Here is a 72089-nt window from a genome sequence, read left to right as displayed (position 1 = left end):
ATTTCTTTTGTTCTCATCATGAGTTTCCTTTACTACCCTTTCACCATTAGTGACCCTTTCTTGTAGCAACTTATTCATATTTATCTTCAATTCTTCAATGTCTGTCTTCAAATCTATCTTCAAATCATCCATCTTAGCTTCCACGTCATTCATCTTAGCTTCTACACCTTTCTTTAAACAATCCATCTTAGCTTCTATGCCTTTATTTAAACCATCCATCTTAGATTCTGTTCCTTTTTGCGCAAGGGACAGTTGTTGCACTTGCTCTTGTAATTTTGATATATCATGTTGCATTTCTTCCTCTTCTTCATGAGTCATGCTAGAGCTTTCAGGCTCCTTACTAGGTGTTTGAATTTTCTTTCCTCTGGGCATCAGTTACCGATAATAATGCTCTACTATGCCCTTTGAATTCCTTCAAAATAAATTTTCAAACCAAGCTTAAGCAAAAATTTAAGAAAATCTACACACCTTTTTTCACTTTGTAGGAGCTCGATATTGCCTCTGATGTATCTCTGTACTTTCCAATCAACTAGATCTAAATTTGTGGCCTACAGTAGCCCTCTGTGTCCTCTTTCCAATGCCACAAGTCTGACCCAAATTGGATTCTCCAAGGAAGATTTATGTGAAATCTCCCACAATGACTTGATTATAGACTAGTTCAGTAGAGCGAACTTGTATGACATGCCACAAGTCACTGTTTCGTCCTTTGGATCTAAAAATGCATAAATGAAACTACAGTCCATACTCTTTCTGTACCTCCTTACGAAATTTCAATTTGATTCCCAGAGAGAATGTTATGATGCTTTTCCCCAGGTCACCTGTTTGGAATGTAATTCAGGAGTCTGCAAAAAGACCAACTTCCTCAGATCATATCTCTGCAAATATAGCGCGAAAAACTATGAAATTTGGACCTGAGGTTCAACGCGATTTCTTCTCAAATGGGTTTTTTTTTTCAACTTCTGAAACGTCGAAGAAAAAAGTTATAGCGAAAATGCCACGATGACCTGTTTGGAGCAGCGAAACCCTAGAATCCAAAGCTCTGATACCAAATGTTATGAAACCAGCTCAAGAAAAAGATAGAAAATATAGATCAATGCCTTAGAATTCAGCCTCTTCAAGGGTGAAACCTCCGTTACATCACATAAATGAACAATTCTTGGATGATTCAAATGACAAAACCTCCTTTCTATATATAGGAGTCTAAGGAGTTGCAATATAACCGAGCCGACCTAACAATAATAATATAAAGCCACAAAAATAACAATAGTGGGATACTATGGGGCACAGTAATAACAATATGGGGATAATAGGGGCACAACTATATTAATAAGGGGTACAACTACAATAGTAATGTGGTAATCACTAGTATTATAGGGACCCAACACACACACTTGAGACTAATTTTATAATGTTTGAGACAGAATCAACTATATTGAAAATTTTCAAAGTTTTTCTTTTACCAATTAAATATTCAATAACTTAAACATATTATCTATGTATAGGATATAACAGTAGAAAAACCAAATATAGAGAAGATCACATAATAGTCGACATTGAGTAATGTCCGTAAAATATGTAGTTTCAAGGGTATGGATGGATATTATCACTAATTGTTTTACGGGTTTTCAAAGGTAGCAACCCCCATCACTAAAATCCAAAGAAATAATAAGAATTTCATTTGGAATGAAATATGAGAATAAGAATTCTATAGGTTAAAATTATTTTTAACAACTACACTAATCTTAAAGGTGCTAGATATGGAGCGAGAATTTTTGGTTTGCATTGATGCCTCCAAGGAAGGACTTGGTTGGATATTTATGTTAGAGCGAAGATTAATAGCGTATGTGATAAGATAAAATAGAACTCATGAGGAAAAATATGTAATGAATTATGGAGAAATGATATCTATTGTGTATGCCCTAAATATTTGGAGACACTAATTAATAGGAAGGAAGTTTAAACTAAATACTCATATTGTTTACTACAACACATATTCACACAAGACCAATTAAATGTTAGAAAAATAATGTGGTTAGGCTTAATAAGTGAATATGGTTTTGATATTAATCACATAAAATAAATAGTGAAAGGGAAGTAGATTCTTTAAGTAGGAGGCTATGAATATTTTCAATGGTCCCCTTAAAGACAAATTTGAGGAGGAGTTGATTAATTTAAAATCTAAGGGTACCTGGTACCAGGAGGTTAGTAGGAGTTTAGGGGAGGATGAAATAATGATCTCAAGGCATAAGGGATACACTAAATATATTGATGGACTACTACAATTTCATGGAAGGATACATGCTTCATCGAATGGAGATATATGCCAATTGATTTCGAGTGAAGCAAATTGGCCGGTATACATGGCACACCCAAGTGTTAAATATATAAATATCAACCTTAAATTTTTATTCTTTTAAAAGGGGATGAAGAAGGACATTGTAAAATTTGTGGCAATATGTTTAGAGTGTTAGTGAGTAAAATATGAGTACAAAGATCCCACATCATTATTGCAACCCATTGAGATACCATACTCTAAATTTGAAGTTATATCTATGGATTTCATTGTTGGACTACTGATGACAACATTGAGAAATGATGTTATATTTCTAATGATATACATGCTAGCCAAAATCACCTATTTTATAGCAATTAAGACTACATAGAAGGCACCTGAGAAAACACAAATTTTCATTGATGAGATTGTGATATTACATGGAGTAATAAGGAAGGTAATACTAGATAGAGGAGCATTTTTTATATGATGGTTTTCGACTAATTTCCAAGAAGCACCAAAGATACAAATTTTCAATCCAAGATACACATAATCAAGGCTTGAAATCAACACCAAGGAGCTACTATATTATGAAAATTCATGTGACAAATTTCAAAGGTAATGATATTGTAACATGGATAATTATGATGAATCAATACTTTAATATACACCAAGTGGCATATTTACAAAAGGTGAATATTGCATCCTAGATTTTGGAACAAGACCAACAAGTATGGCATTAATGTCTTTGTGAAAGGAAAAAGGATTGTGTTATATGTTGTTCCATTTTTATAGAGCATTTCGTAACACATTATGGGGATATTAAGAGAAATTCACTATTTATTCCATTTGTGAATCTTTCAAAAAAGCTCAAATTCCATATCACAACCAACAATTCCAAAATTTGAATCTCAAAGTAAGTAATATTTCGAAGGATAATTTGTTAGACCTATTCATGGGAATTTTAAGGGAAAACATCCAACATTCGGTGCGTCACTTTGAACTTGAATCTCTAGAACATATTTTCTTTCTTGTAAGAAAAGTTGAAAGTAAAAATATGGCCACTAGAAAACTTATGGCTAATAACTTTACTGAAGATCCTGCTCCATTTTCCAAACTAAAATGGTTGATGCCTTGGCAAATGGATGAAATAAGAGAAAGGGGACTATGTTTCAACTATGATAGAAAGTATAGTAAGAGGCATAAATGAAGTGAATATAAATTACTCTACATAGATTATGAAGCGGAAGAACATTAAGAATTGTAATAGTCACAAGATCTATAGCTAGAAGAAACTAATCCAACAATGTCTTGTCATGCATGGTTAGCATCAATACTCCACAAACCCTCTTGATAGAAGGACATATCGAAAAATAAAAAGAGAAAATGTTTAATGGTTATTGGTTTAGGTGGTACACATAACTTCATCAATTAGAAATTAAAAAAATTGATCAATTGTTTCATGTATGAGGCATCAAAGTTTCAAGTAATCATTACAGATGGAGCGAACATATTTTTTTAGGGTAGTTCCATAGTATTAAGTTCAATATGGGGGAGTATTTGTTATAAAGTCCCATTACTACAATACAAATGGATGGTGTTGATGTTGTAATAGGGTTCCATTGGATATAATCACTCGAAACAATGAACTTTAATTTTGAAGGTATCTTCATAAGATTTAAATCAAAAGGGAAGGAAACTAAGCTTAGAAGAATCCAAGAGAAGCCCTCTAAATTGATAAGCTCTACAGTAATGGAAAAAACACACAAAGATGAGAACTGATGTGTAATGGAATAATTATGTACACGAAATGTTAAAACTTCAATATCATCTATTCCAAGGGATCTCCATAGGGTTTTCAAAAAATATCCTAAGGTATTTTTATTAATTTCTAAGGGTATTCCACCTAATCAAGATCATGACCATGTTATTTACTTACAAATACGAGGTCTACCATAGATAAATGAAGAAGGTAGAATCAAAAGAAGTAGAAAAAATATTTAAAACAAGGACTGAGCATCCTAGTAACCCACCAATTATGGAGTATATCATCAAATAAAAGAAACTAATGGTGGAAGATATGACATGCGAATATGACTTATTCTTTCAAAATCATAGGTAGTTAGTCATGTGTTAAGGAAAATACCTGCTTGAAGTGAAGGGGAATGTTAAACCCTATATAAGCCCCATGTTAACCTTAAAACGCATTGTTAAGCCCAATATATTAAGTTATTACAATTCAATTTTTAGATTGTTATGTAGGAAAAAAACCCCCATGGTCCCATTTTATTATAATTGTAACACTTTCCTACTATATATAAGCTAAGGAGAGATAGTCTTAGAGTCATCAAATATTATCATGCACATTCTATTGATTTGAAAATAATATATTCCCCTCAAAGAGGATAATAATTATTTGTTTCTTATCATTTTTAAGGTGTAAGGTTCATAAGAAAAATCAAAGCATTCAGGGAAAGATAACACCTAGAATCTTTGGAGTAGGGGAAGAAGATGGGAGAAACATTGAAGGATAAGAAAAAAATATCCAAGACACATTAACACAAGGATCCTAGAAACCATTGCAAACATTACAACACTATTAGTCATATTGATGACATTATTTGGTAATTAAATATGTAGATAAACCCAAAGAACTAAAAGAAGGATATAAAGAAAAAGTCTCTTCTAGCCACATGTTTGACTAGTCAAGGTGAAATAGTCTCTAATGTATTTGAGAGCATTGTCTACAAATTAGAGTATACGGAGGTGAATTTCAATATATGTTATCTCAAGAAGAGAAGGAGATCACCATTTTCTTCTATATTAAACTAAAGGTCAGGAAGGCCAATATTGATGCTTTATTCAACCCCAGTTTATAGGATAATATCATAGTAGCATATCTGGTTAATAAAATTCGATTGAAGGTTTAAGATCATCCTAAACCGGGATGGGTAAACAAGGATGCATAGATCAAATGTAACAAAGCAATGTACCATTGAATTTGTCATAAGTGTTTATTATTTTGATGAAGTATATAGTAATGTAGTACCACTCGATGCATTTGGATTCATTTTTCGGAGCCCCTACATGTATATAAGGGATGAAATATTTATGAAAAGAACTAACTAGTACCACCTTATCAAGGATGGAAAATCCTTCATCATCAATGCACATAAAGGTATTTCATTGGTAAGTGCCAACCAAGCGAAGAAACTAATTACTTCTAGTGATAAATACATTTTTTCTTTTCTTAAGGGAAAATTAGTCTGATGATGTGTTAGTGAGAGTAAGGAATCCCTAGAGGGGTATACTAAATAGTGAAGACAAAAACTAGAATATTCGTACCAACATATAGGGGAGTGTTTGAGGAGCCTAAAGGGATACATCCGTATAAGGAAGTGCAATAAAATCCAATTATTTACAAACTCTCCATTATTCAACATGGAGTATGTAGATAATCCATTCTAGAAGAAAATTAAGTGAAGAAGCAATCACAATAGTCTCTATGGAAGGGTGTTATTGGACCAACTATCTCACCATCTGTGTCACCCATCATAATTAAGACAACGAATGATGGCAAATTGTGAGCATTCATCAATTACAAAGTAGTAACAAATATTACACTCAAGAACATGTACTCTCTACCCAAGATTTATTATCTATTAAATCAATTGTAGAAAAAAACACATTTCACAAAATTGGACCTCAAATTAGGGTACCACTAGGCTTTATTCAAATAATAACATGTCTATAAGAACATGTTCAAGTCAAGGAAAGGTTTGTATGAGTGGATGGTAATTACAATTTTTTATCTAGTGAACCTACTACATTGATGAGACAAATGAATGATTTATTGCACCCTAATTTACATTCATTTATTATAGTTTATCTAGATGCTATATTCATTTATAGCATTACCTAGCTTGACCATATCTCACATAATTTCAGTGATAGAGACTTTGAAGAAGTCCCAACCGTTAGAAAATATTATGAAATGTGAGCCTTCCCAATGATATTTTTTATACTTAAGATATGTGATCTATGGATGGGAGGCTAATATAGTTCATACGAATATGGAGGTGATCATGAAGTGGTCAGGGCCTACAAATGTCTCTAAATTTAGGATTTATATTTGGACAAAATAGTACTTGTGGAGATTCATAGATTCACTTCTAATGGTAGCTACATAACTCCATCCCATAAAAATGAGTGATAAGAATTTCTAACGGGGGAAGAGTCAAAAGAATTCCTTTAAGGAGTTAAAGATAAAATTATTTCAAGCAACTATTTCCATGTTACTAAATATATAGGAACCCTTAGAAGTGCAGACATATGTAAATGGGTATTTCCATAGGAGTGGTCTTAATGCAGGGAGGAAGGATATTATGCCACTATTTTGAAGTATTTCATGGATTAGTTATGAGCTACCCTCACTATAACAAAGATTATAGAAGTTATAAGAAACTATAACAAACTGGAAACACTATCAAATAAAAAATGAGACCATCATCCACATAAATCACCAACTAATATGATACCTATAGGTCGTGAGTAAGTTACAACAGATGTTAAATTCAAATAAATGGAGTTTTTATAATAGTTTCATCAAGTATTTATGTACAAAAAGGGAAGCATAAATAGGTTTGAAGACAAGCTTTCAAACCCACCCACATCAAAATCATAGTGTTGGGAACTTTTATGCACATGGGTATTTTTAGTCATGATGCATACAAAGAGGAACATGAAGAAGATGGGGACTTCTTCAACAAATGTAGAGCTAGTGTCATGTAGATGATGGTAACATCAAAGTTAACTATCACCTTTATAAAGGTTTACTCTAAAGGATATAAAAGCCTCATGCTACCTATAGGATACATTTTTTGTCTTATTAGAGAGGTTAAAAACTCCAACGTTGTGGGAAATTTTGGTGTTGGAAATATAATTTGTAAATTACAATGGTATGTGTATTAATCTAGAATGCAAGATGATGCATTAGAGGAAATTTCAGCCTAAAAGTGACTTCCTAAGGAAAAAGAATAAAATAATAATTTGAATATAATAAAATAAGAGTTATGAATTTTGAAGGGAAAAGAAGAAAACTACTTTCCTTTTATTATATTTTTGGCTTATATCCTTATAGTTTCACAAAAATTTCATATGTAGGAACTCCTTGGATGTGAAGTTAAATTCCACATCCAACGAGTACCCTTTATGAATACTTGTGAGAAGTCCCATACTCATAAAAATTGAATATACATTAGAAAAGCAAGATGAACATATTTGTTAGTGTATCTTTAATTTTTATCAATGTGATTCTTCTCATAAGTATGCATAATGGGTGTTTGTTGGATGTGGAATATAATTGTTCATCCAATCAGTGTCTACATTTGAAATTCGAGTAAACCTATAAGGATATAAGCGAAAAATACAAGTTAAAAAAATATATTTTTCCTTGCAAAATATTTACATGTATCTCTTTTTAAATTTAAAGGATTTTGATTGGTTTACATATTTTTTACATGAAAATTTCATGGGCACATTTAGGCTGGAATTTTCAGTAACATAGGAAAGTTCATTAAAGGATGTATACTTAGTTGTACTAGTAAGCCCAAAAATAGGAATAAAGTTATATACTATCACTTCCCTATGCTCATTGATCATGGGAAAACATTTCCATGGATTTTGTTAGATGAATACAATCTACTATTAAGGGATATGACTACCAATTTGTGGTATTTTAAAATTTGAACAAGATGCACATTTCCATGACCCATAAAAAGACCATAAAATGCAATTATTAAAATTGTTCTTTAAATTAGCCTTGGTGCATTTTGGGATGCCAAAGAGGATCATTTCAGAGAGGTACAATAGATTTCATAGTGCAGTTTGGACTACATTATGGGAGAATATGGACATGAAGTTGAAGAGTTCTATAACATTCCATCCAAAGGTATATTTGCAGACATGAGTGGTTAATGAGACTTTGGTGCATCTTTTCAGCAATTATAAATAGAAAAATCTGAAGACTAAGGATGAATATCTAGTCTATATACAACACTCCTATAAAAAACCAGTCCAAAATTCGATTGGTAAGTCTCCTTTTGAAACTTGTTTGGGATAATTTACTCCTTCACCCTTTGATTTTTTATATTAATAGCAAGGAGAAGTTAGGTAAGATATCATAGGAAATGTATTAAGAGTAGAACAAATGTGGAGAAAATCAAGTATATACATTCACAAGTACAAGAGGTGAGGAAGAAGTCATAGGAAAAATATAATGCCATGAATGATCAACATAGGAGAAGGAAGTCATGTCCAAAGTAGGAGACAAAGTAGGGTTTTAGTTGAATAAGGAGAGGTTACAATGTCATAGTAAGAAGATCAAGGATCTATGATATTCTCTTTTTGACATACTTGAAAAGGTGGAAGATAATTCATATAAACTCAATCTAATTCCCTACATGCACAATTACTCCTTGATGAATTTAGATAATCTCAAATTCTATGAGTCTTCCATGTTATATCAGAAAGAGGAGAAAGTCCTACTTCCCATCCAATACCTAGAACCAACTACCTAGGAAAGTTTCATATATGACATAATTTTGTAGAAGAGGTCCATAACTACAAGACATTGAAAACATTATCTATAGTAGATTAGACTGAAATGATATCTTTTAGGTAAAGCTAAACAATACTCTAGGGAGAAGTTAGAGGAAATATTTCTTCACTTCATTTAGTAAAGATTCGAGGGACCCAAAACCTCCCAAAATGATGAGTAATGATCCATATTAAATAATTATGTCAGTTTTCACCTATCGCAATCGTTTAATGGTGGAAACAATTTTCACTAATGAGATTGTATGGTAAATTTACCAACGGGTCATAGTTTCAATAATTTGGAGATGAAATATTTAAGGGCCATTTCTAGGCATCAAATGAAATTTTCGGTGGCAAAACTTTCTCTCTTCAATTTTAGGTCCATAATATATTATTCCAAAATTTGATTCCTTTCCAACAATGAAAAAAGCATGTGAATTAGAGATCATATGCAAAAGTTGTGCTACTCAGAAGTTGACCTACTATGTTTGATGATCGGGGTATGAGTGGATGCCACATCAATATCCATTATTCATGTATATGGGGATATCCACATATATACTATGATGAAGAGTCCATAATTTTCAAATCCATATCTCTATTTTCCGATTGAATGACTCAAATTTAAACACTAGTTGGATATTAAGTTATGTTAAATACGAGACGACTAGGAAAAGAAGGGGTTCCAATTTATTCTATTGTATTTTGTTCCAGAGTTGTGTAAAAAAATTAAAAGTATATGAATAAAGAGAAAAACACATGAGGTTGAAGTTTGGTAGTATCCATGAAAGTATTTTGTAGCTCCATAGAGAGTACCTCTTCCTTTGTAGTTGCATTTTTCCTATACCATAGAAAAGAGGGAAAAGAACACCATTTAGCAGGGTTTTCATCAAAAAGGGTTTTCCAAATAAAATCTCATGTCTATTATGGATAGAATGTACATTTATTTAATGTTTCACATTTCCATATATTTCGTATTAAGGATAAGACAATAAGTGAATAACAAAAATTATAAAGCAAAATTAACCTTCATACAAAATACTTCAATAGTTTATTATATGTACTACAAGGAACTACTCTAGTGGAACATCCATGTCAATTTATAGATCATTAATTTAATATGTTAATATTTCATACCATTCTCTATTTTGGTTACAATTCAATAGTTGTATCTAAAAGCTAGGGAGATCCTCGAAATAAAATTTTAATTCACTATAGGAGTAAGAATTCAAAGAGATCGCGAGGAAGTATATTGGAGGTGCTACAACCAAAATTATAGATGTTTGGAAAACAAACAATTGATTGTCTCATTAAAATCTATTAAGGGAATGTTGTTGTTTTAGTTGATGAAATATATACAAAGATAAACAAAAATATAAAGCATATTGAGTTTGACATAAGTCATATTTTCAAGATAATATAATTATCATTTTGTGAGATGCTAATTAGGTGAGATCGAAACATTCCAAATACAAGAAATATACTTTTTTTAAGGAAAAGAGGTGAATATATATTTAAAAGTAGGGTTACTTAGCTCAAGTTAAGGAATGAAAATACTAAATATTTTTATAATTTTTCTAACCATTACAAAAACACTAATACCATCGGAGGATGAAAAATACAGAGGAGGTTGTTATTTGGAATTTGAAGGAATTTCCATATTGGGTGTGAAACATTTTAGTAATATCTAAAGAGAGATACCATGTGTTAACACTATGAATATTATTAAATTGTATTCATACATCCCTTAATGGGGACAAAAGAGGGCAACAATCATCTGTATAATGTGACATCGAAGTACAAGTTATTTCCTATGCTTTCAACATTTAAAAAGGACAAAATTATTGGTTTTAATGGTTAGACAATTGAGTTATTTTCCAACCTCCTTGTGTTATTAGGTGATTACATATGGAGGGTACTAAAATAAATTAGGACTTCTAGAAATTTTCTAGGGATTGGTATCATTCAACTCAATACCCATTACACTAATTCCATAGTTTTATACTCCTATCACTTTGATTACTATTAACCTATCTTTCTGTATAACTAGATTTAGAAGATCATATGAAAGGTGTTAGATATCAAATTAAAAACCTTCCTCTTTGATAGGATTTACTTATAACAATTTTGACTTTTGCAAGGGAGAAAAATCCATGAAACTATTGGATTTGCACAAGAAAGTGTTCACTCTATTATATCAACAAATATGTTTATTATGCCACTAAAACTACATATTTATATGGTATATAATAGGACTTGTTGGTTATACTTGAGGATTTAAGTGATATAAATTGATTTCAAATTATATGTTTAATTGGATAATGGGCTATTTTTCCATTGTTTCATTTGTTGTACTTAATAATAAGAAATCCCCTTCAATTTTCACTCTAATGACAAGACTATGGAAACGATGCCTTTTGTTTGCCTATTTATTATTGTTAGTGGTAGAGGGGCTTAGTAGGTCCATTCAAGAAGAAAACAAAATAAAGGGATTATAGTTGGATGGGAATAACATCTTACTCATATTTTGTTTTTAGATTATGTATTACTTTTTACGAAGGGTTCTCTAGTGGAAGGACATAATATTATAGTAGATTCTTCATGTGTATTACAATGCTAAGAAAATGGAAATAAGTTTACAGAGTCGTATAGTTAGTTTCAATAATATAAATCAGGAAATTCAATGCTTTTAAGGAAATCATTTCCATTCATAAGTTTGGATATGTATCTTGGTCATACATACTTTGGATTCTATCTGAAACCAAATGGATATAACAAACATTCCTAGTATTGACTTATTGGAAAATTTAAGAGACAAATGCACCTGTAGTGTAATAGGTGGTTGTCTCAAGGTAGGGTATTGACTGCAAATAAGTTTACGTTTGATTACATTGTTTTGTAACAACACTACTTAATGTATATTCCTAAGGAGTTCTTGACAATATAAGGAAAAACTAGTTTCAATTTCATCTAAGAAAGAAACATAGAATAGGGTCAGTATCATGTTATTAAATGGTGGACCCTTTCTTTTACAAAGAGTGAAGGGGTTAGGGGATCAAAAATATTAAAATATTCATAATAACTTTGGTAGGTAAAAGTATTTGTAACATTAGAGAAAATAATTAGTATTTTCTAAATATTTATAAATCCCTCATTCCACTCTTGGAATATATTGGGAGTTATAGAAATATCATTAAAATTGTATTCAGTAACTATAAATACATGTTTTAATCCCTCCTCATTATTTGTTGATTTCTACATTGGCAATTCGATCATTCCAGGCTTATTTGTATAAGAATTGATGTACTATTATGCTATGGGAATGGTATTTTCTTACATAATACATGACTCAATTGTTAAATAATTAATACGTATTTACATTAAAAATGTTTTGATAAGGATTCTATATCTATGTAGAATCATAGATGGTTGTAATCTAGTACATTGCACCTTCAAGGACATTTTACAAATTTATGGAATTCATATTTGGAGGAGTTGAAGAAGGGTAATATTCACATCAATGAGCTAGTGGCATGTCTAGGTTAGTCAATGAATAAGTTTGGGGGAACTTAATCACTACATTGGGTTATATTGCATTGTCTTCTAGGGAAAGGCAAGACTCAAATTGGTGGTTTTATAACTTTGGAATATAAGATATCCCAAAAACATCTATCATAAACATGTGTCTAGCTTTAAGCAATATAGTAGTGACTTGGGAACTACTTTAGAAGTCACAAGTATAGGGCTCTAGTTACTACATTTTATATAAAAGTTGTGATGATACCATCCTACATATTGTCATATTATATCACTTTAATTGTTAGGTATGGATGAATATTGACAAAAAATATGATTTTGGAGTGTTTTGTCTAGTTACAACGGATAACATCATGTATATATCTAATTATAGAGGTAACAACAGAAATCCATACTAATAATTCAACTTTGGGTCATATGGATAGCGTATAGCACATTTTTATTTGAAAATAGAATCATCCCTTCATTTTAGGTTTCTACTCATTTCGCTACTATGTTCCAGCTTATGAGAAAATAACTACTACTTGACATCTAACACTCTTTTACATAAATAATCCATTACTCCATGGTTTCTTTGATGGGACCTATCAAGCAAATTATCTATTTTTATTTTTTTTAGGTGGGGGATAGTATGTAGGAATAGGGGGAAAGGTGTGTGCTGGGGGGTGGGGTGATTCTATTTTCAAAGAATAAGCACTAATATAAGTTTAAATCATGTTTGCAGTTGGATCTAATAAGTTATGTTGAGCTTATGCCCCCTCATATATTTAATGATGTTAGAAAGTGCAAAAGGGATCAATAGGTGGAAACATTTTGGTGTTTAAATGCTTATGCCTAAGTGAATGAATGAGGATGAAAATATTAAGATATTAATAGTGAGTCTTTATCCTTTGTCAATACAATTAAAAGAGAATAAATCACATTTTTCTCTCATAACTTTTACTCACATATACAAAGAACACAAAATTACAACTAATGCATTATGCGAGGAAGGTGTACTATACAATCCTAGTTTTATATTATTGCAATAAGTTCTTGATGGGGACTCTATGAAAATGAGAATTTATATGTGTTTTGACAAATACTTAAATAATGGTCGGTTCTAAAATGTCTTTAAATTAGTGGCTAACACATATCGATTTTTGGTAATTTTTATCCTTCCATAATTTATTAGGGATACCATACCTATGAGTAAATATTTAGATGTGATTAATTGTTTTTGAGGTGTATGATAAAAATGGTAAGATTATAGATAGTGGTAAAAAAATTTGGACTTGGGAGGCTATTGGCTAGTCTCTTTTAATTTTACTATATTCTTTCACACGTGAAGAATGTCTTCTATATTCTTTCCTTAATACTAAATGCAATTTTTTTCTTAGAAATAAAAAAAGAATGAATAAATTTTAGAATGTATAAATTATCTTTGAAATGAAACAAGTATTTCTCTCCTCATGAATGAGAAATGAACCACTTTTTCATTTTCATGAAAAAACAATTTATATGGCTGTGTGGTTAAAGGTAATTTTGAAGGTTTGGTCATTCTCAATTATTATGGTAATTCCCATAACACTATGATGTTGAAATGTGTACATGGGATGAAAATAGCAACATTGAGTGAGTCTAATAAAATTTGGTATATATAGCTACTTTTAATTTTGTATGGAACTAGTTTAACTTTTTTTTTGAGAAAATATACAAGGTAAATAAATATAGTTCTAAGAAAATAAATTGAGTGATGTGTGGTATAGATATAGAGATAAACACCATGAATCATAATTATTTTTAATACAGAAAATGAAACCGTTTGAATGTATTGGTTCTAGCTCAAACAAAATCATGGAAAAAACCTACATAGGAAGGAGAAATAATACAATTAGATAATACAAATCTAATTCCCCCTTATTAAGATTTTTTACCTTCTTAAGAACAAATTCATATATATTGAAATATTCAAGAGAATGTTGGGTGCATGATGAAAATTTTGAATAAAATTCAATATAATATTATTAGGAATGAATACATATGAATACATCAACATAGGTCTATCTTAACCTTAGAATTATCTTGTGTAGTGAATAATCAAATTTCTTCAGGTGTAAATATTTCTCCAAGTTTGGAAATATAAAAAAAGAAAAAATTCAAATGATATGATCTTTGTGGACACTTGATAGATCTCACACTAAGAAAAATCTTAATTTTTATTCTCAATTATTTATTATAGTGATCCTTTTTCAATTTTCGTTTATTATAGTCAATTATATCTCATTTTTATGGATGTCACTTTTTTGTTTTCTTGATTGAACTTATTAGAAAAACAAGATTCACAATCATTTTTGTTCAATTTATTGAGAATGAAGGAATCCATGAGAGAATATGGATCTAATTTGGTGAGCCTCTCCCCTCGCCCCTCTCTCTCTCTCTGTATTTATGGAGTAGATACAAAAGCCATGGAAAAAGTGTTAAAGGTGAATCCAAATTTAGAAGTTGTTGTTCAATCATGGATCACCTTATCATGATTAATATCTTTGCAAAGGAACTATACATTTATAAAATCAATCCCCCATGTTGTCCCTTTTTGTTTAAAAACTATTTTTGAAATAGCCTTGAAGACTAAACTTTAGAAAATTATAGAAGAGATAAATTCTCCACTAAAAGTGAATGTTATTATGATAATACTATATGAAAGTATTATTGAAAAGTTTAGGAACACTAAGGAATAGTCAGAAGAAATTAATTCTAATATAGGAATTAAAAAATCATATACCCTATACCTTTTCCTTTCTTCATATACTTTAACTAGTTAGAGAGTTGTTTAGAAGGAACAAGTCATGTCACCTTGAATCTCATAGGTATAGTGACTGCGACACAGTTGGTGTGCTTTTTCCCATATTTTTTAAATAAACTAATAATATGAATTATAAATGAATATATTTTTGTGTTATGGTCTTAAGAGTGGGACCAACCATCCATGATCTCATAGGATAGAGGAAAGGTAAATTAAGGTTGGCTTACTTAGCACCTTTGACTAATTTTATTTTGCACATAATAAGAAAAAGGGAAAGAATCCAAGAGGAACATTTAGAGACACCCTTGAGAAATTATAAAAAGGAATTGCATAACAATGTTGGGGTTATATTTTCCCCTCAGGGAAGCACTTGAGAAGTGTTGGAAAGAACTACAAAATGGAGGGAACGAAATTCCATGGGAAGCTAAATTGTGGCCTAGGGAGGCTCAAGAAATTCAAAGGAAAATGGGAATGAATGATTTCGAAGAATTGGTTGAGAAGCCAATCAGGTTGCTTACTAAAGAGCTGATAAACAACATGAATTTATAAGTAATAATTGTCTTCTTTGGGTTGAGTATGACCTCTTACTGAAATTATTACAAAAAATCCCCTTAAATCATGGATCTGGCTCACAAGTGATTTTTGCAAGTGATTCTAGCTACAATGAGTCTAACCTTGGGTGGAAAATCAAAGTCTCACCTTTAGTTTGACAATTGGATTTATTGTGTTTTTTGTATTTAGGAGATCATTGTAAAGATAAATATTTCCTTATGAAATTTAATACGTGGCTTTGAAAAATGTTTCATGGATGTAACAATGCTTTTATATCAAACTATTGGCTGAAATGCTTTAAAAATCTTATAGATTGATCGAAATGTTTTCATTCATATGTAACTTAAGTCCTTGCGTTTTTCACTATATTTCATGTGGATATCATCTTTATGTTTGTAGTGTTGTAACATGGCTAAATTAATAGCAGGGTTTTCCCTTTGCCTTGTGTTGAAATGAGAGGTTGGTTTCTCATAACCGTACTTGTCAATATCTGTTGATTTCCTATATAGTTCTTAGGTAAATGAATGAATCCTAGTATGTATTCATGATGTGGTTTTATGTTTATTATCAACCTAGGATTCTTGTAGATCTTCAAACCACTATGAGCTTGAAATTCGCCAAATGGGCTAAGATATGAATGAAGGGACATATCTCTATCATGTTTATTATGCAGTTAAATATTTGCTATCAAGCATGCTTTTATCACTACCAAGCTCACGAAATATAATTTTTGTGTGTATATAAAATTATGTATATGCAATTATATATATATATGTATATATATATCACAAAAAGGGCCAAATCTAAAGAAACCTTAACAAGAATACCTTGAATCTTGTGTATGTGTGCATACTATAAGCTCAAGAGGGATAAATATAAGGATAGTTACCACACTAAATATACACTCATATTGTTATGAGTGGAGGTTGAGCCTTGAGTCTTTAAGGGCCCAACCCTTGAGTCACAACAACCGACGTGTATAGGTGATGCAAGTAAGCACCGAGGGCAGGCTTGATCATATATGTTCATTTGCTGTAGATTGAAATCCATTTTTTTAGGGGTTAGAAGGTAAATTCCATGGTGGGCTATATGGTCAAGATCCATGACTAAGGGCACATAGGAAGGGGAGTTCTAAGCCATTGGATGTTGAGGAAGTGTTAACATCTTTCACATGGTTCAGAATAGTTACCCCATAAATTCTGAAGGGAGTCGAGGACAATGTTGGGAAACAATAAGTGCATCTTTTTGATAGTTTTTTACCTTCATTTCACTTATTTTACACTTATCCTTACATCATTACACCACTATTTTGAAATAAAAATCCATCAAAGCTCTATAAATACTCAATAAGGTAAATGTATAATATTCTCTCAATTATATACATTTTTATTTGTAAATTTGATTTAATTTGCATGAGTTACATAATTTGATACTTTCCAAAGCGAATCCAAAGTTTGTATAGATCCCATGGGATAAAATTCAAACATAGCACATACATGGATTTCCACCTATTGGTTGCAAGCTGAAGAATCCTAGTTCATCATCACGATTGAAGCCAAACTTACGACCAAATAGTGACACGATGCATTTGAATACACTAGGCATCAAAATAGAGTATCAAGTGAGGTCTTTTCCTTATCAAGCGAGCAATCTCACGAGCAATTTTAATGACAATTATGTGTTTCTCCCATAATTCACTTCCTTACTAGAAAATCATTTGACTTAGAGTCTTAATAAAACTAGAAGTTTGAGATGTCATTTTTTAGATCTAGCCTTTAGCAATTAGCTTCTCAAAGCAATTATTATAAAACTCTATGAAATGATTCACTGATAAGTGAACCAGAAGGTTGGATATGCTCAATATTCTTGCATGTTATTATTACTTTTGAATACTATTGAAGTTCATGCACTGTTCAGTTAATACAATCCTTTTATATGGTTATCCCTTCATGACAATATTTGGTGTTTGATCAATAATGTCTTTAAGTTTTTCATCTGTTGTGCACCTCAAGAGCAACCCCTGTTGTTTCATTTCCGCAAGATATGTTATTTTATTTAGTGCCCAGTTTTTGTAAGGTTTAGATGCTCTATTTTGATTTGATTTATTTATGCATTGTATTTTTCTCATTTCATTCTTGTTCTTTGTAGATATAAGAATTTAATTAAATCTCTAAAAACAACAAAACAATTTTTCTGGTTGCTTCTTGATTTTAGAATTTTACCTCAATATTCAATTAGTCTCTGATTTATACATAATGCGCAGACATGAATGAACTCAGAACTTTTTACACGCACACAAGTTTACTTCAATCTCATAGATAGATGATATTTCGATTAAATCTCTTAGTATAATAATTTTTTCATTTTTATAGAATAAGTTGTCTTTATTTTCTAGAATCATTTTTTCATTAGAAAAAGAGTTTTAATACTTTCTAGAACAATATTTTCACTTGATTTTTCATAAAATATACATGATGCCTTTCATATAATAAATCCATCTTCATGCTCATTAGAATAGAATTTAAGATTATTCTTTTTCATAGGATAGAGTTCAAAAGAAAATAGTAAAAGCTTTTGTAACATAAGTTTAGAATAAGAACTTTAAAAGATTTCGTAGAAATAGAATAAGGATTCAGCATAAGAAGTTTATTACTTTCATAATATAGGAATATAGTTATATTCCATACCAGAGGATAGATTTCATATAATATAATTGCATTTATTATTCATAGTGTAAAATTATACTTTGATTTTAAAGAGATTAAAATTTCAATGCTTTCTAGTTTTGAATTTATTTCTTTCCATAAATCAAATCTTATTTCCCTTCTAGAAAAAAATGTATTTTTTTCTTTTGTAGAATAAAAAAATCTGTGTGCTCATTTTGGATATCATTTCATGATTAAGATTTTATTTTAGTCTTGAAATTATCACCATCGTTAATTATCACATTCTTAAGAAGTTTTCAGAAGTACTTGCATGGTTTCGTGCTGGGTTGATTACATTATATACCAATGCTACAAGTTAAGTGGTGTAGTATTACACACTTGGAATAAGTGTGTATGAGATTGTTTATGTGATATGAGCGGTTGGGGAAATCCCACTATTTCTTGCACTGCATTGCATGGCTTCCATCAAACTGAATGTGTGTGTGTCTCTCTTTCTCTATATATATATATGGTAAGAACCTTGGTGGAGGATGGAGAATTGACCATTTATGTATGTTGGTTTTGGTTATTAATGGTTTCCTTTATGACTGCTTCTCATCATTAGTGGTTAATACCTTTCTAGTTTAGGGAATGGTGTGTAGCATATCGGAATGGCTAGTTGAAGCCTGTAATTGATGTCATCTCGACATGAGATAAGGTATACAGACCCAATACTTTCTTATGTCAGGCTATGGAGATTAAGGACTTATGACTATATTTGAGAGTCATGGGTTTTAATGATTGCTTGTTTTTGCAGGTGGGTGTTGGTTGTAGCACCGTAGTTGTTAGTTATATATCTATGCCTCACTTGTTTAAGTGGGTTGTATTTGTAACACTATGGTAGATAAATATGGGTTGATTTCAAACTATATCGTGGATGATAGTCTTGGTAACAAACTGATTTTAATTTGATGATGCTAGTCTTTTTAAAAATATTGATTTTTAATTTGATGATGTTAGTCTTATTAGATGGTTGATCACAAAAAATTTTAGACATGCTAACATTATTTTTTTGATTCTTGGAACATTTGACGAACATGAATCTAAGACATGTGAACAAGGAGCTTGTTGTGCATTGATAAACCACTCATAGAGTTCTTGACACAACTGATAAACCATCTGTAATCAAATGATTGTGTCGAATTACCACATGGTGCTTGAAAGGAGGCTAATAATCTAGCTTGAATGAAGTTTCTATAAGGTGCTTGCCAAGGAGGATGATAAACTGCCTAGGGCACTTGATCTTGTTTGATAAGACACTCATAGGGTTCTTAACACAATTGATAAACCCCTTGTAATGGAAATATTAAGTGGAATTTTCTAGAAGGTACTTGGTAAGGAGGCTGAGAAACCACCCAAGATGCTTGTTCTCGGATTATAAGCCATTCAGATAGTGCTTGACATAGTTGACAAACCACCTATAATGGAAATACTATGTGGAAGTTTCCACAAGGGGTTTGTCAGGGAGGTTGATAAAGCATTCTCAGAGTGCTTTCCATGACTGATAAGCCACCTATAATAAAATGAAGGTGTGGAATTACCATGTGTTGCTTGTTCAGGAGGTCGATAAACCACCCAAGGTGCTTACTGTTAGGTTGAAAAAACACTCTCAGAGTTCCTTCCATAGCTAATAAACCACTTGTGATAAAAATACCATGTCAATAGTATGAAAACAAAATTTTATTTTCCATGATTAGGTAATGCATCAAAATTATTTAATGGGTTCCAAGTTGTGTGGAACACTTTTGGGAAATAGGGCATGAATGACCCATTGTTGATATTTATTCTCATGATAATGGTGGTGAGCTTGAGTGAAGAAATGGCTAGGGTTGAAAAATTATATCATGTGAGCAACATGGATGAGGACATGCTGAGTAAAATCAAGTATTGAATATTGCAACAACATAGTGTTGATGATGGCAGTAAGGTAAAAAGGTAAGAAGAAAGAAGAAAGGAATTGGGTTCCAATTCCTTTGACTAAGTTTGGAAACTATTGTTTTCAAATTAATTCACTCTTTGAATGAATACCGGGTGATTTTAGGAACCATAAACACTATATGGCATGTGAATGTGCTAAATTTCATGAAATGTGAATAATGAAATGAATGTATATGTTATTCCATTTCGCTTGGAAAATTATCGTTGTAAATCATTCTTATGCAATAAGGATTGGTTCTTCTCATAAACATATGATGAATATATGAAATGAATGTTTGGTATAAAAGAATGAGGTTATCTAATGAGATCCGCTATCATGTAAAGGATCAATTAATCCCCTATCGATGGTTGGAATTTGTTCTTGCGGAAGAATAGGAGATGTGCTGGAAATACCTATAAAGTGGAGGGAATTAAATTTCATGGGAAGTTAAATTGTGTCATAAAAAATTCCAAGAAATTTTGAGGAAAATGGAAATGAGTGCTTTCCAAGAATTGTTGAGAAACCATTGAGGGTGCTTTCTAAAGAGCTAATAAGCCACCTAATGTTATATGTAATATTTGTCCTCTTTGAGTTAACTATGACCTCCTACCAAATCTATTGAAGAAATTCCCCTTAGATTGTTGATTTGGCCTGGGGTGACTGCTCCAAGTGATTCTGGATACTGGATACTGTGAGTCTAAGGTTGGGTGGAAAATTGAAGTCCCACCTTTAATTTGGCCATTGGATTGATTGTGTTTTCATGTGTTTAGCTGAGGTTTGTCATGTTAAATATTTCCTTGTGAAATTTAATGTATTGCTCTGAAAAATGTTGTATGGAAGTAGGAATGCTAATATCTATAACTATTCGTTGAAATGCTTTGAATATCCTATAGCTTTATATGTAATATTTGTTAGCTCTCCATTTTCATCATTTTTTATCATACTTATTCCATAATTTTACTTTTCTTTATCATTACATTTCAATCATATTTTTCACGTTTCACCACTTTTTCACACCAAGGTAAATTAATTATGTCTTTTGATTTTTAGAGTTTATAGTAAAATTTGAGCATTAAAATATTTTTTTGGAAGATACAAAATTTCCTGTAATGGATTTATTAAAGTTGTATGTGCAGGACACCTGGGGACAAAATAAAGGTAGAAACTACAAGAACCAAGGACACAAGGACTCTTATTGGCTCACTCCAAATCAATTAGAATAGGCTCATTCAATGTTGGTCAAACTTGACCAGTCACATAGGAAATCCCCTAATTTAGGGGCAATTTTAGGATTTTGTGGGATTTTTTCATATTTTGTGTAATAGTAGGATGAGCTCAACCTCATGCGATTCAATATGACTCATGTTATTTTTTACAACAATTATATCTCATATTCTTATATTCTTATCCTATTTAAGCAAAGCTACCAAGCAACTATGGATAGACATTGTCACTATTATTTTCTGAATACAAGTTGAGACTTCTCTTTTTTTTCTTGTGGATAGATTTGTGTGTGATGTGAATGGATATTTGTTGTAGTCTCTTGTCTTAAGGTGTACCAAAAAATGTGAAGGGCCGCCATTTTGAGCTAAGTATATTATTGTTAAATTATGTCCATAAATATATGTTAGCATTTTTATTTTCTGTGTTAATATTGTGAATTTTTCTTGTATAAAATAAATTGCTTGCAATGATTATTGAGATAGTGGAAATAATTTCTCTTAAATGATTAGTTTCAATAAGGAAGGAAAAAATAGGTCTCTAAGTTAGATCCTCTTCTTTGTTTACTAATATTGAATTGAAGTTAGTATTTATGCATTCATTTCTTCCTACTTTCTTGAATTAAATGCTTTGTGATTTGGTAACTTAGATGAGGGAAATTTGTTTTATTGAATGAACAGAAATGATAAGGAAGGACAACCATGACATTTGAGACAAGAGCCTCTTCCTTGTTAACTAGAATCGAATAAAATCACTATTCACTTTTTCATATGCTTCATAGATTATATTTTCTATGATTTCTTCATATTCAGGAATTCACACTTGTAGATTTGCATTTTGAGGCCCTAATATGCATTTCATTATTTTTGAGTATCTAAGCAATTTCTTTCTCAACTAGCTAGATCTAAGATCCATATACTTTGGTATGTTTCTAAGCTTACCAACGTGAATTGAGATTGAAATACATGATGTAATTTATCCCAATAAATTAGACTCACATTTTTGGCACCATTTCCCGGAAAGCACACTTAGATAGAACTAGTTAGGAAGTTGAAGAAAAACAAAAATTAACTGTGGTTATTCATGCTTAGACATAGAAATTAGGGAGGTAGATCCCAAAATCAAAACCCCCAACCAATAACAAAAATTAACTAACTATAAAATCCATTTGAAAAACAAGATATACAAAACATGATGTTAAAAAGGTCATTTAGAGAAGAATGGTATTCCACGAGAAGGATCTTCTTAAATCCTTGCCCATAATTTATAATGGTCACTAGGGATGAATCTTAATTTCGAAACATAGAAGAGAAATAAAGAATTCATGAAGATGATCCACAACAAGAGAACCTAAAAGCTTCTTCTAGTTATATTTGGAAGAAGATTAATCAGTTATGGATCACATGCGATGAAGTTCAAACAATAGAGCTAGAAATTGAATAATATCTAGCATATGTATCACAAGATCCCTTCTGCATTCATCATTTTGAACACATTACACAAGAAGAACTATGTGATGTGACAATTAAAGAGAACCAAGAAAATAAATACCATTTCAAAATTCGCTTTCAACTAGTCATTAGGCCACAACACCACTCGATTTTTCAACATTCCTTAGCATCAAATATTTCTAATCAACTAACCTTCCATCTCCAAACATTCATTAAGGTATCTTTTTCAAACTTGGATATGAGTCTACTTATGATCATGCTATGCAAATAGATGCATTGAAAATTCTCTTATAATTGAGAGAATGAATTAATTTTCTACAATAGATTAGGATATAATAGAAAAAATAAATAAATAGGTAGAATGAGTTCACAATAAGACTTGCATAGTAATTTCAGTTCAAACTCTCATGAATAATTCTTCAAATCATTGTTCAATACTCATTTGGAAGGATTCTATGGAAAAATGCTATAAGAGAAATCATATTTTCAGTAACACTAAAGGATCATTTTCCAAACATGTTTTTAAACAAATAATATCTTGAAACATAGTTTTTAACCCATTTTGAATTTTTCAATTTGGATTACAAATGAAAAAAAAAAATGGTCAAAATAAAAACTAGATCTCAAGAGAAATTTTGAAGACAGAGTTAGTACAATCTTGATTCGAGGGGTCTAATGGAAACATTTTTTCATGATATTTGTAGGGACGATAGTGCTTGGAATATAGTTTCCAAATAAAATTGAATCACCTCAATCCAATATCATATGAAAAAAGTATTCTCATAATACTAATGGCTTGTTGAAAAATATGCATGGTGACAATTTTATGTCTTGACTGTTCATTGGAACATTTCACATACCAAAATCATATTCTTTTCAAACCTATTTCTAATGGAGATATATATTAAATTATATTTTATGACACAATTTGAATCATCTCATTTGAAGGCAAGGTGAAAAGGTTACGCTACATTTAGTGGATTCATGTCTTAAAATCAACATAGTGAAACTTTGCCTCCTAGGTCTGTTCATCAGAAATTTTGTGATATGAAACCTAAGGGTTTTAAAAAATTGTTTCTATTGGATATCAAAAGATAAATCTACTCTAATCTCCAAGTAGAATCACATCAATCCGATATTTAAGGAAAACGTTACACTTCAAATAGTGACTGTTGGTCTAGTAAACGATTCACAAGCAGCTCAATCAAACATGGAATTCTTCACCATTTTTAGCATAACATTTTAAACGATTTTGAAGACCTTTTCATATTGAAAATATACATATGAATTTACTTTAACTTGGATTTTTAATTAGTCTAATTGGACATAAAAGTAATATTGTGTGAACAAAATACCGCTGGAAGGTATAGGTTGACCACCATTCCTCAACAAGTAAACAAATGCATTTCTTCGTCTATCTTTGGATTTGGTTTTCAATCACTGGTTGTAATTATTTTACAATTTCTTGAAGGAAGAGAGGCTATACACCTCTCTTCCTTCATCATTTTATATTATATTGTAGGCAAATGCTATATTTTGCAGGTCCAAGGAAGATTTAAGGAGTCAACTCTATGGACGAAGGGTTTTCAAAGTCCATTTTTAAAAATTCATATTTCAGAATATGAATACAAATATTTAAGTTAAGTCAAAGTTAAAATTCACATGATGTTGAGCTAATCCAAATAAACTAAAAACTCTTAAATTTGGCTTGTAGTTGCTAACCAATGACACCAACAACCTACTAGATGGATTGAGATAAAGGAAAAATGCATGAAGCCAATCATCAAAAGAGGAATTCAAGTTTTATAATATTCCAAGTCACATACATTACCAATGAATAATTTTACAAGATATATTGTTCATGATGTCATCCATCATCGATATTGTATGTTAAGCTTCACAATCAAGCATGTTGAAGTCTAGACCTTCCATCTACTACTAGATCATGACTTCAACCTATTTTACTTTCACAAGATTTTTGTACCTCCCTACTCCATTATACCTCACTTCCATCAAGAAAAGAAAAAATAAAAGAAAAGGGAAGAAATAATAATGAGGTTTGGTTGTGAAAATTCAGGCTCCTAGTATACATACAAACCTGAATTCATATTGGAAAACCAAGATAATTGGCTAATATGAATTACCAAAAAAATAATTTTTGTTCATTTTATTATTATGCATAGATTTTCTAGTTTGTTTTAATAAACTATGTCATCTTACTCTCTGCAAACGAAATCCTCCAATTTGAAAATTTGAGCACAAGTATTAGAATAAGCAAGGGGGAAGAAAGAGGAAAACAAGTGCATTTCTAAAATGCCTTGTCCTTTTCAAATCGAGGTTAGAAAAGTACTCATTCAACATGGAAGAAATTTCAATTGTAAAGATCTAAAGTATCAGAAGGGACCTGCATATGAGAATAGTTTACTTCACAGAGGGACCAGAAGCGCAAGTTTGAAAAGTATCACAAGGGACCTGAATACGAGAATAGTTTACCTCACTTAGGGACTTGAAGTTAAACTTTGAAAAATATCAAAAGGAACCTCAAACAAAAGAAAGAAGATTTAATCTCAAGTATCACGAGCTTAAATATCGACTACGGGAGTTGTTGGAAAACCCACTTCATTGCATGAATTGATCAAAGTAATTGTCAGAAAGTACTATAAGTAAAAAAAAAGTTTATTTTAATGCTTTATATTTTGAAGAAACTCTTGTAATTAGAAGATTAGTTAACCTTGGTGCATAGAGTGTCAAACCCTTCATTTCCAAAACCCTGCATACAATCTTTTACCTTACCATTTATCTTTTTACCCCTCATTTCCCTCCAAAATCGAAAGCGAATTTCAACATGATTGTACAAACAAAGAGGAAAATATTTTATCCAAACCTGGGCTAGTACAAAAAATAGAGTGAGTTGTAATAAGGATTGAATCAGATTATTATTTGAAGGAAGGTAGCTACAATGCACTTATCACTTGTCACTTATGAGCTAATGCACTTATGACTAAGGCAAGCTATGAATTCAAGGAAACAAAGAGGGTATAGGAAGAAAGAATGCTCTAAAATGACCTTGAAATGTTGATGTCAAAGACAATCATCAAAGAAAACATATGAAGGATGTAATCTTGATGATTGTAAAGTGAGATTTATAACATGATTGTACAGTGAGATTTAGAAGATGATTGTATAGTGAGATTTAGAAGAAGGTCAAACAAATCATGGAACCTTCAAACCTTTAAACAAGTGATATGACAAAGAAATAATATGCAAAGTCATTTGAATAAGGTCTAATCGAATATGTTCAAGGCTTGTACAAACAAATGATTCATACAAATTAAATCCTAAAAGGTTGAAATCATGGCATATAAATCCTATATCAAGTGATTGAAAACTACATGAGGGTGATAAGTGTATTCAACAAGTCGCATGGATTAATAAGTATATTCAATAAGGCTATATGGGGTAATAAGTATATTCAACATGGCCACACCTCTAGAGTACGAGAACTCAGTAAAAAGCTATTTGATATGAAAGGGCAAGAAGAGACGAAAGGTTGAAAAATAAAAGAAGAAAATATACAGTTATAGGAAATATAACAAAATCAAAAGAGTGATTTGTTATAAACAGAGAGTGAATTCTAACCAAATGCTAAAGGAACAAGGCTCAGCATTAAGGCTCAGTAACATCAAAGGAAGACACTAAGGCTCAAAATTGGAAGGGAAGCTCAGAGCTGCAGCTAGGAGGTGAGGTAAGAAGCACAAAACCCAAGATAAAATCGATTTTATAGTCGTGAAAAGGAAAAAAATCATTGAATGTATTGACTGTGGAAAAAAAATTAGGGCATATTTTTAGAAAGAGATTCTGAATAATTTAGTAAGAAACCCAAAAGACTTTGATTTTACATAAGAAAATCCTGCAAATCTCGAAGTTTCTAAGGAGATTGAGTTGAGTTGAGATTGAAATCATGTGATTAAGTGGAGTTAACAGGTCGAACAACTGGCTGGAAGCATATGTAGGTAAAAAATCCAACCTGTTAGGGTCCTATAAAATAGGTAATAAGAGCCTATGTGTTCATTTATCTATTTTGAGAATATACTTATGAAACTCAGCCCATGAGTCACTAGGTGTTATATCCTAAAGTTTCACTTGTGAAGTAAGTCATTCAGTCCTTGAAATTATGTGGTCAAATCATTCTTATGTTGGAAAGAATTTCTGATTTTCAAGATTCTATAAATTATGTAGCAGGTATTTTCATAATAAAGTACTTAGAAGCAACTTTCCAACGAGCTATAGAACTCCTCAAACTGATTTCTAGGTCAAAATTTAGATCAAGTTGAAGTTCCCCTTTCAAAACCCACAAAACAAGTGAAAATGCCTAAGCATTGAAGTACCGCATCTCGGAGGTTTTGGAGAGATCAAGCAATGGATAGTAGAGAAAAATTAGTGATTAATGATCGTTGGGATCACAATCGGTAATCAGTGGTTGCAAATCCCACATCCCGGAGGTCTATGGTCAATTAGTTGTTGGAATGGTTGGCAATCGATGATTTGCAATAGACGCAAGGTGGTCATGTTTTGAAAGTGACACGAATGGGCCCACATTGTTAAAATCCTAAGGAAGTCCAAACAACTTTTACGAAGCAATTGCTCCCAAAACTAGGCAAGGTTGGGCCTTTTCTCTCTCCTCGCAAAGGGACGCGTGTTAGCAAGAGATTGGATCCAGTAAAGGACGCATGGCGAACATCAGTTGGATTCGGTAAGGGATGCGTGGTAGTCAACAATTATTTCTAGTAAGGGCCACTTGGAGGATGACATCATCAATTATGTGGTTGTATGGTGGACACACGACAAGTGGATTCGGCATTTTTAGTGGTCATAAGGGGCCGATAAAGGGTGACATGTGTAACCACTCACAAGGTAACACATGGTAGAGGATGACATGATGGGTCAGTAATCGAAGTTCATAGGATGTATCTTGTGTGTCAAAAGTGAAACCTCCGATTTGAAAATATCACGAAAGGGGGCTCTGATAAGAGGCCTAGACTGTGGTCATGTGAGGAGCATAGTACTGAGCGCTAAGCATAAAGGGTGATCGATGTTCGGGGATCAGAGGAGTAGTGTTGTGTACCAAGTTGAAATCTCCAATTAGAAATTGTCAGGAGAGGAGCTATGAGGTGGGCCTAGCCCATGTTTATAAATAATTCAAAGAGTTAGGAACTATTGGCACAAGAATCCAAGCTCGTATACCATGGTCCCTTGCAGACAAAGGGTTTAACATATCTAAATGATTTAACCCTAAGTCTCCACCTAAGCCGCAAGGGTTGGGCACATCGTAGAGTTTCACACCCCACATAATATAAAGTGGCACACAAAGAAAACATCCAATTGAAAGCTATGATATTAAAAATGGCCTAGGAACATATATGTTGTGGTCCCATGCATTACACATGGGAACTATGATAATGGGGCAATGTTACAAAGAATTGACCCCTATTGACAACATAGAGGGCTTAACCCTCGAAGGCTAGGCTTATATATATTCTATGGTTTTGATTATTCTGATAAATGTCCAAGTAAAGCATCAAAAGGATTTTAACAATGTGGCAACTAGTTCAATATTTTTCGAGAAATATTAGTAAAATAATAAAGGGAAGACTTCTCTGATAGATGATGCATAGATGTTAATAGGTGTAGGGTCGACAGTTGTTGAATCATGGAAAAAAGGAGAATAGAATGTTTTTAATGGATAGTGCTGCAAAAATAGCTACAAACACTCAGATTTTGAGAAAGAGGATCGGTATTGAAAAACTAATTTCCCATTGTTAAGGCTCAAATTTTTCAACGGAAACAAATTAGTAAGAAGAAGCAGCTATAGAGGGACCTATTTCGATAAGCATAAATTCTTAAGTCATAGAGCAACCTCTTCTACTTTCAAGGAAGCAATTCACCAGCCTTTTGTTGCCTCAATAAAAGAATATTTTGTATAGCTATTATAGGACATACATAATCTCTTAGAGAATCTTTACATTCATGAATTTGAGAGATATTTAATTTATTTATGTTATTGTAATTAAGTCATAGTTATTATTTTGCAAAATTGTTATGTTAATCATTATTTAAAAAACTTATGAATATGTAATAAGGGTTGGAACTTGTATGAATGAAAGAGCTATATTTTGATGTAAGTTGTGCATTCTATTGAAAGGGATCAATTTGCAGTAATACAAAGAGCTTTGTTCTAGGATTCCCATGTCAAGCAATTGGTGATGTACTATATCTTGTGAAATATTTTATTCCATCAATTTTCTGTATCTTTTCTATTTTTATTGTTTGAGGAAGATTAATGGTCGAATTTTCTTAATTGTTCTCTTTTGTCGCTTTTAAACAATATCAATGTTTTCTGTTTGATGTTAAATATATAATTCGTCTTGGTATGTTGTATATTTAATTGAACCTTAGTCATATTCATCTTTTTCACTCCAAAGACACTGTATAAGATCTAAAAGCTTGCCTATCTTTCCCTGTTATAGATGTTCTGTTATTTTGTCATTGATTTCCTCAAGTTTCATGAATCCATGCCCAATGGAATTTCCCTGTGTGGAGTACTAAAGAAGGTATGTTTTTGATGATTATCTCAGTATCTTTTCATTAGAACTTACAAACCTTTTGCATCATGAACTAGGAAAATGATAAAGAATTATAATAAAACATGTGAGATTAATATGCAAGACGAAAACGATGACAATTGTCATTTCCTTATGCAGGAAGGAGGAAAAACGAGAAGTTGCTATTCCAAAGGAAAGGACAAGGATGGATTAACCACTGTCCCTTTGACGGGAGACTGTAGGCAAACAAGGCAAATCAAATCAAAGCGAATCAACCCGGGAAAGGACGTGGAGATATCAGCTCGGTGCAAGAGAGAAAAGAAACGACTGAGGACTAACGGTTCGGCGAATCCCTCAGGATCCTTGATCCTGAGGGATCATTTTTTTATCTATTTCTGCACTCAAATATCTCTGTCATTACCCTTATAAAAGGGGCAGCATTGTTAGCTCGGGGGAGAGCTAGATACTATTATGCTTTTATGTAATTTCTTTTAAGATAAAAACTTTTATCATCGAGTCTCATTAAGAACTGGTTTGTTGTAATTCTGCTCTATGCATTAATACAAACTTGGTTACTATTTCATCTCTGAGTCTGGAATAACTTCAAGTGGTGTACCCCTGGAGGCTAAGGGCCCAGCCCTGGAGGACACTTGCTCCTGTATTATTACATTTGATTTATGCGTGGTTTGCTTATCGACGTAATTTGGTAATCTGATCTATTTTATAAGTTTACATCACATGCTCTGTTATGTTTAATTTATTAAGGTTTCTATAGACAGAACTATTGTATTGACTCTACATCATATTATTGTTCTTTTAGGAGTTGATATAATACTATTAGTCTTTACAGAATACTGTTACTGTTCCATTACAGAGCCTTTGTGCTGTGCACTTGTTCATTAACATTACAGAATTCATCTTGGAAGTTATGATCTTTGCGATTGTTGGATTTATGAACAATGTTGTTCTATTTTGAAATGCAATCGTACTCTTTTTAACTGATCGATACTTGGACCAGATTACTATTTAAGTGTGTTGTGTGCGTATATGGCTTTCAAGCACTATTCCATAATTTATCAGTAATCAGTGCTGTTCCATTGGTGTGTGTTATTCAATCCGCCCTTAAGAGTGAAAGATTGCCATTTGATTCCTATAGATTATGGTTAATGCATTTGATCTGATAGAATAAGATGTTACTTCTTGTGAGACTTAGTTGCTATTCTATTTCTTAGCTGTTGTTCCATTTCGGATTTGTTATTCCATTTCAGGTTTGTTGTTCGATTTCTTAATTGTTGTTCCATTTCTTATCTGTCGTTCCATTTCTTGGTATTGGTGTGAAGAACGATCTCAGGCTGTAGTGAGCATTGGCATCTACTGTCTGGCTCCCAGATCCCTGATCTATTCTCTGATTTCCTTTTCCATCAGTTTCCAAAGGGATGGGTTATTGCTACCAAACCCTTGACTGATAAGTTGCTTAGTCTTTTGAACGTGTGATTTAATATTTTGAAGTAGTTAAGCTGTAGACAAGCATCCATTTACTCTTGCATTTCTAAACATTGTACTACCAACATTACTCTGGAAAATGATAGCCTCAGACTGAGACACCCTTTGAAATAACAAAACGTTCTCGGATTGACATATTAATGTGAGGTAATTAGAGGTGAGAGAGACCCTTTTTATAGCTCCACATTTTGGCAACGTTTCTGGGGAAAGAGTGTAGCCATTTGCTCTTTTTTTCAGAGTAGTGTATGAACCTGTTAGGAAAGAATTGGGTTTTAAAAATGGAAGGTAAGAACCTACATGTGGAGCATGTAAAAGCCCTACTCCTCTGCCCGCTTTCCTACATATTTGCTATTGTTTTGTTTGAGTAGAATTTAGTAGTTAATTTGAGTGCATGAATAAGCAGAAAAGGCTAGAAAAAAATTCCAAACCTCTACCCAAGCTAGAAAAAGCTAAGGGGCCGGTGACCCTTGGCCAACCAACCTTCATAGATGAAATCTACAAGAAAGCAGAATCTTAGCCCTCAGTAGCACCCAGGAAAGTTATTTCTAAACAACCTATTAGTTCCGTTCAGGCCACAAGATCACCATCTGTAGCCTTTGCTAAGGTGCATAGTCAAACTGAAGAGTAGGACTTTCAAGAAATTGAAAATTCTACTCCAGAACTATTGCAGGAAGGGAATTTCAGTAATATTTGCGAACTAGAAGGAGGGATAGGGGAAACCGAGGAACCGAAGTCTCCTCTCGAGACAACTTAGCCATTGAACAACCCGGAGAAGGGAAGTGCTGCAAAAATAATCTTGAAGAAACTCAATCTCCTCAAACATTAGGCACTCTCATTATCCCAGATAGAGGAAGTGCTATTAAAACTATTCCTGTTAAAGCCATTCCATCTCAACCAAGGAATACCCTTCTAGATATCCCAGAAGGTTATTTGCATATATTCGACCCAATGGCTCAAAACTAGCCAAACACTCAAACCTCTACATTACAATACCCCATAGTGGATTCTGCAGCAAATGCGCCAATGAAAGCAATCCCTCTTCAACATATCCGTACATTCCACGGTCTTACATCAGAAGACCCCGATGAATTTTTATTTGAATTTGATGTACTGTGCAGGGGATATGATTACACCACCGACCCCCAGAAACTGAAACTATTTCCCTCTACACTAAAAGGGGTTGCTTTAAGATGGTTTATGGGATTAGGTGGCGGGGTTATAAATAACTGGGATCAAATGAAAGAATCTTTTCTAAAAAAATATCAGGACTATTGCAGGTCTAGAGAACTGAAGGACGAAATATTCCAGATGATAGCTAGACCAAACAAAACATTAGAGGAGTATGTGGAACGTTTCCAGTATAATCTACAAAGATCTCCTTATGCATCACTACCTTTACCTAATAATGTGTTAAAAATAGCATTAATAAGGGGCATGAAGGGACAATGGATTGAAACATTAAACATTATGGGGAAAGGAGATATTTATCAAGAAAATTTTGCTGACATTATTGATTTATGTATCAGGAGCTTGAGAGGCAGCACAAGAGTAAAACCGGTAGAACATGATCAGTTTGTAAGAGATAATAAAACTTCGACAGAAGGAGTAACGCGTGTAGAAATTGGAAATTTATTGGAAAATTTTAAAACCAATATACTAGGGACACTAACTACATAACTTGATATTATGCAGGCTAAACAAAAACAAATGGAGGCAGAATAGAATTTGGCAATCTTCAGTCCCTGATCCAGGAAAAAGCATAGCCATAAGGAGTGTCCACTGGATGCAGTCCAAACATGTGCCATCTGCACAAAAGATCACTATATGGAAATCTGTCTGTCACTTCCTGGACTGAAAGCAGTATATAAGGAAGTAGAAGAAGAGCCAGAATCGGTATATTTTCTCAACCAGCACCATCAGTGGCAGCCGAGACAATTTGGTACGTTTCCAGACCCAACTTCTTCTTTTCATCCTCCACAGTATAATGCTCAACAATATAATATGTGGCAAAGTCAATCCCAATCCCCATTTCCAAACTGGTCACCATAGTCGTTTCCTTCCTCAAACCTGTGGCTAAATCAGGCAAGCCAATCTAGTTGGCCGAATCTTCCTTATACTCCAACATATTGGCAAATTAATGCATACCTACTGCAATGGACTCCCCCTACTTCACAAAGTTCAGCCTGGCAGGAAACCTGGTAGAGACCGATGCATCAGCCAGTAGGAACCATTCTGCTCCCTCAACCTACACTACCAGCCTTACAAAAAAATCCCCAATCTAATCTGAGACCACAACTCCAAGCCCAACCCAACCCCAATCCAAATAACAAGCCGGTCCAATCTATCCAAATCATAGAAACACCAGAGATAGGATCCAATCTGAGGCAGTGTAATGATCTTCAGCTAAGATCTGGACGTATTATTGAAACTGAGGGAGATAAGACAATTCAAGTTGAAAATCAGTTACCCAGAGAACATCTGTCACAAGAAGAGGATGTGAATAAAAAACAAACTTATAATCAAGCAACCACATCCTCTCCCCCAGTCCCAAATCGATTAATCATACCTCGACCTATACAATATCCTGGTTTTAACATTCTGGGAGAATTACAAAATTTGTACATAAAAATTCCATTCCTCCAAGCCATTCAAGACATCCCGATATATGCAAAAAGTATCAAAGAATTGTGTGTAAAGAAACCAAGGAGGAATATAACAAATAATCCAAGAGTCCAACTAGTTGGCACTCTATCTGGCTTATTATTAGGAAAAGAAGCACCCATTAAATACGAAGACCCAGGAAATCCAATAGTAACTGTGCAAATTTATGGTCAGACCCTGCCCAATGCCTTAGTTGATCTAGGAGTTGCAATCAATATCTTAACAACCGCTACTTGCCAAAAGCTAGGTATTACATTTGTAGAACCCACCTCTACCTTGCTAGAATTGGCTGACCGATCTATGGTTAGGCCAGAGGGCACACTACATGATGTCATGGTCTCTGTTGATTCCTGGTAATATCCAACTAATTTTCTGATAATAAATCCCAAAACCCGACTTGATGGACATCCATTGATTTTAGGTAGACCTTGGCTTGCCATTGCTAATGCTTATATTAGCTGCCGGCAAGGAAATATGACCATAACCAGAGGACCAAATATCAAGAACTTAGTTCTATATCCTCCAGCGTAGCCAAGTGTCACAATAATTAAAACTAATAGGCACCCTGTATCCTACCTTACTGATAACATTAGATCTCCACTAACTATACAAGAGGCACTTGATTTCAAAGACCAAACAAAAGACGATGCCATTAATAATTTTATTAGTCAAACTGAACTCACATCCCATACACAATGTCACATGATAAAGGCAGCATTTGATAACGGATTAGAAGAAGATCCTCTTAAAGACACACATGATCAAACAATACCTGTTACCTATGTTGCAAATAGTAAAATTTTGGAAATTTAACCGAGAAAAACCTTAAACATTAATGCCAACCTCACATCCGAACAAGAAATGAAGCTCATCCATTTGTTAAGGAAATATAAAGAAGCATTTGCATGGGACTACCCTGATATGAAAGGAATTGAACCCCAATTATGTACACACCACATTTATATAGAAAAAGACGCGAGACCTGTTCGTCAACCTCAAGGGAGACTTAATCCTCATCTAAAAGATGTGGTAAAAGCCGAAATTAAAAAAATTTTAGATGTTAATTTCATCTATCCTATCTCTAATAGTAAATGGTCTCTCCACTTGTGGTGGTTCCAAAAAAGAATGGGAAATGGAGACTCTGTGTGGACTACAAAGAGCTAAATAAAGGAACACAAAAAGACCACTTCCCTCTCCCATTCATTGACCAAGTATTAGACACTTTGGTAGGAAAGAAATTATTTTCTTCCCTAGATGGCTTCAGTGGATACAATCAGATTCAGATTCCCCCTGAAGACCAAGACAAAACTACTTTTACTTGTCCTTGGGGAACATTTGCCTACCGAGTTCTACCTTTTGGCTTATGCAATGCTCCTGCCACATTCCAAAGGGCTATCCTTAGCATTTTTGCAGATTTAATAAATGAAGGACTTGAAGTATACATGGATGACTTTACACCATACGGAGATGATTTCGATCCAGCATTGTATACCCCAGAAAAAGTCCTACAACGCTGCATTTCTACCAGGCTTTGTTTAAGCCACGAAAAATGCTATATGATGATGACTGAAGGACTTATACTAGGATGTTATATTTCAGCAGTTGGCATTCATGTAGAGCCAGCTAAAATCCAAATAATTTTGTTGATTCCCACTCCTACCACTCAAACGGAGGTACGCAGTTTTCTTGGATTTTCTAGTTATTATAAGAGATTTATAGAACATTATTCGCACATTGCTGCACCTCTGTATGCACTAACTGGTAATGTTGATTTTCTTTGGACAGAAAAATGTGAACATGCTTTCCAGGATCTATAGAAGCTTGTGTTCACAGCCGCAGTCCTTCGGGGACCAAATTGGGAAATGACATTTCAGATATCATCTGATGCCTTAGATACAACCATTGGAGCAGTCCTTGGGCAGGAAGAGGATAAAAATTCATATGCAATTTATTACATCAGCAAAAATTTATCCCCTGTTGAATTAAACTACACTGTTACTGAAAAAGAATTTCTAGCTGTAATACATGTTGTCAATAAGTTTAGACATTACATTACTGGATATTTCGTTATCTTGTACACAGATCATTCTACCATAAAATATTTAGCTAACAAGCCTATCAAAAATGGCAGAATAACTAGATGGCTGATTTTATTGCAGGAATTTGATATTACAATGAAGGATCGACCTGGCAAAGAAAATCTTGTAAATGATTTTATCTCAAGAATGCCAAAGCCAATCGATGCAGCAGCAGTTGAAGACCAATTTCTGGACGAGCATCTGTTTAGTGTGGCTATTCAAACACCCTGGTATGCTGATGTTTCCAATTACCTAGAAGTAGGTAAATTACTAAAGCATCTAACCCCTAATGAGCGGAAACAGATTGTTCAGCGAAGTGCTCAATTTTCTTGGATTGGGTGTCAGAGAAATAATTACAGACGGTGGACCACAGTTTGCTGGGAACAGAATAGCTGCAACACTAAAAAACTATCATATCCAGCATAAAATCACTACTCCATACCACCCACAGGAAAATGGGCAGGTAGAAAGCAGCAATAAAATAATAGAAGCAATCCTAATGAAAACCATTGCGTCACATAAACGTGATTGGGCTGCCAAAATACCTGAAGCACTGTGGGCTTACAGAAAAACATGGAGAAACACCACTTGTTACTCACCTTCTCAATTATTGTTTGGAAAACAACCCATTTTCCCCATAGAATTCGAAATCCAAACATTACGAATAGTACAGGAAGTTGGCTTAGATCTAACTGAGGCATAGATTAATTGATTACAGCAGATCAATGAGCTGGACGAAATTAGGCTCTCTGCACTTCAAAACACTACCCTGATCCAGCAACAGTGAGCTAAATGGCATGATGCTCTCATTAAAAATAAAGTCTTCCACGAAGGAGACTAGGTTCTTTTGTACGACTCCAGGTTTCAGGACTTCCCAGGGAAACTCCAGACTCGTTGGTTGGGACCATACGAAATCCAGAAGGTACATGATAATGTGACCCTTACTCTAATCACTATTAACGGTTCTGGATATGCCTTCAAGGCAAATGGCCACTGAGTATGTCTCTATCGTAAACCACTCACTCGGGAGTCCTTCTGCCAGCAGCTATGCCAAGACTCTGATATGGAGATTTTGGTGGAGGAAGAGAAGTCTTCATCACCTATAATTCATTAAGGAATTTATTTCTTTTTATAGTTTGTACATAATTTTCTTGAATCATTTTTGTACATATTTTTGAATCAGCGTTTTGCCGTTATTATTTTTGATGTTTCTTTTTTTCAAAAGAACAACATTTTCCTCTGGCTGTTCCTTTTTCAAAAAGAGAAAACCCCTTTGGATCAGCTGTCATTTTGTTGTAATTTGGTTATTTTTATTTATTTTTGTGTTCTGCTGTTCCTTTTCCAAAAGAACAACATTTTTTATTTTTGTTGTTCCTTTTCGAAAGGAATGGCATTTGTGTTTTTTTCTGTTCCTTTTCCAAAGGAACAGCATTTTCAATTTCTGCTGTTCCTTTTCCAAAGAAACGACATTTCTATGTGTTTTGCTGTTCCTTTTCCAAAGGAACAACATTTTCAATTTTTGTTGTTCCTTTTCCAAAGGAACGACATTTCTATGTGTTTTGTTGTTCCTTTTCCAAAGGAACAACATTTTCGATTTCTGTTGTTCCTTTTTCAATGGAACGAAATTGGTATGTTATGTTATTCCTTTTCCAAAGGAACAATGTTTTCGATTTCTGTTGTTCCTTTTCCAAAGGAATGGCATCTGTGTGTTCTGTTGTTCCTTTTCGAAAGGAACATTGTTTTCCATCTTTGTTGTTCAATTTTCAAAGGAATGGCATTTGCGTTTTCTGTTGTTCCTTTTCCAAAGGAATAAAATTTGTGGTCTTTTGTTGTTCCTTTTTCCAAAAGGAACACCACTTGAATGATTTTGCTCTCCCTGTGAAATAGCTTGTTCCTTTTGCTGTTCTAAATTGAGGATGCTTATTGCTCCTGTTCTTTCAAGTCTTTTAGAATACAACTATGCACTTATGCAATGGATACAAAATCACAACATACTGAAATCAGTCAATCATAAATCGCTATCTTTATAAGAAATTGCTCTGAATTGGTAAGAGGACAAAAGGAAGGACACACTTATTTATCATTTTTTGCTGTCATTGTTCTACTAATTCTGCTCTGATTGGTTATCTTTATCATGTTAATCCATTTTAATCCTCTTTGATTATTATTTAGGAATAAGAGCAAAGGGTTTATATATTCCTATTGAGATGTTAAGACTTCTTCCACCATTCCTACTCTTAAGGAGTGTTGAACCACCCATTGTGTATAAATAGGGAAAGTACTTTATGAAAAAGAAAAAAAAAGAGCAAACATGACTTATAAGTTGTCAAATGCAGGATAGGGGGTCTCATCAAGAGCCAGCCTACCATGATCATGAGGACGAAAGTGAAGTGGCATTCCCACTATGGCCACCACACCAGGGATATGGTCCAAAAGGTATATAAAATAAAGAACCCTTGGAATAGGAGGTCTCACCACGAGCCGGCCTGCCCACCTTTCGCTCCTTCCTCGTGAATGGCATTATTGCTAACTGGTCACCAAGACAGCATAATGGCCTACATTTTGACATCACACAACATTTCTTAAGCATACACAAAGGATCATGGCTCCATGGGTGAAATAAACAACTCTGTCAAGGTTATGGACACGTATCGGCAACAGAGCACTGTTAATGTTATTGAAGTCACATTATTTACACCAATAGGTAGCTATTAGCACCCTTCTGTTTCTTATACCTTAGTAATCAATCATATATTATTTCCTGAACCATATAATGCATGGACATCTACTATTACCAATCATGACAGAACAATTGACAATGACCGCATGAGATTCTGTTTCCACGACAGATGTCCTATCCCCTAGCCTCGCATCATATCACAACAGTTTATTACGTATTAAGCGATCCAACTATACGCCTCGATTTCGGTAATTCGTTGGTTTTGTAAACATGGCATATTGCCATACGTTGTTCCTTTATGACTCTACTTCAGAGCGGGCGTTGCTCCTTTATTTAACGGCTGGGATAGCCTATCACGTTGTGGGGGGGGAGGTTAACCTCATCATTCCCTGGATTATGTGTTAGCTCACTATTCAGGAAGTTGTGTATTGGGGTATAGCACGACTCAACGATATACTATTTTTTTATTTTTTTCTGCATGACTTGCTGTTCATAAGCCATTTCTATGGTATCCTCTACAGCATCTCTGTGTTTCAACAGCACAAACAGCTACCATTCCATTGAGAGTTCATAGCAAAACCATGTGAGGAAGATTGATTTGGAGAGAACCATAGGTGTTAACAGTCTCTGTTGCTGCCCGGGAAATCCTGGCAAGAGAAGGGTGGCTGACTTATCTCAACTGCTTGCAGGAGTCTAACGATATTGTGGCAATTGAATTCTTGCAGAACTTGCAAGAAGATCACTCCATAGTGGGGGGGAGACACATAACAGTCACTGACGAAATAATCGCAGAAGTCTCGGGACTGCCAGCCACTAGACCTGTATGGACATTAAAAAGGAGAGATTGCAGAAGATTATAGAAATCTTCCAGGACGAAGGCTAGAGCCTAGCAATTAGAGGAAAGGGTGTTCTGCCAGCAGCATTAGGAGAGCCGTGGGAAGAATTGGCAAAGACCATTCGAAGCTACATCACCTGTGAAGGCAGAAAAGATGTGGTAAGACCACGACATCTCAAACTCTTAGCTGTACTAAAGCAAAAATGCTATGTAAATTTACCTGCATTTTTCAATTCGTTACTTCATGACGTTGCACGGAGCATATAAAAGGCACAACATGTAGAGTCATTTGTTAGTCGTCATGGGTTGATTCGGTTAATAGTCAGCCATAGCCTCACCCAGCAGCAGAGCAACTGGGAAGAGCTAATTTCCATGATAAATGGGGGATTGACTGCACCATCCCCAAAACATAAACATGCCACCAGTACACCCGAGCGTCCAGAAAAATGTAAACATGCCAACAGTACACCCAAGCATCCAGAAAAATGTAAACATGCCACCAGTACACCCAAGCGTCCAGAAAAATGTAGGAAATCAGCAAAGCATAAACATGCCACCGATACACCTGAGCAGCCAAAAAAATGCATGAAATCGGTCCAGCTAGCACAGCTATGAGGGAGGCTGGAGAAGCCCCAAGAAAAAACCAGCCAGTCGGTAGAAATAGAAGAAGAGCAACCCCCATGGCCAGAAGGGGAGGACGATGAGAAAGGAGTGTAAGAAGAAGAAGAAAAAGAAGAAGAGGCCAAGCAATCTGAAGAGGAAGAAGAAAATGAAGAAGAAGTTGAGAAATCTGAAGAAGAAGGAGAAAAAAAAACAGAAACCGAAGAAGATAAGGAAGAAGAAGTCGAGCAATCCCAGCAGGAGGAGGAAACGGAACGGCAGGAAGGTAGCCCATTGCAAGACCTAGTGGGAGAAAATGAATTGGCTGATGTTTTGGCCAATATGGGCGAATATGGCCAACCTTCCAATCTATCAGACCTCCACGCCAAAAAGAAACCCCAAGAGGAAAATGCACCTAAAGAATCACATGCAAAGGAGGCAGAAGAAGAGAATCTTCCTGTTCATGATGAAAAGATGACAGGAGATGCTGAAGAGGAACAATCTGTTCGTAACCAGAAGACATCAGAAGAAATTCCACAGGAAACATGGGCAGAAAGAGAGGTCGCCCAAGAAATAAAAGAACCAGTTAGGGTTCTTGCCCTGGAACAGTCAGAGAAGAACAGTGAAGAAACACCCTAGAGAGAAAATTCAGGAATTAGTCACAGTCCAGGCCGCAGTGAACAGCCTGCTGTTCCTTCTAAGGAAATTGCAGAAATTAGGGAATTGCGAAAGGAACAACAGAGATTACTGAATATAATAGTCCAGCTCCACCAGCAGATTAGGATTCTAAAAGCAAGGCAAAGGGTAAAAAGGACTTCAGGAAGGAAAAATGTGACCACTCCAGCAAAACCCCTCAAGGCAAAGGGGCGGAGGACCAGAATCCATCCTGTTGTTCAAAACACTGTCGAAAACTGGGCTTTTGTTCCAATTGAAAAGGAATAGCAATGGACTGATGTCCACGTTAAGATAGAAATGGATGAGATGTTGACCTGTGATAAGAAAATTTAGATGGAGGCACCACTTTTGGGAGTGATAAGGGTTATGAAATCAAAGCAATGCAATAGGAAAGTTTAGGTAAAACTCCCGGCCTCCACTACCGCATGGAGAAGAGATCCAAAAATGGTAACCCTACGAAAGGGTTTGAAACAAGCTCAGCAAGAAGTAGAAAAGCTTAGAGAGCGAACGTTCCCTCGAGAAAAGTATGAAGAGATACAACAACAGCTTAGGAACGTCAATCTATCTGAAAGCTAGGCCTTTGAAGGGTGGTGAAGGGAACAAGAGAAAGTCGCGAAGGTAACTCGTAAGTTAGATATAGTTATCAAGTAGATGGATACCTTGTGTTCTTTATACAATGAAGTCCTATCATGTAGAGCCCCTGCTAAGAATTATGCCTTGTTTTTACTGGAACGATATTTGCAATTGAAAATAAAGGCTGTTAAAGCAGGTGCTCCTATACAAATTAACACCGTCAATGATTTTATAGACTGCTGTAAGCACTACGGGGTAAAAGTCCAGAGACTACTATGTGAGTTCTATTTACATAACCTTGTATTAGACCAGGAGACCGAGTTGAACCCTGGCCCTTTTGTTGGGGATATCCAATTGCAGGCATTTATTTCATTTGGGGTTAATCAAATTAAATGGCTTAAAGCCTATAATACTTTCCAAAGGCAAGAAAATAGATAAGATTTGTGGGTAAGGGTTGAGCCTAGGGACCCAGTACAGTTGTGGAGAGCACATAGAAACCTCATGAAGACTCCTGGTGTAATTGGAGCATTAGGACCCATGCACGAGGCACTCATTCGACAAGGATTAGAATACTTTTTCTCTATCAAATACCCTGTCATTGACGCAACTAAATTTCAGTATCAAATCTCTAATCCGAATATCCAGCTCAGGGAACCATTTAAGCATGAGAATTTTAAATTAGCTGCCAACCGCTTGCACGTCTATGGCGAAATCATTTTGAGGGCAGGGCCATCCTGGTTAGGATATAGGTTCCGGAGTCCAATTATTTGGCACCCTGCACCCGGATACCAAGCCCTGTATGAGATGCCTGAGGGTGAGACAGGCCATTTCTTTGAATACCTAGTTACGTATCATGGCTGTAGGCCTCCACATGAGATTCCATCTCCAGCCTATTCTCTCACTGCGTTACATGTCAACTACAATGCTTTCATGAGGGCATGAAACAGGGTAAGTAGGTGGGTGTGTGGAGTACTAAAGAAGGTATGTTTTCGATGATTATTTCAGTATCTTTTTATTAGAACATACAAACCTTTTGCATCATGAACTAGGAAAATGATAAAGAATTATAATAAAACATGTGAGATTAATATGCCAGATGAAAACACTGACAATTTTCATTTCCTTATGCAGGAAGGAGGAAAAATGAGAAGTTGTCGTTCTAAAGGACAGGACAAGGACGAGTTAACCGCTGTCCCTTTGATGAGAGACCGTATGAAAAAAAGGCAAAGCAAATCAAAGTGAACCAGCCTAGGAAAGGAAGTGGAGATATCAGCCCGGCGCAGGAGAGAAAAGAAATGACTGAGGACTAACGGTTTAGTGAATCCCTCAGGATCCTTGATCTTGAGGGATTGTTGTTTTATCTATTTCTGCACTCAGATATCTCCACCGTTACCATTATAAAAGGGGAAGCATTATTAGCCCAGGGGAGAGTTAGATACTATTATGCTTTTATGTAATTTCTTTTAAGATCAAAACTTTGATCATCAAGTCTCGTTAAGAACTTGTTTATTGTAATTCTGCTCTATGCATTAATACAAACTTGGTTACTATTTCATCTCTGAGTCTGGAATAACATCAAGCGGTGTACCCTTGGAGGCTAAGGACCAGGCCCTAGAGGACACTTGCTCCTGTATTATTACGTTTGTTTTATGCGTGGTTTTCTTATCGACGTCATTTGGTAATCTGATGTGTTTTATATGTTTACATCACATGCTCTCTTATGTTTAATTTATTAAGGTTTCTACAGACAGAACTATTGTATTGACTCTGCATCATATCACTATTCTTTTTGGAGTTGATATAATACTGCTAGTCTTTACAGAATACTATTACTGTTGCATTATAGTGCCCTTGTGTTGTGCACTTGTTCATTAACATTACGGAATTCATCTTGGAAGTTATGTTCTTTGCGATTGTTGGATTTATGAACAATGCTGTTCTATTTTGGAATGCAGTCGTATTCTTTCTAACTGAGATCGATACTTGGATCAGATTACTATTTAGGTGTGTTGTGTGCATATATGGTTTTCAAGTGATGTTCCATAATTTATCAGTAACCAGTGTTGTTCCATTGGTGTGTGTTATTCAATCCACCCTTAAGAGTGAAAGATTGTCGTTTTATTACTGTAGATTACGGTTAATGCATTTGATCTGATAGACTAATATGTTACTGCTTCTGAGACTTAGTTGTTGTTCTATTTGTTAGCTGTTGTTCCATTTCGGATTTGTTGTTCCATTTCAGATTTGCTGTTCCATTTCTTAATTGTTGTTCCATTTCTTATCTGTCGTTCCATTTCTTGGTATTGGCGTGAAGAACGATCTCAGGCTGTAGTGAGCATTGACATCTACTCTCCAGCTCCCAAATTCACGATCTGTTCTCTGATTTCCTTTTCCATCAGTTTTCAAAGGGATGGGTTATTGCTACCAAACCCTTGACTGATAGGTTTCTTAGTTTTTTGAACGTGTGATTTAATCTTTTGAAGTAGTTAAGCTATAGACAAGCATCCGTTTACTCTTGCATTTCTAAACACTATACTACCAGCATTACTCTGGCAAATGGTAGCCTCAGATTGAGACACTCTTTGAAATAACAAAATGTTCCCAGATTGACATATTAATGTGAGGTAATTAGAGGTAAAGAGATGCTTTTTATAGCTCCACACCCTGCATATTTCAACCAAACCTTTGAAAAATCCCACCTCAAGCTTTCAAAACTAGCCTAATATCTAGAACATAAATTCAAATCAGATAGAGAGATCCCTCTCTGAAGTTGGAAGGGCTAAATCCCAGCTTTAAAATTTCATTTGTGGTTACCTCTGGGTTTCTCTCCTCAGCCAAGGGAAATTATAGAGTGATAAAATTCTGGCAACCATACTGGGGAACGATCTTAAGAAACAAAAAATTTCCCTGGTAATATCAATTTTGAAGCTTGAAAGATATTTCTTGTGGGTGATAGAGAAATAGAAACTGTTTAGGTTGAATTTCCACCGAAAATATGTATACATTTTTTTTTTTTTGTAAACATTTTGAATATTTTCAACCTAAGGGAATTCACACCAGATCTCTTCTAGATCCTAACCCACCCAAAACTGTAGATAACCCCAAGAAGTTGATTAAAAAGAAGAGTTTCACAGAAATTGAAGCTAGCAATAGTCCTCTACCAAGAGTTAATTCCCTTCCAGAAAGGTTGATAACAACTGAAGATATTGAGTTTGACCTACATTTTGAGTAGACCATTTTTAGAAACAAATTAGAAAGCTTTGTCCCTGAAATAGTTGTTGATAAGTCTAAATTGAGACCTTTCATCTTAGTACAAAACCTGTTCTTTCAAAATCTGATAGAGACCTTCTATAATAGTTTGAAAAGCTTGAAGGCCTGGTGACTAAACTAAATAAAGCTGCTAAAGAAACTTTAGAGAATCAACCTTCTGTTGTTTTATCTTCTACTTCACCTTTGACCTCTTCTGTAGTCTCTCCTTCCACCACTATTCCTATTTCATCTACCATCCAGGTTCCATCTATACCAACTTAGCAAGTCATAGTTTCATTTTTGTTACCACCTCTAACATCCACATCAACTACAGTTTCATCTTCTTCCCATTTACTAGTCATGCAAGATCTCTATGCCCCTCTTGTTTTACTAGGATAGATCCAAGACATGCCATAGGATTATTAGAGCCGTATACCTCAATTTGATAGCATTGGGCCAATCACAACACAATCACATAGAGAAATGATGAATGACTATTCAAATTTACAAGAAGTTGAAAAAGATGATGTGAAAATGAGTCTCTTTACACAATGCTTGAAAGGAGAAGTTAAGAAATGGTTTAGGGAATTTCCAGCAACTAGTATTTCAAATCTCCCACAATTTCATCGAAGGTTTCTCACAATGTGGGAAGTAAAGAAGAATCCTCTTCAAATCTTGGTCAAATATGAGAGTATAATGAGATCTCCTAGTGAAGGAGTTCAAGATTATTTCACTAGATTCAATAATGTTTACAATTATATTCCATCAACAATACAACCTCCACCAGGGCTAACCCTGATCAAATATCGAGATGGTTTCGATGCAGATATGACTTAACAAATGAGGGAGAGAAATCCCACTACCTATTGTACCAGATGCAACACCCTCAAAAATTTATCTTGCATCCAAATTTGAGAGCCCTTGTCAATTCTTCCCCTTGATGGTTGCAAAAACTCGGTCCTATCACATTAGCTCTTGATGGGTCTTCACACCCTCTTCCTTGATTGACCACTAGTCGTATTTTGGCATGTTAGTTGATATGTCTTACTTGCAAGTTTCTTCTGGCAATTTTAAAGGTTTCTCTTTGTGTGCATGAGTTTTTTTCACTTTCTCAATAGTGGTCATACTCACACACAAAGTTTCATACACTTTCACACAAGTATCATCATAGTTGTTCGAAGACATATCTCAAATGTTGAACTTCTCGCTCTTAACCCTTCAGACAGTCTCACTGAGCACATGTTTGTCTTACTGGTTTGAGGTGTCTTGTCGTCAAGTTGTGCTAAGTGTGTGACCACAATGTCATGTATGCACAAGTTCAATTACTTTCACACTTAGTCATTTTTCCTGAAAAATTTTCGACCAGACAACCCTCCTTCTACCGGACCCCAATCTCAGTTACCTTGAACTGTTGCCCAGAACTGTTTAGAGCTTGAGGCTATCCTCCATGAAACATTCACTACATAATTCCATAAATCAAGTAGTTGACTGCATCCCAGAACTACATTGAAGTTGTCCCATAACCCGATCCACTCTATGCTTCCCACAAGGTCTCCCATCAAGCATCCAGTTGGCCAACAAGAAAAAATGACTTGAGTTGTGACCTAGGGGTGCATTGATCCCCAAAATTGTGTAGAACTTGTCCATCATGACTGCCTTGCACTACCTGCAGAAACTGCACAGACATGTTGGACAAGCCTCTGTGATGACATGTTACACCAAGAGCATACCATCACTCAGTAGCACAATAGCTCGACATGGAAATCATAGTTAGTGAGTACATGTCAGTGGTGTCATGTCGAGTTGTGTCACGAGTTGTCTCAGCCACATCACTACTATGGGATACACTTGTTGTAATCAATGTAATGTAAAGTGGAAGTCCAAGAGACCCACATATGAAGTTGAAGAGTCATGTAAAGTAAAACATTCATAGGAAGTCAAATAGTCATGAGGGAAGCCGAAGAGTCACAAGGGTTATTTATCCCCCCTTGGCTATATATACCCCCTCATTGTATGAGCAAAGGAATTTTCAACTTGGCTCTCCCTACATAACCTTGAGAGTTTGTAGTTTGTTCTTTGAGGAACGAGCAATGGCTCCATTGTCCCACTACTGGGGCCAGTGATGTATAATGTACATATGTGTCTTGGATATTTTTCTTAATTCAGAAGCATGTCTCAAGCCATCACATTTTCACGCATTTTTTGTATCCATTTGTAAGACTATTCATTAAACATTTATAATGCATGTTTGCTTAACCTATACTAAGATAGTTGAACTACTTCAGTTATTTTATTGCTCATATTGTTGAAGATGTTTTGTATTATTTATCACTATTGTCTCATTTGTGTGGACTACTCTAACAAACATTAGATAGACCATATTTGTGTTTTCTCAGTTTTAAGGAACCTAACCTCCATGTGGACTACTCCACTATACGATGCATGTATTTTCCCTTGAACTTTGGTTTTCACGACTACTGCATCTACTGTGGGCTATTCCGCTAGATGCTGGACAGACCCTTATTGTTGCTCGAGCATTTTTCTTCCTGGTTTGGGACTGTTTCCTCTCATCAAGAGGCTCACTTTACTCTCCCCTTTATAGTAAGAGAACCTAGACACGAGTTACATTACGCACTCAAAAGGAACATGTACCTTGTTGCTTAAAGGTAACAATGTAACACTTTCTTGTTCCGGAAGCTAGAGCCAAGGTAGATCTTTAAGATAATTGTAGCAGGGAAATCTTACTGGATGGGACTCCTACACCAAATGGTGTGAGGTCTATTTGGGACTTCATACTAGGGAGATCCCCTTTGTGGGTGGGTCCAACATCGTCAACAAAATGGAACTAGAATGAGGGCTAGATGACAAGCTCAGTGCATTATGTCTGGTTTGATTCTCTAATATGAAATATCTCATACATCAGTCATGATCCCGAAGAGTTTCTCCAATTTTTCTCTTGATCAAATTTCACTCCCCAATAAGCTTCTCAATCACTTGTCCTAGTTAAATTTTGATGGTGAGAACATAATGTCCACATCCAAGCACATTTCTGATTTTCGTCAAATTTTCCAACCTTATGAAATCGATTACGAAGAGTCTTCTTGTGTGCTTTTCTTCCTCACCCTTGAAGGTCGTGCTAATCGATGGTGTCATACCTTGCCACCTGCTTCTGCCCATTCCCTTCTCCCTTTCCTCAAGGAGCTCCATCAAGCCTTCATTAAGTATAACTACTGAGATTTTTGTGGAAGAATCGTCCTATTAAGAATGGATCCTAATGAAGCAGTTGAGAAATTATCTTATCGATTTCTTCACCTTTGCTATGAAATTTTGGAAGAAGATTTGAAATTGGATTTCTTGAAACAAGAGTTCAAGTGCTTCTCTCATGTCTCTTCATATGGTGAACCTGACCCTCTCGATTTTATTTCTTCCCTAACTCTTGTAGATAATGAGGCACCTCACATTGTAGAGGAGGAGCCCAACACCCCATTTGTTCCTTATCCTCTTCCTTTTCCAGTCCCAATGTGGGTGCCCCCTTAGAGTGATTGTGAAGTTGAGGAACCTGCATAGCATGTCCCTAGATCATCTTCTCATCTATCTCTCACTTCCATGGTGGAAGTTCCATAATGGCTCAGAGAGCCTATAACCAAGACTCACTCCTGCATTCCACAAGAGGACATCACCATTCACAACTCAAGTGTCGAAGTTGATATGTATGTCTACCATCCTCCATCATTCACAAGCCATCACTCCTTGTACCATGACTCACCCGATCAATTTGTTTCACCAGCTAGTTGTGCACACTCTCTTTATTCTCAAGTTGTTGGCTCAAATTGTGATCACGTGCAATGTAGTCACATTAGAACAGCAGAGGACCAAAAAGGTGAGGACACTATCAATTCCCCCTCTGTGATTTAAAAATTTCCACATCAAAACAATGAGCTTCCATTCTGTCGAAATTCTCAATCTACTAATATTGGTGAAATATCTTGTACAATTAATCTTTCGATCAACCCCCCATCTTGCAAAGTCATCACTCCCATGCTTCCATATGTCATGATCAAAAACCAAGCACATCATGTGATCTTTTGTTTTATCATAAATACTCTAACTCAAATCTAGAATTTTCTCTGATCAAAGAAGAAGTTCATATCGAAACTTCCTCTTCACCTCACTAACCCATGTGTCCTACCATTAACAATGCACCCACATGCGTCGGAGATACTCCATGTTCTCTTACTTCTTCATTCGATGAGTTATCTCATCAATTGACAAAAGGAAGTGAGGTTGTCCATGATGAAGTTCAAAATAGTTTAATCACAGGTTGTACTTCCCATTCCACGTTATCTCTTCTCTTGCATGAAGACAACTCTTCGAGTCATCTTGCTAAAGTGGAAAAATCTAGTTCAACCTGTGATAGAGATGGATGCCATCACGAGAGATATTTTGAAATCAGTAATAACAACCATCTTCAAGCAATGCATGATCTAGTTCAAACTTAAAAATATGATTATGCAGTTCTGGAAAGTTCTGGGATGTGCCAGGGAGTCGAGGTACTTCAACGTCTGTTGATGGTTAGGTCAAGACCTTGCGACTCTGGTAAGACTTCAAAACCCAATCAGATCTGGTTTCTCACACACAATCCGTCAATATACATGGTTGCACTCAATGTGAATTGGCGTGTAAAAAAATTTTGGTATTCCGGATGTGATATCTCAAAATTTTCAAAATTTCACTTATGGCTAAATTCACAAATCTGTCATAGCACCATCTTCATGCACATCTCTTACATCAAAGTCAGGGTGGGAATGTTCGTCCCTCATGAAATCATGGAATTATGAAGTTGATCATCTAATATACTATCTTTACTTGCGATCGTACTTATCATATTTTTCATCTCATGATCATCTCCTTAGTCTCCTTTCCAACCTTGTACTTCAAATTTGATTGCTCATCATACCAATAGTTCCCTTGTGTGATGATGAGCACATAAGATATCACGTTAGTTAATTTCCTTTCATTTCATGTGCCCCAACTGGTTTCGCACATTCACAGTTCTACCATGCCTTTTAAATTCCATTGATGACCATGAAATCTGGGCGATTTTTCACCAGTTGGAGGGGGGTGGTCTGGCATGTCTAGCTCACGTCGAGCTTGGTTCCATTAATCAGAGTGTTCACAAGATTGTTTAAATGAATTTGTCTTTGTTCATTTCAAACTGGGAATCTGGTATTTTAACAAACTCATATGATCATTTCCCCATCTCGGGTGACTGTCATGCAGCTTATAATTTTCCCAATTGTACATTCAATGACAGTTACTTCATGCTCTCGGATCTGCACTGTTTAGCATCTTTATCCTCATATTTCTATCAAGAGGGTGAGGCACTTCAACCTGCACTGATGGTTATGGAAGGTCCTCACTATCTTGGCATGATTAATGAGAATGATCAGATTTATTTTTCTCTACAAGATTCCCATCGTCATCCCGTCTCTCCAATCATAAATGATTTTTTTGACAGGTCACAAGACCTTCCAAATAGCCATTATCAATTTCATGATCCAATCGCTCCATCACTGGAACGATCTTGCTTGGCAAGCCACATTGGAAGCAAAAAGATTCAATCCTTCCTTACACTCACTAAGAAACTCGTTGCAGATGAACACACACTTCCAGGAGCCTTCTGAGGTTTGTTGAATAATAGTATCCATCAAAAAGGTAAGCATGTGTATTGGGTGGCCGTCACACATTTTTCTTCCCACAGGTAAGACCTTCCTTTCCATGTGTAAGATTTTCAAGATTTTTTATTTTTTATTGCACACTGTGTGTTATCTATTTTAATTGCTCCTATCTTTGTGGTTCTAGGTTAGGAACTACTATGGTGGCTTCACTTGAAATTTCATGTCACGTAATCTTGATTGTTTGGATGTTAGGATAGGAGTAGGATTAGCTGCATCTGATTTTTCCATCCTTGCACTCATCTTTCACTTGTAGTTCATCATGGTTTTCTTAATTTCATTATGTTTCCTTCAATCATTTTTCTTTCTTATCTTCTGGTTTTATTTACTAGTTGTGTTCTCTTTTCCTTGTCTTGTTTTTTCCTTTCGTGTTGAGTTTTCCTTTTTTCTCCTTACACACATAAGTGTTGTGCCTATAATGTGTTTTGGATTTTGAATAAGTATGTGACTAAAGTACATGAGCCTTGTGACATGATAGTGCTTTGCCATTCCTGTTTCCATCTTCTCTGTGCTTGGTTGTAACTTTTGGCCAATGAAGTCTTGACAAAAAATATGATTCGTGTGTAAGGGAAGCTCTGGTCAAACCATGAACCTATGTCCAAACCGGGAGACCCCATTCCTGTACTCAATCTCATGCTCTCTTTGTCCAAGATTATCCAACTTGTAGAAATGGAGAAGAGGAAAAATCTAAACAAGAAAACCTAAATCAGAGGTCTTACACGCTTCTCTGAAGGAAAAACCTCTTATGCTCTTAATGAGTCAGGATCCCTCTTCCACCCGAAAAATAAATAAGTTCCTATGCATAATCCTCTTTCAAAAACTAAAAAGGTGAAAGAAGAGAAAGGCTTCCTATGCAGAGAGGTGAACTAGGAAACTCAACTGGGGTACTAACCAATCTTGCTGGCAGTGGAGCAATGCTTGCGTTCCTGCGTGACTTCGTCAGGGTACTGTTCAGGCCTGCTAGAATTGGAGCAACACCAGAGATGAAAACTTATACTCTGTACATATTAAGATCATGAACCAAACTACCTTCTCAATTTTGAAACACTACGATCTAGACGAAAATTTTGTTGTGTTTGAGTGAGTTGGTACAAGATGAACCATGTTTTTCCATGGGGAAGTGGGGAAACCAAATTAACTTGCACAACAAATCAGTACTCCCTGAAAGGTCAAGGCCCTATGCTGAAAATGAATTGAAACAGAGAAGATGGTATTCAACCAGTGCGTTTCCAAGTCTTGTAGTCGCTACAACACCCTCCAAAATTTTGGCCTGCATCCAAATTTTGGAGCCTTGGTCTTTTCCCTTAATGATCGCAAACACTTAGGCTCATCACGTGAGCTCTTTTCGAGTCTTCACACCTTCTTTCTTGATTGACCACTGGTCATGTTTCGGGACGTTGACTGTTATGTCTTTCTTGAAAGTTTGTTTTCGTGATTTTGAAGGTTTTTCTTTAGGTGCATGAGTTGTTTTCACTTTGTCTACATCGGTCGCACTCACACACAAAGTTACATACACTGTCGCACAATTTGCGCCACAGTTCTTTGAAGACATATCTAAACTTTTGCACTTATCGCTATTAACCCTTGAGTCAATCTCACTTAGCACATGTTTGTCTTGTCGGCTTGAGGTCTCTTGTCATTGAGTCATGCTAAGTGGGTGATCACAATGGCATGTATGCACAAGTCCACTTGCTTTCACACTTAGTCATTTTTCTTGAAATTTTTTCAACCGGACAACCCTCCTTCAACTAGACCTCGATATCAATGACCATGCAGTACTACCCAGAACTACGCAAAGCTTGACTCTCTCCTCCCGATAGCCTCCACTATGCAATTTCAGAAAGGAGCCAACTGACTGCCTCCCAGAATTGCGCAGAAGTTTTCCCAAAGCCCGATCGAGTGTGCACTTCTCGTTTAATCACCCTTCAAGCATCTCACTAGTCAATAGGAAAAAATGACTTGAGTTGTTACCCAGGGTTGCAATGATCCCCAAAAATACATAGAACTTGTCTAGCCTCGCTGATCTAGATTTAAACAAGAATGCAAAAAATTACAGATATAACCATACATACAGAGATGCAGCAGAAATAATACTTCATTTCATTACTGTAAAATAATGAAATATACTTACAAATAGAAATGGAAATAAACTAGTTAGGGCGGTGGTAGCTTATCTTTGAGAAGATATGTTGCAACTACATGCCTCTGAACTTTGTTAAAAAGAGGCTCGAAGGCCTATTTATTGTTTAGAAACAATGGAAAACCCTAAACATCCAAAACCCTAACCCTAGGAGATGAAGCACCAAACTATGGGCCCCATTTTGGGTAAGTTGATACACCAACTTCTTGGGGTTGTAACATTGGCATACGATCTTTGTTTGACGCGCAGAATACATCATTAGAAAGATATATTTGACGAACACAACTTTGTGAAGAAAGGCATCAGTCCATGGGCCCATGTTGTTCCTAGATTTCCCAAAAAACGTCGTTTAGGGCCCCAAAATGGCTCTGGAAGTTCAAGACCCAAAAAACTACTAAAAATAGTAAATTGTGCTACAATTAAGGAAACTGAAAAACTGGAAGAAACAATGGTGTGGGTCCAAGTGGAATTGGTGGATCGCCACCAATATCCACCTGGATCATTCCTCCCCACTTAGGAAGTAATGGTCCCCATTTTTTTGAGTTCCTCCATGAGATGAGGAAACTTCTACTGAACTTGGTCCCTAGTGAACCACTTTCCCTGGTGAAGGAGTTGGCCTGCTTTGACAACTCGATACAGTTGGATATTCTGCTGGTGAGTGTGCTTGATTTGTGTGTCCATGATCCGATCAGTTGCATCTTGTTCCATGCAATCTAGATTTAACTCTGTGGGTGTGAGTTGTTCTACAATGTCAGATGTGTCTAGTAATGGTAGAAAGTATGGCCGAAGGTTGTCCACATTGAACACAGGGTGCAGGCCAAGGAATGGGGAAATGCTGAGCTCAAATGCATTGTCTCCCACAACCTTGATAATAGTGTAAGGACCATATCGGAGTGGTCTGAGTTTCCGATAGGTTGCAGTAAGGTGTTCCTTTTGCAAATGTAATTAGACTTTGTTGCCCACCTGGAACTTGTGTGGCACCCGATGTTGATCATGTCGCTGCTTGTACTTGGAATTTGATTTCTCCAGAATGTTGTGGACTTGCTAGCAGATATGTTGGATGTGCTCAATGAAGTTGTTTGCCTTATCTGTTTCAAACTAGACATGAGCCGAATCAACCTGAGTAGTTACAAATGACGTGACCACATCAATGGGACATAGTGGTTGGAATCCCAGGCCCACGTGAAAAGGGTTGTGGCCAGTCGAGTTGTGGAGAGACCGATTATAGATGTGCTGAACATAGAGGAGGCTCTCATCCCATGTGTGTGGATTCTTTGAGTTGTACATGCGCAGAATGTGTACGATCATAATGTTGGCATCCTCTATCTGGCCATCTGTTTGGGGATGGAAGGCTGTGGAGTTAGTGAGTTTAGTGTCCAACAACGACCAGAGACTGGACCAAAATGTACTAAGAAACCTACTATCCTGATCTAAGATGATAGATTGTGGGATCCCAAAGTGTACCCACACTTGTTAAAAGAAGAGTTTAGCAGTGGATTTTGTTGTGATATTCTTCTTCCAAGCCCCCATAATAGCCATCTTCGAGAACCTATCGACGATCACAAAAACACAGTCATTTCCATGCTTAGTAGAAGGAAGGCCTGACATGTAATCCATGGAGATGGATTCCCAAGGTCGACTAGGGGTTGGCAGTGGGGTATAGAGGCCTTTCTTCTTGATGGTTGGTTTGATAATGGCGCAGGTAGTGCAGGATCTGATGTACTTCTCGACATCCTGTCGATGATTCAGCCAATAGAAATGCTTCTACAATACTGCCACCATTTTCTCAACCCTGAAATGCCTAGTAACGCGACTGTAGTGTTGTTAGAGACATTTTTGGGCACTCCCACCCCAATCAAACATGTCCATAAACCAAGGGCTCCTAAGTCCCTAAAAGTGTTGTCCCATACCCTAAAAGAACAAGGTCAGCTGTTTACATCATCTCCGAGAAGTTCTCCATGAAAAATTGCTTAGAACTGGTCAAAACTGGACCATCTCACCTGCTCCATGGTCAAAGTGTGATGCATCCCACCTAATGCACACAGGAGGTGCGATGCATACTGAAAATCCCTTCTATGGGGTGCGATCGGTGAGCGTGTACAAATGGTAGAGGCAGTTTGTGAGGTGGATGATCATGGAATCTTCCTGAAACTTCTCCTGTGACACTGGCCTCTCTAAATTCACCCAGGGATGAGTAAGAGATCATCAATCTCCAAGTGGAATCAAGAACTATTAGGGAGAGGACACTAATCAGAATCCCAGAAGTTGACTCACCCCGCTGCAATCATGTATATATGGATCCCTCATGCCAGAGATCCAGAGGCTAGAATTTTGTATCTTGTAAGGAAGTGTTGTTGGTTTCTTGTTGGAATATCATAGTTTTGGGTGATCTAAGCTTTTCATGAGGTGAAAGAAGGGCTTTCATGCTGGAGGGTGACGCTAGGTCAGAAAAATTGGTTGTAATCCTCTTTGCTATTCTTGATATAATAAAGCTATTCAAGTTTTCCTCCACATTCTTGTATGTTTGATGATATATGCATTTGTGTGGTCAATATATATCTGGTCCTATATTTTTCATGATTGTAGATCTCTGTTCTTCAATAGTATTATGCTTCTTTGATTCCACAGGTGCTCTTTGAAGCTAGGTAGACAAAGGAGAAGAGGCAAGGATCTGTCAGAAAGGAGAGGAATCAAGCAAGGAACCAAGCCCAAGATTGAGGTTGGTGTCCTTCATTCCACCCTTATCTAATTTTCATAAAGAAAAACGAAAGTGGTTTTAGTTTGTTCGTTTCTAAGATAGCTACTAGTCTTAGTGGGACTAGTAGATCGAAGTGGACACTAGATTTCCCGATAACAAAATGGCGACTCCACTGGGGAATGAATAGATTGTTTGTTTGTCTATATTTGTTTGTTTTATAAACTTACAAATGGAGCTTGAAGTCAAGCCAGCAAGCCTTCGAACTGCATTTGCTATGAAAGTGCAAAGTAGATCAGTGTTGCTTCAGTCTATCTCCGAGTTTTGTTTATAAATTGATCAATTGATTTACAAACATTCTAATTGCCCTAGTGGTGGCTCTAGTAACCTCATTAGATCAGCCCCTGTGATTTCTATTTACTGTACATCATTTGCTCGGCCTAAATCCCTGAACTGAGCTGCAAACTGTGACCAAGAGCCAAGTAAAGTCTCGTCCTGGTACCATCGCACCCACTCTTCAAGCAAATCTGGATGCATCGCACTTCCCGTGTGTTGTAGGTGGGGTGCATCCCTGTTTCACTGTGTTATAGGTGTGATGATAAGAAAATGCTAAGTTTGCCTCCAGGTTTTGGTTTTTCTTCACTCTTTTTAGCTCTATTCTGGAGGTTTACTATCTGTGATCAGTATACCACTATGGAAACCCCCTTCCTTTCCATCATTCCGCCTCCATTGTGCAAAGAACTGTAAATGTTTTTGTGTATTTTCCGCCATTTTCAATTCTCTTTTACAAAGTAGTAGAATAGTCGAACTGTCGTCTTTTGATTTGAAAGTGTCGCAAGTGTCGTTTTCAGTCAAAGAAAAGGATTCTATTGTTCTTGATAGTCGATTATACAATGACTCTTGTATTTGATTTAAATTAGTAGTTTTTCAATTGTCGAAAGCAATTTTCAATTCAAAATAGTAAAGTGTCGTCATTATCTTCCTTTCGTTTTGAAGAGAAATTTGTTAGTACTGTCGCTTTGAAAAGATAATTCAGATTTGTACTTAGCATTCTTCTTGTCATTCACACATTAAGAAAGCTGAAAAAAATACATGCATGTGCATTTGCGTTTAGACTGCTTGTTGGTTTGATTTAGGACAGTACATCTAGTGTGTGCTCTCTGCTCTATGTTGAAAGAATACCATCTCTCTTTCTTTAGTAGCTAGGATTTTCATTGCAAAAAGAAGATTAAACGATTGTTTATCATCTCAGATTGCATTTTAGGAATTGTACATCTACATCATCCAGTGAACCTGAAAGGAAAATTTCTTAAGAAAGATCAACTGCAAAATAAATTTAATGAGCCTAAAAATGCTTTGGAACCTAATGCACAACATCTAGAAGTCTAGGATAGATATGTATTCCGGCATCGTAAAGCCTGGTAACTGTCACTTTCACTGTTGGTTGGGTGATTCCTCCTCTTTGAGACGACAAGTGCCAGTATAAACATGTGCTCCCACGTACCGTCGAGTATATATTGGGAGACCACAATAGGCTATATCCTTTATCCATAGGAAGTTGTGTCTACTGCCCTATTGATCGTAATGCACTGAACACAGCATTCGGGAAGATTGACTACTGTACCGTAAAAAGTATTCTGCAATTTTGCGATTTGTTTGGTAATCTCTCTGTCTAGATTTCTAGAGTAGTCTCTTTCATTCCTTTTCAGACTCCTTAAAGGAAAAGTTCCATCTAAGCACTTGTCACTTCAAGCTCATTAAAAATCGAAGGCGACTAGAGTCATATTTTGTTTTTTCTCGACTCTTAAAAATTGAAAAAACAAGTTGTGTCAAAGCGTCTAAAAATTATTTTAATCGGAATAATATCACCATTGCTGTGTTGGTCTTAGGTTGAGGAAAATGGAGTCCACCAACCAAGGAATTCCCCTTAGAGGAAATCCTAGTCCTTTCTCCTCTTGGGGAGATGTTGGTGCACCTGATATGGCCACATTGTCACTTCCAGGATTGACGATTGGCTTGCCAATATGGCTCTTCTCGACCTCCGTCGTCTAGAAAACCATAATTCCTAAACAATCAAGTTAGCAACTAGATGATACAAAAGTTACCCCCCAACCTTATACTTCATCTGATTCTCCCTCTCCTCCTTCATCTTCGCTTCATAAAGTGGGTAAGGCCCAAAACTAAGTAACTAAGAAGAAGAAGGAGAAGAAGAAAGAGAAGAAGAAGAAGGAGCCAAAGACGAAAGGAGGCAACCATGCATCAACTAGCGAAAATCCACACACTGCACCATCCAGGCCTAAATCTCCATGTGTCATTTGCAAAGGAGACCACTACCACCGAGATTGTCCCTTCATCCCTCAGATCTTAAGGCACTGGTCTCCTCGTCTGCACAACCCGGTGTCATCAACCTCTGAGGACCATGTTGAAAGTACACCATCAACTAGTGAAAGCGAAGCACCTAGACAAAAAGGAAAATGTAGATTTCTTTGTAGATTGTGTGAAGGCAATCATGCCCTCCACCGTTGTCCCTTCCTGAACGAAGATAAAATGGTTTTGTATGACCGTCCGGTTTCATCATTACAGCTTCCTACTATATATAAGAAACTCTTGCCAAGTCCATCACTAGTTGAAAATCTGACTGACATGCCATTGTGTTCGATCAAAGCATCTGTCATTGAAGATAAACCCACCGAACCCATACAAGATGAAAGTCAAAAGGTTGAGGCGGCAATCAACCCGGTCTTACCTTCAGAAGGTCCATCTTCAGATGACACAATCACCGAAGAGAATGAGAATGACACCGTTCAAATTCTTTTCATAAACACCAACTCTGATGAACATGGGGGCAATCCACCCATTCCTTTACCGTAGGAAGGAAGTTCGTCAGAGTCATATCCAGTCGTCTATTCGGTCCCACCTCCAAGCAACCTAGTTGTTTCCTTCAATTGGAACCTACTAGGCAGACCCCGTTTACTGGCTAGTGTACCATTCCGAATCATTGCAAAAGTATACAGAATGGTCATGGCCGTTACCATCATAGATGAAGGGGCTTCTGTGAGTATCCTTTCCTCAACTGATTGGAAAGCGCTTGGTTCGCCATCGCTTCTGCCTGAGATGAGAAATCTGACAGGCTTTGACAAAGGAACCAGTTGACTGTTAGGGATCCTTCCCAATTTTCCGATAGCATTAAGAAGGAAAACCATTCACATGAACATAATGGTAGTCCAAGGACCTCTGGATTATAACCTACTCCTTGGGCGTGACTATATTTATTTCATGGGAGCCATTGTCTCCTCACTCTTTAGAGTAATGTGTTTTCCGCATGAAGTACGAGTGGTCAAGATCGTAGACCAGCTTTTGTTCCCCGGCTCACATATAGAAAATAGTCAAATACCATCCCTAAATGGTCTTTTCATGCAAGGAATGTCTCATCAATCTCTAGTCCGTCCACCTGATGAGTGCGAGTGATTCGGGAGGACATGACTGAAACCCAGGGGGCATGTACCCTGGTCTGTTTCGGCAGGAAAACCTTGGGTATAGGGTAGGTTTCCGCAGAGGATATATGACTACTCTAACACACCTGTTCATTTAGGAAAATGGGATTAGACTGGAATAAGATTCCCTCGTCAAAGTTATGCGAGTGGAGGTGACTGCGCCACTCACGTTTGTCTATTTCGATAGACATCACCAAGGAAGCATTTTGTCTACAACATGGATGGAGAGCTTTCATATGGTAACCTGGGAACTTTTACTATACCTGGGGACATGCAAACCTTTGGCAAGCAAGTGAAGAGCGACCATTTATTTTCTTAGTTTGTAGTTTCTCAACCCTTTAAACTTGTAGGATTAGTCGTTCCTAACTTGCATAAAGAAAGGATCCGGGGCAAAGCTTTGAAAGGTGCAAGCTCCATAAAAAATGGTATCTTACATGAGACATCCTTATTATACGACTGGCATGAGTAGTTTTTATGTGGAGTTCAAGCTCGTTAAAAATTAAACATAAGCAATGAGCAAACATTCCCCCAGAGTTTAAGCTCATTAAAAAATGAACCAATTTTCGATAAATAACCATTATAAATTCATTATCATCAGCTTTTGAGCCTTGTTCATGTTCCCATCATCACCTCCACTCTGTTTTAGCTGATCATTCACCTCCAATTGATTGTTTACCCCTTTTGAGGAATAGCTGCAAAGAGTGATCCTGTTAGCCATCCTTGTGACACTGACATGATTAGAAAATTCCAAACCTTACCTGGAATTAGTTGCTACCTGAAATTATCACTCGTTCCTCAAAAGCGAGTCTCCTTTAAGCTCTTTTCACCTAACTCATAAAATATGAAAAGATTGTCGATCGATTGGCCTCTCTAGCTCATTAAAGTGACTAAAAGTGCTATCCCTCCACTAGATTTTAATCTTTTTGGACCTGAAGGATTATTACACAAAAAGATCGAGCACTTGTCTTGTTTAGCTCGTTAGAATTATCGAAAATTCATCTCTTTCATATTATTTTAAACTTTTTCAGACTTAAGGGATTACATGACGAAAAGGATTATTAGATTTTCCTTTACATCCCTTTTCAGACTCTCTAAAATTGAAAAGGACTGAGTTATCTTTGTCTGTAAACTCGCTAAAGCCAAATAGCGACAAACTTGTCCATACATACATGAACGAGTTTTACTGTCGCTAGGCTTGTTAAGATATAGAGACGGGTTTACCCAAATGGAAAATTATAGAACAAGCATATGTTATCCTCCTCAATATTGACAAAACTAAAGAGGCACTGGTCAACAATGACTGGGGAAAAATTGGAAAGAAAGCTTGAAGAAACTTTATTGGTAGCAAGTCGCTCTTGAACATGACACTTTCACTCCGCATCTGAGTCACGTTGGGTTGTTCCGTTCATTGGTCATATCACCATTGGTCCATCACACCATCCACATTTGGGGTTAACACTACCAATCCATCATGTCAGTGTCACCAGTATGTTCAAGAGAAGTTGCTCAAAGATTTCACTTGTGTCTCATCCGCTACAATACATTCACGCTCCATTCTTTCATGACCACCACCCTAAACCTTGTATAATCATAATGTTTTCACCTCCAAAATCATTTACTCTGTTCCATGTCGTAGATGTGTGATACATTAAGGCCCTCCCACGGTGGGTTGCTTCTTGTCGACATCAGCTCATTATCCAAGAAGTCGACTTAGGGACAACCCTTTCAGTAATTTGAAGCTTGCATGCCTCAATGGCAAGTTTCTCACTTTCAGTGACAGGTTTACATCAATGGCCTTTAACCGAAATATTTTGCGTGGTGTTCGATGCCAAGTCCCTTATTCACACAACGTGAATTGTACCGTAGTACCTTGAGGGTCATCATCATTATCGGTGATTCCTCTCGCGCCTGTTAACAACTTACATCATTGGCTGGTAATCAGGTGATGTCTTTCCATGTTCTACCCCAAAACATCTTTCCCATGGATCGACTTGTACTCCAAGTGAAGATTGAATGAGTTTGAAGACCCTAGATCTAGTTTCATCCATCCAGGTTGTGATATATTCAAGAAAAATAAAAACATCAAATGTACATTGTTGCTGCACAGATGATCATCCGAATCAAAGGATGATGACTCTATTAGAATCATCGGTCTCCTGCACAAACGGTTGTTTGTATTATGTACATGGAAATGAATTTATAAAGCTGAGCATGGGAATGCCCGCCTTAACTAGATCATGAAAATATTATGAAGATAATGTATTGTATTGTATCTTATTACAAGTCACCTTCCAGCTCGAAAAAACTTCGCATTTCACCCGACATCAAAGATTAACGACCTCATGCTTTAGGGGGAAACTGTTATAGACATTTTTGGGCACTTCAACCCTAATCAAACATCTTCATAAACCAATGGCTCCTAATTCCCTAAAAGTGTTGCTCCATACCCTAAAAGAACAAGGTCAGCTGATTACATCATCTCCCAGAAGTTCTCCATGAAAAACTACTCAGAACTGGTCAAAACTAGACCATCTCACTTGCTCCATGGTCAAAGTGCGATGCATCCCACCTAATGCAAATGGGAGGTGTGATGCATACTGAAAGTCCCTTCTATGGGGTGAGATGGGCGAGAGTGGACAAATGGAAGAGGGAGTTTGCGAGTTGGATGATCATGGAATCTTCCAGAAACTTCTCCTGTGACACTTGCCTCTCTGAATTCTCCTAGGGATGAGTAAGAGATCATCAATCTCCAAGTGGAATCAAGAACTATCAGAGAGAGGACACTAATCAGAATCCTAGAAGCTGACTCACCCCCCTACAATCATCTATATATGGATCCCTCATCCCAAAGACCGAGAGGCTGGAATTTTGTATCTTGTAAGGAAGTGATGTTGGTTTCTTGTTCGAATATCATAGTGTTGGGTGATCTAAGCTTTTCATGAGGTGAAAGAAGGGCTTTCATGCTGGAGGGTGATGTTGGGTCAGAACAATTGGTTGTAATCCTCTTTGCTATTCTTGATTATTAATAAAGCTATTCAAGTTTTCCTCCACATTCTTGTATGTTTTATGATATATGCATTTGTGTGGTCAATATATATCTGGTCCTATATTGTTTATGATTGTAGGTCTCTATTCTTCGATAGTGTTATGATGCTTTGATTGCACAGGTGCTCTTTGAAGCTAGGTAGACGAAGGAGAAGTAGCAAGGATCTGTCAGAAAGGAGAGGAATCAAGCAAGGAACCAAGCGCAAGACTGATGTTGGTGTCCTTCATTCCACTCTTATCTACTTTTCATAAAGGAAAATGAAAGTGGTTTTAGTTTGTCTGTTTCTAAGATAGCTACCGGTCTTAGTGGGACTAGAAGATCCGAGTGGACACTAGATTTCCCGATAACAAGTGTGCTTGCCAAATCATCTTGCCATGCTTGCTTGAAGGAACACAAAGGTGACCCAGGTGGCATAACAGGGCATCCTGGAGGTGAAAATATGGAACATGCTGACCCTCAAAGAGTGTTTGGTATGTGTGGTCGAATTTTGCATCACTTTTGTAGAGAAGTGGTCGATCATAATTCTCATGCCCATAAGAGTTGAGCACGATGGTTAACGCCATGATTGGTGGTCGATTGAGCCAATCTGCAACACTATTGGTGTTTTCCTTCTTATACTTGATATTCAAGTGGAACTGTTTTAGTTGTGTGGACAACTTCTGATGGTGATCATTCTGAAATTTACCTTGGGTCTGTATAAACTGCAGGGGTCAATGGTCTGTGTGGATAACCGTTTCCTTCCCCAAAATGTAATGCTTCCATTGTCAGTAGACCTACACAATGGAATACATCTCTTTGGCATAAGTGGGGTACTTTCGGACTATTTCTGGAAGTGTCCCGCTGTGATATGCCACTGGATGCCCATGTTGAGTAAGGACTACCCCAATAGCATAGTCAAAGGCATCTGTCTCGACCTAAATGGTTGTTGCAAGACTGGTAATGCGAGCACAGGTCATGTTTCAACTATGTGAATGCCTTCTGTTGAGATTCAAACCAAAATAATTTTGCTTTCACTCCTCCCTTCGTGACTTGACTCAAGGGAAAAGTGATATGATAAAATCCCAACACGAACCTGCGGTAGAAGTTGGCAAGACACAAAAAGCTTCGGAGCTCTTTCAGAGTGGTTGGAGATGGCTAATCTTGAATGACTTGGATCTTGGCTAGATCCACATGCACCCCCCATTCATCAATAATGTATCCTAGATATTGAACCTGGGTCATGCCAAAAGTGCATTTCTCCAAATTGGCACATAACTTGTGTTGCCACAGTGTTTGGAGAACCTGTGGGATGTGGTGGGGGTGCTCCTCCCAACTCTCGATGAAGATCGAGATGTCATCCAAGTATACCACTACAACTGAGTTGGTGAATGGCCACAATATGTCATCCATTAGCCTCATGTAGGTTGCAGGAGCATTTGTCAACCTGAAAGGAATAACCAAACATTCGAAAAGGCCCTCCTTGCTTTGAAGGCAATCTTCCACACATTAGAGGGTTCGATTGGTACCTAGTGATATCCTGACTTCACATCGATCTTGCTGAAATATTTTTCCCCTTCAATTGGTCCAGGTGGTCATCAATTTGTGGGATCAGGTACCTATTCCGGACAGTGATCTTGTTTAGCACCCGATAGTCAATACAGAGTCTCCGAGTCCCATCCATCTTCTATACCAGCATGATCAGGTTCCCACAGGGTGATGAACTTGAACGTATGTGACCTTTCTATAGCAGCTCTTGAATTTTCCTCTTGATTTCATCGTTCTGCAGAATGGAGTGCTGATAAATTGGTCCATTGGGAAGCAAAGCACCTGGGGTTAGATCGATGGAATGCTTGACTTGACAGTGCAGTGGAAACCTTGCGAGGGAGGTGAAGATGTCCTCATACTCATCCACGACCTTGTCCATCTGTAGTTGTCGTGCGGAGGGTCCCTGTCTAGAGGTCGTGACCACCATATTCTTCTTACCTTGGGGGTGTATCATCAGGAAAACAAATTTCCCAGTTTTGGAAATGAGCTTACTACATTGTTTTGCAGTAACCAAAGAGATGGCAGTAGGCGGTGCTACCTCTGGTATCTTGTACAACTTATTTCCCAAAGTAACAATAATAGCACGAGGCCTTGATTCATACACAGCATGTCGCTTCCACAAGTATGGTTGGCCTAATAATACATCACAAACATCAAGGGGGGAAACGCCACACAATACCTCATCCATGAAGGGCTTGATGTTGTATGGAAGGCGACACTACTGGCTCACGCGAAGATCTCGTCCTTCATGAAGACACCCGATGGTGTACAGTTGTGGATGTGTTGTGGTCAGTAAGCCTAGCTGCTTCACGACCTCTATCGAAATGAGGTTATTTTGGCTCCTGCTGTCAACAATGAACTGTACAGGGGAGCCCTTTACCCACATCTGGGAGTGGAAGAGGTGCTCCTCCTCCTCTGGATCTTTAGGTTCCTCCTTCTGGATCTTCGTGGTGGCAATGGTGGCATTATGCTCTACATTGATAACCTGTTTCCCTTTGTCATTCCCCTTGTTGGGTTCTTACAAAAAGTTGAAACATGCGTCTGATTCTTAAACCTTTAGCTCAGACACTAGTGACTACTTGGCCCAACACTCACTTGTGTTGTGAGTGGAGCTCTTATGGAACTCACACCACTTTCTCGTGTACTTTTTCAGTTTTGCGCCACTATTCTTTGCTTGCAGCTTTGGTGGGTTGTCTTGGGCCACCCCACCTTGGACTTATCCTTTGTTTTATGGTTTGGAGGCACCTTTCCCTTGCTTCAGATTTGCAGATCCAAAGTCTCACTTCTTTTGTTTAAACTTTTGCTCAATCTTAATGGCATATCGGTATGTCATGCCGAGCGAGGAGATGTTCACGAATTCTATTTCATCCTAGATGTAACTATGTAGGTAACCGTAGTATTTGAGTACCAAATGCTGCCTTGAATCCTTGATACCCAACTTTGTGTGAAGTGTATGGAAAATATTGGTAACCTTCGACACGACTTGGTCCCTTCCCTGTCGCAACATGGTACAATTTATGTATTGATCCTCATAGCTTCCGATAAGTTAGTACTGCTCCTTGATGGTAGCCTGGAATTAATTCCAAGTGGGTGCGGCTAAAAATAATGAGGTCGTAATTTCATCCTTCTGCTCTCATTAGGTTTCCCACTAGTCCTTGACGTGCGGGGTGGCTTTGAGAAGAGAAAAAGTAATCTTTTCCCGGCCGAAAAAATCCTGAATAGAAAAATACCCTTCTAGTAGATTTAACCATTTATTTATGACATTTGCATCTATCTGACCCTCAAATATGGGAATGACAAAGTTAATTTGTACCTTAAAGGGTGTGGTGCTTCCAGAGTAGCTGTTGGAAGTAGATGTGTCGCCCCTGGGTAGCTGCTTAAGGATCTAGGAAAAGTTGTCCATCATCACGTTCCGTTGTCACTTGAGGGCCTCTTCGAGCAAGATTTTGATAGGATCTACTGCTCCCTCATATTTCTTTTCATCTGCCATGGGAGGCCATTGGGATTTGCGAGGCTAGTCTTGCAAAGGTTCGACCAGTTCAAGCCCTAACTCCTTATATCCCGACCTTGTTGGGGACATGCAAAGAAAGATAGAGAAATATCAGACCGCTTTGATACCACTGATCCGGATTTAAACAAGAATGCAACAAATTATAGATATAACCATACACACAGAGATGCAATAGAAATAATTCTTTATTTCATTATTGTAAAATACTGAAATATGCTTACGAACAGAAATGGAAATAAACTAGCTAGGGCGATGGTAGCTTATCTCTGAGAAGATATGTGGTGGATACATGCCTCTAAACTATGTCATAATGAGGCTTGAATGCTGATTTATTGTTGAGAAATAATGAAAAACCCTAAACATCCAAAACCCTAACCCTAGGAGATGAAGTGCCAAACTATGGGCCCAGTTTTGGGTAAATTGGCACACCAACTTCTCGGGGTCATAACTTTGGCATACGATCTCTATTTCACACATAAAATACCTTGTTAGAAAGATATATATGAGGAATACAACTTTGGGAAGATAAATGGGCCCATGTTGCTCCCAGGTTTCCCAAAAAATGACGTTTAGGGCCTCAAAACGGCTCCAGAAGTTCAGGACCCGAAAAATGGCTAAAAATAGTAAATTGTGCTACAATTAGGGAAACTAAAAACTAAAAGAAATAATGGTAGGGGCCTAAGTGGAATTGGTGGGTGGCCACTAATATCCACCTGGATCACTCACTGGCTTGCAATACCTACAGAAATTGCACAGACATGTGGGGCAAACCTTTGATGCCTATCACTACACTGTCTCGGGAAATTGCGCAGATCTGAGAGGCAGGCTTCTCTACTGTCCTGCTTTGTTCTCCCTCAAAATATTGTGCAGATTTATTTGCCACCTACCCTTCTACCTCACTCTAAAATCAACCCATAAATTGAACAGTTATATCTAGGAGCCCCTGTCGCCTGATCATGTTCTCCTCTGGAAAACTTTGCATATTTTCCTATCAATGCCTCCTGCTTCCTTCTCTATCTTCCTCAGAGAAAATGTGCAGATCCCAACTTGATGACCTGCCAAATGATCCCCTTGCAAATTGCGCATATTGACCTAGTTGTTCACAGGCATCCTACCTAGTCTTCATCGCGAAAAATGTGCAATTCTTCCTCCCAGTTGGGAAATTCTCTGCAGCTGCCACTGTTGTACCGGATGTCACAAATCTACCTCCTAGTGACATCTTCATATTTTTTCATGATAGTGTTTTGGTGCCTCGTGTCCTAGCCTGAGTTGTGCTTTACACAATTTTGGTATCTTGTCCCTCTCCCTGTCACTTGCACTGAAATGGAAAACATTGCATCATGTTAGACTAGGATATTTTTGGATTTGGTGTCATCTCGTCATGCGTGATTGTAGAAACAAGTACATGGATGAAACATGGCACGATGATGAATGGGATGGAGAAGGACTGCATGCTAGAAGACTTTCTCATAGTTGAATGAATGTACAAAGCATGTCAAGCAGCGAGTGAAAGGGACACATACACATGCACCATCAAGAAAAGAGCAATACCATTGAAGACCCCATGCACTTTGCAATGCGAAGGTGAAGACATGCTACACCAAGATCATACCATCATTTAGTAGCACAACAACTCAACATAGAAACCACAGTCATCTAGTACATGTCAGTAGTGTCATGTCAAGTTGTGTCATGAGTTGTCTCGACCACATCACTACTATGGGCCATACTTGTTGTAATCAATGTAATTTAAAGTGGAAGCCTAAGAGATGCACATATGAAGTTGAAGAGTCATGTAAATTTGAAAACTAATAGGAAGTCAAATAGTCATAAGGGAAGTCAAAGAGTAGCAAGGGTCAGTTATCCTCCCTTTGCTATATATACCCCCTTATTGTATGAGCAAAGGAATTTTCACCTTGGCTCCTCGTGCATAGCCTTGAGAGTTTCTAGTCTGTTCTTTGAGGAGAGAGTAGTGGCTCCAACGTCCCGCTACTAGGACTAGTGATGTATGGTGTATATATGTGTCTTGGATATTTTTCTTAATGCAGAAGCCTATCCTAGGCTAGCACATTTTCACACATGTTTTGTATCCGTTTGTAAGACTATTCTTTAAACATTTGTAATCCATCTTTTCTTAACATGTATGAAGATATTTGAACTACTTTACTTATTTTAGTACTCATATTGTTGAATATGTGTTGTATTGTTTATCATTATTATCCCATCCATGTGGACTAATCCACCCAACATTAGACATAGCAGCATTTTGTTTTCTCGGTTTTAACAACTATCACCCTCGTGTGGACTACTCTGTTGGATGGTGCACGTACTTTCCCTTGAACTTTGGTTTTCATAACTCTCACATCTGCTATGGACTATTTTGTTGGATGTTGGAAAAACCCTTATTGTTGTTCACATGTGTTTATTCCTGGGTTAGGACTATTTCCTCTCATCAAAAGGCTCACTTTACTCTCCACTTTTATAGTAAGAGAACCTAGACATGAGTTACATTACGCACTCACTAGCAACATGTACCTTGTTGTTTGAAGATACCAACATAACACTCTTATGTGGTGAGGGCTAGAGACAAGGCATATCTTTAAGATAATGGCAATTGGGCCATCATACCAGATGGTACTCCTACACCAAATGGTGTGAGGTCTAGTTGGCACTTCATACCGGGGAGATCCCCTTTCTTGGCAGGTCCAACGTCATCAACACTACCTAGAGGAAATGCAAAGTAATGTTGTTAGTGTGGAATAAAATTTATTGACAAAAAGAACAAGGTTAAAGGCTGAGAGAAGAGTCATGATCAAAGAATAACCTTCTTCTTATTCATCAGATGAAAAGTTAGAAACCTTATTCAAAACCATGGGAAGAATGATGGAAATGATATGTTTAACTGACAGGGATCCACCAAGAGAAACTCAAGGGAGTCCTCAAAGCAAAAATCCAAATTTTAGGAGAAATCCACCCCAAATTCAACAAAGAGAGGAAAGAGGCCCAATTGATCAACAACAGATTAGACCTCCATTCTAGGAGAATTATGTAGACGAAGAAGGTGACATAAAAGAGGATCCTGAAGAGAATCAAATAAAATTATTTAGGGGAGGAGAAATAGACAATATTTTCTTAACTAAGGAGGAACAAGATCTATTCTGGTGGTCACGACCAAAAGTCATCCCTGTAGAAACTGATGATTATTAAAAGGGATACCAAAATTCTATCATGGAGGTAGACAAATAATATAATTTGAGGAGCAATAATATCACAACAAACCCTCCTAAGAAGATTCAGAGTGATGCACCTTCCACTAGTCAGATAAAGTATGATTCTCAAAAAGAGACTTCACAAAAACAAGATGCAAGTGCTAAAGAGGTAGATAATTCTCCAACTTCTTTTAGTATTGAAAATGAACTAGCTAAGGTCAATATTTCTATTCCTTTGATAGAATTGATAAACAAGAATGTGTATAGAACTCAAGTCATGAAGGCACTAAAAATAGGGGAGGGAACAAACATAGTCAACTTAACTAATGATCAACCTAAATTATTATTTGGACTTGAATTTGAAGGGAAGTCTCAAAATGGAAATGTGCCTCCCTTCTATGTTAGTTTGAATATCCATGACTATATTCTACATAATTCCATTCTTCATTCTGGTGCTTCTCACAATCTTATGCCTAGAGTCATCAATGGAAAGGCTATGATTAGATATAACAAGACCCTCCAAAGATTAATATTATTTTGATTCTACCAAAGTAATATGCTTAGGTTTGATCAAGGATTTATGTGTGACTCTCGAATCCTAACAAATACTGTGGTAATGGACATTGTAGTGGCATACATACCTTGCAAATATGGAATCTTATTATCGAGATCATGGGGAGAAAAAATATAGGTTACATTGGAGTTGGACATGGCATATGCTATTATTCGTGTTTTTGGTCAACAGAGAAGGTTGTATAGCGAAGAATTAATGAAATATATGGTAAGAAGCCAAGACAAACCAAATAACTACCCCCTATATTTTTTGCATTCAGATATGGACTCCTTCATTCTATATAATGAAGCATGTGCAGAAGAGGAAGTGTGAGACTTGAAAACTAAATTGACCAAAATAGAGGAGATGAAATTAGATGTTGCGAACAAATATGAAGAGGTTGAATCCCTATGGAATATGAATTTTTATGGCTAAGTGATCAAGGAAGGAGTAGGGGTGTGCTTTGGGTCTCAAACTCACAAACATGTAGAGAAAAGGGATATTTTTACAAGCTCAATTTCCAATGCATAAACAATATAGTTGAGTATGAAGCAATGATTTTAGGATTGTAGCTTTTGAAGAGGTCATGAGCTAAAAGTATTTATGTACATGGTGATTTGGAACTCATCATTAATCAAATCAAAGGTGAGTACTCAAGTAAACACCCTAGACTAAGGGCCTACAGAAATGTTGTCTAATATTTTCTGCAGTGTTTCCCAGAGTACCAGTTACCTCTAATTCCTAGGGGTCAAAATATATTAGTTGTTGCATTGGCTACATTAGCTACTACTTGTAAGATTCCTTTTCATCCCAATAGAAAATTTGAGGTTGAAGTGAAACATAGGCCAGTTGTCCCTGATAATGTTAGATATTGGTAGTTATTTGGTAGTGATAAGCAGGTAGAAAAGTTTTTGCAGATAAAATAAGAATTTAAGAATGTACATATTGATACAGAAAATGATGTAGATAATGATATGAATGAGATCGTATTGAACGATATTGATGAAAATATATAAGAGCTTGAGGTCCTACAATTGAAAGACAATTTGTTTCCAAGGGGTTTGGTGCAATTAGAAGAGCTATTTGACTTTAATGATGTAGCTAAAAATCCAAAGGTAGAACCTGTAGGAGCTGAAGTGGAAGATTGTAATATAGGTAGTGAGAGTAAAGAAAAGATTATAAAGTTGTCCAAGTCTTTACCTCCTAAAGAAAAGTAGAAGTATCTTGATTTTCTAAAATAATATTCTGATGTGTTTTCTTGGGTATATGAAGATCTAAGGGCATAAGATACCAACATTATACAACATACCATTCCCATCAAAGAGGATCAAAATCCGTTTAACCAGAAATTAAGAAGCGTGAATCCAATTTGGTTAGCACTGACAGAGAAGGAGGTCATAAAGCTTCTTGATGCCAAAATCATTGTGCCTTTGAGGTTTTCAAAGTGGTTATCAAATTTTGTACTAGTAAGGAAAAAGACAGGGGAAATCTATTTCTATGTGGATTTCAGGAATCTAAACAAATTTTCCCTCAAAGAAAATTTCACTTTACCAAAGATGGATCATGTTTTACAAAGGGTAGTTGGTTCCAACAAAATTTATTTACTTGATGGATTTTTAGGATATAATCAAATTCTAGTACATCAAGGTGAGTAACATAAAACAACTTTCTTGATGCCATGGGGAACCTTTATGTATGTGAAGATACCCCTTGGCCTTATGAGCGCAGGAGCCACTTTACATAGAGAAATGGATATTTCTTTCAAAGATGAGAAATGTTATGAAGAATTTTCTATCTACAGATAAATACTAATTCCCTAGACAATAGTTGTATCTAGAACAACAGTTTAAAGAACTTTAACCTTTCTCTATAAATAATAGATAAGAAAAAGAGAATGAGAGGACCTACTTGCACTTTCGATTTCCTCTTGTCTCCTTTTTATCGATACTGTTGCTCCTTCCAGTGCTTAAAACACTTGAGAAGTACCTGTAAACATCAAAAAAAGACAAAGAAACGATCAAAGAAAAAGATCTATTGATTACAAGTAAATGGAATCATATACATTCACACACATAAGCATCACATATCAAGATAAGCATAGGGAAAAAGGTGAAAATACTTTATTGAATAGAAGGAAGAATTACAACCATGAACCCTAATTCAAAGTCACTCCTCCAGCTTTGTTTCCATCCACATCACATCATAAGCATGAAAATCCAGAAGCATAGCGGCACTTACAATAGTCTCAATTCTCAAACTAACATTATCCCCTTACAATCATCAATGTCTAGCCCCCTTGATCACTTAGATGAGTGCTAAATTTATAAGAAGATGGAGGAGGTTTTGTCATCAATAAAGGTATTACATGGCCTTCCATACTTAGAATTAGTTCCATGGAGGAAGGGATAAGAGGATAGTGTGTATCTTAACTCATTCCTTATCCATTTTCAAGCTCATAGGAGATGATAAGTGTGGGAATCATCTAGAGCTCTAGAAGATAAGAATATTCCCCAAACCCTATGTGAATTTCACTCAAACTCATCCATTGTAGGTCAAATAGGGCCTAAGTTCTCTGTAGAGAACCCTGGCATGGACTCAACTGCTTTGTAGCGCACCCTTGCATGGGCCTAACTGTGTTGGTGCCTCTAGAGGTCATTTCAGGATGTCTTCAGGCCATGAAACTATCTGGGAAGGAGACATTCAAAAGGTTGACTTGCTTAGGGCATGTAGCAATGGAAATTACGGTTTGATGAGCCCTAAAACACTGATATGGATGATGTGTGTGATGTGACCAAACGGATTTGTAATAGTTGCCCCCTAAAGCATGAAGTCGAAAATGTAATGTTGAGTGAAATTCTTTACGATGTGATGAGGAGGTTCCAAAGTGGTTGGTGACCTGCATCGATTACAATATAATATCATGATATTTTGATTTTGTCTCATGAATCGCTAAGGGAAGGCTTACCCATGCTCAGCATATAAACTTTCTTTATAAGTACATAGACAGTCGTCTACACATATAGACCCACGATTGGAATCACCATTAATGTAAAGCCATTGTACAGATGATTTGGTACATTTCTTGAAATCACAGCCTGGATGGATGAAACTAGATCCGGGGTCTTCTATCTCGTTCAATTGTTTGCTCAGGTATGAGTCTAACCATGTGAATATGTGATCTGAAGTCG

The sequence above is a fragment of the Pinus tabuliformis genome, chromosome X (assembly GCF_031772625.1).
Source record: "Pinus tabuliformis cultivar Carrire ecotype Pingquan chromosome X, CPIR1, whole genome shotgun sequence".
NCBI lineage: Eukaryota > Viridiplantae > Streptophyta > Pinopsida > Pinales > Pinaceae > Pinus > Pinus tabuliformis.
The sequence above is the reverse complement of the archived record's forward strand: the minus strand, read 5'-3'. Positions refer to the sequence as shown.